The sequence below is a fragment of the Chenopodium quinoa genome, unplaced genomic scaffold, assembly GCF_001683475.1.
Source record: "Chenopodium quinoa cultivar QQ74 unplaced genomic scaffold, ASM168347v1, whole genome shotgun sequence".
Classification (NCBI taxonomy): Eukaryota; Viridiplantae; Streptophyta; class Magnoliopsida; order Caryophyllales; family Amaranthaceae; genus Chenopodium; species Chenopodium quinoa.
Genome location: NW_018742903.1, coordinates 2,553,346 through 2,625,434, shown reverse-complemented (window position 1 = coordinate 2,625,434; position 72,089 = coordinate 2,553,346). Strand labels below are relative to the sequence as shown.

At 37.4% G+C, this 72,089-nt stretch overlaps 4 protein-coding genes across 7 annotated transcripts; 3 read left to right on the top strand and 1 right to left on the bottom strand.

Moving 5' to 3' along the window:
- Window positions 1-33,026: 33,026 nt before the first annotated feature.
- LOC110727285 lies at window positions 33,027-41,538 on the top strand. The gene is made up of 3 exons (XM_021906852.1): window positions 33,027-33,233; window positions 40,831-40,878; window positions 40,976-41,538. Exons 1-3 carry the CDS (start codon window positions 33,027-33,029, stop codon window positions 41,291-41,293), a joined length of 573 nt encoding a protein of 190 aa, XP_021762544.1. The 3' UTR covers window positions 41,294-41,538.
- Window positions 41,539-51,134: 9,596 nt separating this feature from the next.
- LOC110727237 lies at window positions 51,135-55,551 on the top strand. 4 transcript variants are annotated; one of them, XR_002512512.1, is made up of 6 exons: window positions 51,135-51,996; window positions 53,025-53,320; window positions 53,707-53,914; window positions 54,455-54,535; window positions 54,707-54,784; window positions 55,164-55,551. XR_002512512.1 is itself a non-coding variant. In XM_021906804.1 (6 exons), the coding sequence occupies exons 2-6, from the start codon at window positions 53,312-53,314 to the stop codon at window positions 55,258-55,260; spliced, it is 441 nt and encodes a 146-aa protein (XP_021762496.1). In that variant the 5' UTR covers window positions 51,137-51,996; window positions 53,025-53,311; the 3' UTR covers window positions 55,261-55,551. The 4 variants fall into 4 exon arrangements, 2 of the variants coding, with proteins under 2 accessions (XP_021762496.1, XP_021762495.1); XM_021906804.1 differs by having other exon boundaries at window positions 51,137-51,996; window positions 53,739-53,914; XR_002512513.1 differs by lacking the exon at window positions 53,025-53,320 and having other exon boundaries at window positions 51,137-51,996.
- A 1,039-nt stretch (window positions 55,552-56,590) lies between these two features.
- LOC110727284 lies at window positions 56,591-57,425 on the top strand. Its single transcript, XM_021906851.1, has 2 exons — window positions 56,591-56,614; window positions 56,967-57,425. The coding sequence occupies exons 1-2, from the start codon at window positions 56,591-56,593 to the stop codon at window positions 57,423-57,425; spliced, it is 483 nt and encodes a 160-aa protein (XP_021762543.1).
- Window positions 57,426-62,985: 5,560 nt separating this feature from the next.
- On the bottom strand, window positions 62,986-66,128 carry LOC110727236 (CASP-like protein 1F2). Its single transcript, XM_021906802.1, has 3 exons — window positions 65,805-66,128; window positions 65,552-65,675; window positions 62,986-63,410 (listed from the first exon to the last, which is right to left on the bottom strand). The coding sequence occupies exons 1-3, from the start codon at window positions 66,011-66,013 to the stop codon at window positions 63,192-63,194; spliced, it is 552 nt and encodes a 183-aa protein (XP_021762494.1). The 5' UTR covers window positions 66,014-66,128; the 3' UTR covers window positions 62,986-63,191.
- Between the last annotated feature and the right edge of the window lie 5,961 nt (window positions 66,129-72,089).

Genomic DNA, 72,089 nt, shown 5'->3' with positions numbered 1-72,089 from the left:
AAATTCAAAGCGTCAAGTTTTGAAGCACCAACTCGGCTAGCTGGGCTGCTAGCATAGCCTACATGTGGCCGTCGAGCTAATGCGTGCGAGTATAAGCGAGTGTGTGCGAGCGTAGGTATGTGAGGGCTGCCATGTGGATGTCGTAAGGTCACGCGGGGCTGCTAGGCAGCACCTAGCCCGCAAGGCAGGGCTGCCCAGCAGCACCAGCCAGCCAGCCAGCAGCATGCAAGCATGTTGTGTGGCTGCCAAGGCTAGCCAGTGATGCGCTGCTGGGCCTTGTGCGACCAGCACAGGCTAGCAATGCGCTGGGGCTGTTAGGCAGCACCCAACCCAAGCGCCATCAAGGCTGCTCAGCTAGGTAGCCTAGTAGCACCCAGCCCTCGGCTTGGGAGGCTAGTTTTGGTCTAGGCTTACGGTTTTGCGATGTTATTTTAACGAGGCTACGCCTTGGTTTTTCACGTACATGCAATTATTTTGGCAAAATTTTGGGTTAACCGACTTAATTAATTTTAATTGGATTAGTTTTAATTAAGTTGGATGTGGAATTTAGTGGGAGCTTCATTAATCGCTTGAGCTATTATTATTGCGTTAATTCACATAATCGGATAACAACTTTGACTAGTTTTAATTAGGCGCGTTAATGGATTAACCACCAAAGTTAGTAACTAGTTTTGCGCTTGTTTTGCATTGTTGCTTTAATTATTTGTAAAATGCATGGGCCATTCACGTTAGTGAATGGATAAATCGAATAGATATCTAATGTAGGTTTTACAAAATGGCAACTAGTGGGGCCCGACTAGGATAGTAAAAACGGAATGTGTTCCGTTTTGTATTTTTGTAAATCTAAATGCAGAGTGCGTGCCGTTGAGTATTTTTGTACCTTATTATTTAGATTAGTCCTAGCTTTTCTAGTAATTGCATAATTGGTGGTGATTTCTCAAAGACGGCGTTTATAAGAAGACGAAGCCAAGAAGATGCAATGAAGGCCCTTGAAGATTTGAAGATTCAACTTTCTAGGGGTCATGCTAGTTGTCGAATGCATCTTTATTTATGCCTTATATATATATATATTATTAGATGCATCTTTAGGATTTCGAATGTTGAATGGTTAGTTTAGTTCACTTAAATCAACCAACCCTAAGTCCCTAGAATATTGAGTTAAATCTGCCATTCCAAAATGACACTTATAGAACTAATGAGAATAGTAATAGGCCATGCCAAAGCAAGGCAATACTACTTTCCTAGGGAAGTAAGGTATGTTGGTGTGCTTGCAAAGCAAGACATCATATACACGTTAGTTTTGGTAAAACTCAACGATATCAGTAAGGAGTCCTTAGATGTCGTGGCAATGGAGATAAACATCAAGAAAGCATCAGATGCGACGTTTTATCAAACCAAGAGTCGCTCAGAGCTATTAGCAATTGGATTGCATACCTTAAAATATTAAGTGTTAAGACAAGCCAAAGCATGCTTAATCACTTTTTGATTTTTGGGGTCTTGGAATCGTTTTATTCTCGCCTAAAAGGGAAAATTTTAAACGTGTGGATAAAACGCTTAATAAGATTGAAAATTTGCATGTATGCTTTAAATTTTGAACTTATTGGTTTTATGAATGGTTTTTCATTTCAACTTCTTTCAATTGTAGAAACATGTTTGCAACTAATAACAACAACAACATGTGCCCGGAACACCCCGACAAGTTGGCTTTTAGGTAAACTTGGTCAATTTTAAGGAATGGGAAGAGGAACTCCAGAGAACTCTACGGAATAGTTCCATAGAGTACATATTGGACACTCCCATTCCAAGCTTCTTCTCTAAGGGACTCATAAGTGATAAAACTCATGAAACTTGGTCCTTGGATTGTTACAACGTCACAAATTTGATGAGGAACTCTCTTCCGGAGGATTGGAAGAGGAAGTTCACCTCATACCTTCCGGACATGCTTCTTAATAGTCTTAAGGAAGTAGTCAATATGTCTTCTGAGACTCGGGACTTGAATGTTCATAATTTGACTAGGTCATTTTTGAACATGAAAATCAAGGCCCTGGAGGAAGTTTTCCTTGCCAAGGAAAGGTACCGAGTTTGATCTAGGGTCTAAAATACCAAATTGAGACCCGGTATGCCCCTCCAACCTCATGTGCTTAGAATGACTAGGCTCTTCAAACACATGGAGCTTCTTGGAATCTCATTAGAGGATGAGATGGCAAGTCATATCTTGCTTGGCTTACTCCACCCGGGCTTTGATGCACTTATGATGCATATGGCAGCCAGGAAGAAGTCATACTCATTGAATGAGGTGGTGCAAATGCTTCGCAAGGCCGACTCCTATGAAGCTACCAAGATGCCCTTGAGAGTGAAGAAGAAGGAGTTAAAAAACAAAGCGAAGATGCGATGCTTCTATTGTGGTGGGCAAGGCCACTACAAGAGGGAATGCAAGATCTTCCGAGAAGATGAGGAAAAAAGGAATCTTCCATCTACCTCAGGTATCTTCATTAACACTTGTGTATAAGCTACTCATAGTTATTGGATACCATGTATGACTCACTTTATGTTCCTATTTTTAGGGACCAAGTGATAGGCTTCACAAGTGAATGTGCAACTACAACCGGACGATGAAGATGGTCCTTCTGCCGTGTTTGTAGGCACAATATTTGTCTTTTGGCTTGTAATAGATCTAATTCTCGCTTTATTATGTTTTTCTTACCATCGAACATATTTTAATCTATGGCGTTGGACGCCGGGTTGTTTTGATCACAAGATTATAACAATGGTTGTTTTGAATGTCTTGCTTATATGTTTTATGGGATCACACCTTCAAAATGTGACTAGATAATCAAAATTATAATGTTAATGATACCACCAAAAGAGCTAAGACCGTTGAGTCGAATCAAACCTACTTGAGGCATTGTCGTCTTGGCCACATTAACATCAAACGCATCAAGAAACTCTTTCATAAAGGGATTCTTGATTCATTCGACGAAGAGTCGTTTGAAAATTGCGAAGGACGTTTACTTGTCAAGATGATAAAACAATCATTCTCCAAGTTTGGAGAAAGGGCTAGTGACTTATTGGGTCTTGTACACACGAATGTATGTGGACCAATGAGCACAACCGCAATAAATGGTTATTGCTATTTCATCACTTTCACGGACGACTTTATTAGATATGGCTATGTCTACCTTATGTTGCACAAATTTGAATCTTTTGAGAAATTCAAAGAATTCTAGAGTGAAGTAGAAAATCAGCTTAGCAAGAAAATCAAAGCACTTCGATCGGGTCGAGGTGGCGAGTATTTGAGCTACGAATTCGACGATCATCTGAAAGAACATGGAATTCTCTCAAAACTGACACCTCCAGGAACTCCACAATGGAATGGAGTGTCCGAGAGGAGAAATCGAACTCTGTTAGACATGGTACGATCAATGATGGGTCTTAGCGATCTTCCTATCTCTTTCTGGGGACACACACTTCTAACCGCGACACTTACACTAAACCGCGGTCCATCAAAAGCCGTAAAAAAAAACTCCATATGAATTATGGACGAAAAATCCTCCACGGTTGTCTTTTCTTAAGATTTGGGGTTGCGAAGCATATGTCAAAAGACTTATATCTGACAAGCTTGCACCAAAATTTGACAAATGTTTCTTTGTGGGATATCCAAAAGAAACAAAGGGGTATTACTTCTACAACCAATCTGAGAACAAAGTATTTGTTCTTGAGATGGTGTCATTTTGGAAAAGGAGCATCTTTCCAAAATGACAAGTGAGAGGAAAATCAAACTTGATAAAGTTCAAGAAGGTGAACAACAAAGTCAACTTGGAAAAACTAACAATCAAAGTGCTTTGGAAGCAACTTTTGAAAATGTTCAATGTCAAATGACAAAGTAAATGCTTAATCTATTACCCTGCATAGGTCGCAAAGGCTAAGATCTCAACCAGACAGATACTTCGGTGTTGTCTTAACCGAGAATCAAGACATCCTAGTTATGGATGAAGATGAGCCATCGACATAGAAACTAGCTATGACGAGCCCTAAATCTGCAAATTTGCAAGAAGCCATGAAATCCGAGATGGACTCCATGTTTGAAAATCAAGTCTAGGACTTGGTTGATTTGCCCGAAGGTTACACACCTATCGGTTGCAAATGGATTTTCAATTTGAAAACCGACAAAGGTGGAAATGTATATGTATACAAAGCTAGATTGGTGGCAAAAGGTTTTAGGCAAATTCACGGTGTTGATTATGATGAAACCTTTTCGCCAGTCGCCATGCTTAAGTCCGTTCGGATTATTCTAGCTATTGCCGCATATTATAATTATGAGATATGGCAAATGGACGTAAAAAACCGCCTTCCTTAATGGGATTTTGGAAGAAACTGTGTACATGACACCGTTAGAAGGTTTTGTAGACCCAAACAATGCTGGGAAGGTATGCAAGGTTAAGAAATCCATTTATGGACTAAAGCAGGCAAGCAGAAGTTGGAATCTGCGATTCGATGAAGCTATTAGTGAGTTTGGTTATATCAAGAATCCGGATTAGTCTTGTGTTTACAAGAAGGTCAGTGGGAGTGACATCGCATTCCTTGTCTTATATGTTGATGACATATTGCTCATTGGAAACAACATTCCAATGTTGCAGTCTGTAAAGGCTTTTCTTGGAAAGTGTTTTTCAATGAAAGACTTGGGAGAGGCACATTACATATTGGGCATCAAGATCTATAGGGATTGATCTAGAGGATGATTAGATTGAGCCTAAGTACTTATGTCGATAAGGTATTGGCACGATTCTGTATGGTGGAAGCCAAGAGAGGCCATCTACCCATGTCTCATGGTGTAACTCTCAGCAAGAAACAATGTTCGAAGACACTTGATAAGTGAGAGAGAATGAATCAAATTCCATATTCTTCGCTTATTAGATCGATCATGTATGCCATGATTGTAACACCCTAGAAATTCCTTTCCTTTAAAATACCTGTTTTGCCCTTCTTAAAACATGAAATAGGAAAATCTAAGACATTAGCGCCTCCGTAAAAGTGGCTAAGGCAGATATCAAAGACACACACCGGAAGACTTTTTTTAAAATCATTCAAAACAAGTCAACTTAAAAGTAAAGTTAAACAAAGTCAAACAAAGTAAACCTACAGCTTGGAACCATTGTAGGCCCTTAAAACCAAACAATACTGAAAACCTTTACATTAGTCTCATGAGCATAATAAAATAAATATTATTCAAAGCAAATAAAACACATCATATTCCTATGGAAACTAAGCATGATTCGCTCTTTACTCATGTCCACCATGAAAATGCTTCATCACCTGAAAGCCTTCTCTCTACTTGTCCTCACTACTCGCCATTCGAAATGGGTCGTCGTAGGGCCAAGATAAAGACAAGGCGAAACAAACATACAACACACAATCAGCAATGCTGAGTACATAAGCGTAATAAAACACACTATCACGCTTTCATCCTATCATCACACAACTTACCTTGTTACACCTGTAAACAAGCATACAAGACATTCAATATTTAACTAGACAAATACCAATGTCCATTTAATTTGATTACACATCGAATGGGTTTCCCACCAAATTCCTACCCCAAATAAATTAAGGTAAACTAGACCGAGACCTAACTGGGTAGGTAAATGTCCCATGAAGGACGTCCTGCGCATAAAATAAATAAAAAAGGAAAATACAACATCATGTACTCCCAGTAGAAGTTATGGTCAAATATAAAGTCGTATAACTCCCCCCATATGTCCATACTCGAGGTATATACATTTCAAGAGTTTTGGTGCGTAATCTCTTTCACTTTACGTTATTTACATATTATTAGACTTGGTGATAACTCTTAACCATAACAAAATCCAACATTACAATCATTCAAGAAACCAAACATACCAATTTAAATTCTTGAATAATTAGTGACCACATAACTTTTAATAGTTGAACCCTTTTTAATCTACCCCGGTGACAAAGACACCTTAAACGCATAATGTGCCGCAAATCCTATCCCTCGGTGTTAGAAACACCTTAAGTGCACATAGGCACCGCAATATAATTTATGCCTGTGTACTAAGACACTTGATAGCTCAATTCTCATGCTTAAAGCATCAATAAAAATTATATGAACCATAATAAAATTTCCTTTTTAAATTCTAAACCAAATTAAACATTTAGTTTAATTAAACATACCTTCCATCATGATAATAATAAAAGTGTGGTTCATATCCAACATGCCAACATATTTAATTCCAATCACCAATTCATCACAAAAAATTCATACATCACAAGTCATTCACCAACATCAATCCAATCATCAAATTCCAACAAATACCTATCATGATACTACTTGGAAGTAATTTATCAAAGCCTAGAATGCTTCTACATATTCAAATAATTACCAAGTACGCGAACGTACCTTGAATATGATCTCAAATCGCCACGACTAAATAAAATCACTCACTTGGAAAACTCCCACAAACCAAAATTACAAAGAGGCATTAATACCTATTCCACAAAAATTTTCATCAGCAATATATACACTCCTTAAATCACTCATAAACCCTTTAAAACAAGTTGAAATTCTAATTTAAAACCCTTACTTTTATTCCCAATTTATGGGTAATTAAAATCCTTTCAAGAAACATAATTATAGCTTATATATTAAAAATACAGCTTTATTAAATTATTAAAAATTGCTTTAATTGTGTTTTAAAACACTTATTTCAATAATTTAAATCATCCATAACCGATTTCCATCAATATACATAAACTTAGAAACCTAGGTTTTATAATTTGGGGCTTTTAAATTCAAAACCAAATTTGAAAATTTATATACAAAATACTTATTATCATACATCATAAAAATCATCACACAACCCAAAATCAACAATTGATTAAAGGCTAGTTTAGGATTTAAAACAAAAGGTTTTTTTTATTCGAACATCGTACAGCCACGACACACGGTTGGGTTGTTGCTGCACCCGCCGGTGTTGCTGCGGTTGCTTGCGTATTCGCTGGTGGCTGTGGTGACCGGATAGTGGTGGTTGCGTTGGTGGTCGGCCGGCCACGTGTGTGTGGGTGTGTAAAATAAAAAGAAAGGGGAAGGGGAAAAATAAGAGAAAAGAGAGAAAATAAGACGAGAGAGAGAGAGAGTTACCTTTAGGTATTCTCCACCTTGGGCAAGGTTCAATTTACCCATGTGATGTTTATTTATACCCCCTCTCTAAACCCTCCTACTTAAATTCCCCTTTCTACCCTTCATGATCCCTTTTCCTATTCAAACTAGTATTTTTACTTTCCTTCAATACCATTGACTTTAAAAATTCCTTTTATAAAATAATATGCCCCAAAGTTTCCAAATCATGAAATAAAATATTTTCAAGGTTGTTAAATAATTAAAAATAAACTTTTAATTAAAATAATTCTTTCTAAATTAATGAAACACCATAAATAATTAATTTCGAATTATTTAAATACTTTAAGAAATACTTATTTAAGTTAAAATACGTATAAAAATATGGGGTATTACAATGATATGTACTAGGCCGGATGTATTGTATTACTTGAGTGCTACGAGTTGATACCAATCAGACCTAGGAGAGGCGCATTGGACTACCGCCAAGAATATCCAAAAGTACCTGAAAAGGAACAAGGATAAATTTCTGGTCTATGGTGGGAGTAAGGATTTGGTTGTTGAAGGTTACACCGACGCAAGCTTCCAAACTGACAGAGTCGACTTCAAATCGTATTCAGGATACGTGTTCTGTCTTATGGAGGAGCGTTTAGTTTGAAGAGTGCTAAGTAAAGCACGACTGCAGATTCTACAACTGAAGCCGAATACTTGGCAGCTTCAGAAGCAGCTAAGGAGGCAGTTTGGATTCGTAAGTTCGTAGGTGAACTTGGTGTTGTCTGTAAAACCCTAGAAATTCCTATCCTTTAACATACCTGTTTTGCCCTTTTTGAAATACGAAATAGGAAAATCTAAGACATTATCGCCACCGTGAAAACGGCTAAGGCAAATATCAATGACACACAGCGGAAGAGTTTCTTTAAAACCATTCAAAACAAATCAACTTAAAAGTCAAACCAAACGAAAGTAAAGTCAAACAAAATCAAACAAAGTCAAACAAAGTCAACCTACAACTTGGAACCATTGTAGGCCCTTAAAACCAAACAACTGAAAACCTTTATGTTAGTCTCATGAGCATAATAAAATAAATAATATTCAAAGCAAATAAAACACATCATATCCTATGGAAACTAAGCATGATTCGCTCTTCACTCATGCCCATCACGAAAATGCTTCATCACCTGAAAAACTTATCTCTACTTATCCCCACTACCCGCCATTAGAAATGGGTCGTCGTAGGGCCAAGGTAAAGACAAAGCCAAACTAACATACAACACACAATCAACAATGCTGAGTACATAAGCGCAACTAAAACACACTAACATGCTTTCATTCTTTCATCACACAAATTACCTTGTTGCACTTGCAAACAAGGACACAAGACATTCAACACTTAACTAGAAAAATACTAATGTCCATTTAACTTTTGATTACGCTCGAATATGTTTCCAACCAAATCCCTACCCCAAAATAAATTGAGGTAAACTACACCAGGAGCTAACCGGGCAGGCAAATGTCACGTGAAGTGACTAGACGTCCTGAGCATAAAATAATAAAAGGAAAATACAGCGTCTTGTACTCCCGGTAGAAGGTATGGTTAAATATAAAACCCCATAACTCCCCCCATATGTTCATACTCAAGGTATATACGTTCCAAGAGTTTTGGTGCGTAATCTCTTTCACTTTATGTTGTTTACATATTTTTAGACTTGGTGATGACTCTCAAACCATAACACAATCAATCATAATAACCATTCTAACAATCAAACATATCAATTTAATTCTTGAATAATTAGTGACCACATAAATTTAATGTTTAACCCTTATTAACTACCTCGGCGTTAAATAACACCTTAAGCGCATAAAGCACCGCAAATCCTATCCCTCAGTGTTTTAGAACACCTTAAGTGCACTTAGTCACCGCAATATATTTTATTCTTGTGTACCAAGACACTTAATAGCTCAATTCCCATGCTTAAAGCATCAGTAAAAATTATACGAACCATAATAAAATTCTCTTTCAATATTCCAAACCAAATTAAACAATTAATTTAATTAAACAAACCTTCAAACATGTCAATAATAAAAGTATTGTTCAATAACAATATTCCAATATCACCAATTCTAATAAATAATTTATGTCAACCAATCATGCTTCACAAACATTTCACCAAAACCATTCTAATTCAATCAATCCAATTCAAATCACCAATCTCATTTCAATTTAAGAATTCCAACCAATTCCTAGCATGATACTAACTTGGAATCAATTAAATAAATCCTAGCATGTTTCTACGCGCTTAATAAATTTCCGAGTATGCGAACGTACCTTGAATATGATCTCAAAATCGCCACGACTAAATAAAATCACTCACTTGGAAGTCTCTTTTGGTTACTCTTCACCTTGGGCATATGATGGGTATTTATACCCTCTCTCAATAACCCTCCTACTTAAAATTCCTTTACTACCCTTAATGATCCCTTTCCTATTCAAACTAGTATTTGGACTTTCTTTAAAAATCATTGACTTTAAAATTTCCTTTTATAAAATAATATGCCCTAAAGTTTCCAAATCATGAAATAAAATATTTTCAAGATTATTAAATAATTAAAATAAACTTTTAATTAATATAATTCTTTTTAAATTAATGAAACGCCGTAAATAATTCATTTTGAATTATTTAAATAATGTAAAAAATACTTATTTAAATTAAAATATGTATAAAAATACGGGGTATTACAATCTACCCCCTTTAAAAGAAGTTTCGTCCCGAAACTTGGTTAACGAAATTCAAACTTTTTCCTCACTTTGTATAATATTGCTGTACTCTTTTGTCATACTTTTGTCTTTAATGTCTCTTTGAAATCAAACTTACTCGAAATAACCATAAAAAACGTGCAAAAAGCACAAAAATAACTGAGAATACAGGGAAAAAGCGCGAAATTTTACCGTATTCTACCCTCTTAAAGAAAACGAGTTACGTCCTCGTAACTCACCATACCTTAAGCAACTCGGGATATTTCTTTTTCATCTCATCCTCAGCTTCCCAAGTTGTTTCTTCATACTCTTGGTTAGACCATAGCACTTTAATAATCTTAACTTCCTTATTGCGTGTACTATGCACTTTACTGTCAAGGATTTTGAAATGTCTTTCCTCATAAGTTAAGCTTTGAGCTAATTCAATGGTTTTGGGTTGTAGCACATGTGACTTATCAGGGATATACCTTCTTAACTAAGATACATGAAATACGTCATGCACTTTACTTAGCTCCATAGGTTAGGCCAACCTATAAGGTACTTTGCCTATCCTTTGCAATACTTCATATGGACCAATATACTTTGGGCTAAGCTTTGAAAATATTTAAAATAGGGTATCAAGACAATGTCTTGGATAAAAAAAACACCTATTAAGTGAAAATTGAATATCATATCAAAATTATCCCTAATCGAGGTCATTTGAAAGTTGGACGATTAATTACCGCATGAGATTAGTGTGTAGTATGATTTATAGCACCGTTTCTTGTGCTACAAGGACAAGAATGTCATAAATCACTTGCACATGTATCAGTTTGGAACTATACCAGATCGACCTATGAGAATACTTTTAGAGATTTAACGATCGTCCTAAGTATATATTACTCATTATGGCCATCAGAACCTCTTTCCTCGACCATGAGTATTGTTAGTTATCTTGTTTGAGTACTAGTCCGCTTTGATGTTTATTTTCAAACATCTGCTGTACAAGAAGATTTATAACGGCAACACTCGGGTGGCTAGGGCCTCTTAGTAAGGGAAGTTGATAATGCAAGACTAGGAATGTCCCCCTATTAACATTAGGGAACATGTCTTTGTTGTTACAAGGCCTATCGAAGACCGAGACAATAAAAATGCATGGCCGTGCTCATATCTATTTTAGAAATCATTTTCTTGTTGATAGTAGAACTCAGAAATCGAGAACCACTTCTGGACGTAATAAGGATGACGAAGAATTTTACCTTATAGTTCATGAAGAGGCGTTAAGTGACATAGGAAAAAGGCTATAAACTATCAACACACTTGTTGGGAAGGACAAGTGGGAGATTGAAAGGATTTGTGTCCATCGAACAAGTGTATTATTCCGATAGAAGGTTCGGAATTAATTACGGATTTAGTTATTCAGTGAAGTCAAGTGATTGGAAAATCGGGCTAGAGGCCATCTCCGATCAGTGAGATTAATTATATTAATCTCACAGTTTTCCTTCGACTGAACCCAATGGTTCAGATCAAACTAAGGTGATGAATTAAGCCCTAGGCCTTAATACGTCAAACAAGAGGATTCGTACTCCGACACCGGATTCCGAGCTTAGAGCGTCGAAACCGAACGTCGAGTTAAGTTCTAGGAGTTTACGAGACGTGCAAATAAGTTAAACAACAAATATCAAGACAATATTCGAAGCCCTAGCCTCGCATCGGCCTAGCAATGCGAGGGCTTGGCTAGTATGGCTAGCAAACATGCTAGCATGCGTGGCGCTTGGCCGCAAGCCTAGCAACAACACATGCGTGCTTGTTGGGCGAGGGTGTCATGGCCCGTAAGCTAGTAGCGTTAGCAAGGCTGGCTGCCAGCAAGCGTTGGGCCTCACTAGCAGCTGCTAGCACTTGCCCGCATGGCCTGCTAGCAAGCACTCAGCAGCCCGCTAGCAAGCGAGGCTTGCTAGTACTTGTTGGCAAGGCCTATGGGCCTGCAGCACAGCAGCCGAGCAGCGCACAAGTAGCCCAGATACACACATGGGCTTGAGGTGTGGATGGGAAGCCCTAGCTAAGTCAAGGAGGTCTTGACCGGCCATACCTTGGTGGCCAAGGTTATTGACCGGTCATAGGCTATTGTGATTGGTGGGTTTGGTGACTTGGAAAACAAGGAGGTCATGTGGCTCTTCTGGTGGTCCTCACCTAACCGTTCCCATGTGATTGCCACTTGTTGTTTGACTATTTGTTCTAGCTATTTAATTATTTTAGAATTAAATTAAATACTAGCTTTTCTTAACTTTGCAAAAGTCCCACATTGATTGGATATCAAGGGGATGGAATGCTTCTCCTATAAATACCCATGGCCTCCCTTGGGAATTCTTTGTAAGAGTTGAACTCTAAAAAAGGAATCTCCATTGAGAAAACCTTATAAAGAGATCTTCTTGTTTAGTAGTGTTAATATTGCCCTAGCCGGTAATATTAGCCATGTTTGGGCGCGTGGGTGGACCACGTTGGAAGGGTCGCGTTTGTGAAAGGAATGGTGTCCTTCGAACAAGTGTATTATTCCGATAGAGGGTTCGGGATTATTAGAAATCTAATTATTCAGTGAGGTCAAGTGATCGGAATGCCAAGCTGGAGGCCGCTTCCGATCAGTAATATTAATGTATAATTAATATTATAGCTTAATCTTGACTAAACCCTTCGGGTCATACCCAATCAAGTAACTGAACCTAAACGACAAATTAATTCGAAGGATTAGATGAGTCATTAGAGTATTATGAAAAAAGACGCCAGACTTCGAGCTTAGAGCATCGAAACCGAGCGTCGTAAGTTGATTCAAATTTAGAATTCGACGAGCCGAGAAATTAAGCAAACAACAAGTTCAAGCTAAGCCGTAGCCTCGCATTGGCCTACCATGTGAAGGCTAGGCTAGCATAGGGCACAAACCGCATCACATAGCTATGCCGCAAGCCAAGCATGCATGTGCGTGCTAGGCTTGCTGGCCGAGTGACGAGGGTTAAATCGGTCGCTAAAATCTAACTCTCAATCAAACAATACTTATACGAACACCCTATAACCAAGTACAATGGCAAATAAAGGTTCGGTCCACGAGGAACGAGAGTAATTGCAAATCAATCTTAAACCTAAGCTAGTTCGAAATCAATGGAAAATGGTGTTCTAAAATACTACTAATAAGATGGAATAAATCAATAAACTAAGACACTAGGGAGAACGGGAATCCGCCTAACCATTGGTAACTAAGCAACAAGGAATCACAGAGACAAACGGGATATGCAAAGACTATAAGTCTGATCAATATCATGTGATAGGAAGACAACGGGCAATACTAAGCTTGGATTTCTCATGCACTTAACATTACTCGATACATAATCAAACCACATTCAATAATGAAATACTCAATTCACAATCTCTTGTTCAAATCAAGAATATCATGCAATCAAATTCAAGATTCTAGGTTAGCTACTCCTATTATAATGAATTAACATGCAATCGCATATAATCAATTTAATCACAATCCGTTTATCAAAATCAATCCTCAATTACATAGATTACCTAGGCCGGGTTTCATCCCGAAACCCTAGCTAGGAGACTACTCACACATATTCATAATCAAAGCAATAATGAATTCCAAAAGCATAATAGATATAAACATGAATTCTGATTAAGGAATAATAAAGCTTGATTAATAAACAAGAATGAATAATACCAATTGTATTGATGCGAATCAATGGAAAAGTTCAGAACTTTGATATACGTCGTCAATGAATAATACAAAGCATCTTCGCAAATCTTGCTTCAAATCAATCCAAGAAAACTAAAATCGCTAGAATAATCTCTAAGAAAACTAATGAATCTCTAATACTAAGAACGTTCTCCAATAACTCTCTATAAAGGCTCTCAAAAACTATTTCTCAAACTGTCTGCGGAATCCTCTTAAAGTCGGGCCTTATATACGTCTTCTAATTCGGAGAAGTCAAGCGTGCAGTTAACCCTGGATCAGCACGGCCGTGCTGTATTTGGCACGGCCGTGCTGTATTTGGCACGGCCGTGCTAGCTTGTCAGTAAGTAAACCGGATTTCTTCTTCAAATTGGCACGACCGTGCTATATATGGCACGGCCGTGCAGCTTCCCGGCACGGCCGTGCTAAAAATGACACGGCCGTGCAGCTTCCCGGCACGGCCGTGCTAAAAATGACACGGCCGTGCTGAATATGCTCTAGCACGGGGTTCATACTGAAGCTGACACGGGCACGGGAAACATCTGGCACGACCGTGCTAATGGCCTGCACGACCGTGCTGGTGCGTGGATACTGACACGGCCGTGCTATTGGTTTGCACGGCCGTGCTGCCTTGCATGGGGTTGCTTGCTTATAGGCCAGCACGGGTGTGCCTATGGTAACACGGCCGTGCTGCCTGTGCTATGTAATCAATGCACGGCACTTGAACTTCCTTAACTCCTCGGACTTCGGTCAAGGCTAGCTCGGTTACGCATCAAGGGCTCGGGATCCAATTAAACTCGGTTGATATTACCTGAAAACACATCAAAAACAAACCGAAAACCCGTGAAGCACGTAATATGGGGAACGTAAGCATAACAAGGTAATAATCGGCCAAAGCGGCCCCAAATACATCCAAAATCATCCTAAAATATGCTCTAAAGCGCGCCCTAAAGTGCGCTTGTCACCGAGCATGCTTGCGGGGCTCGTGCACCTGCTCGCACGCATGCAAGAAGCTAGTGCGCCATGCGTGCTAGCATGCTAGTGTGTTGGGCCTCACACTCAGCCGCAAGCATAGCAGCAGCTAGGCAGCGCCTAGCACGAGCATCGCATCAGCAGCAGCAGCATGCTATGCGTGCGAGTGTTGTGGGCTATGCGTGCTTGCATGCTGAGAAGCGCCTAGCATAAGCAACGTAGCAGCAGCAGCAGCCTGCATAACGTTCGTGGCCTGCTAGCTGTGCGTAGGCATATGCGAGCTGGGTAGCAAGCCAAGCTATGGTGCTAGGCACTAGCAAGGCAGCCTTGGCAGCCAAGGCAGGCTGCCAGTTAGCACATGCGTAGGGAGCCTTGTTTTTGGTGGGTTGTTTGGGGAGCAAGGGGAGGTTGGTCCCGCCCCCCTCTTTTGTGGTCCTCACCTAACCTCTTGCTCACTTCTTGACACTTAGCTTTTGTTGATTCACTTACATTTCAATTTCGTTTTTGAATTAAAATAAATTTAATAAAGTGCATTTTACCAACTCTCCCACATTGATGAGAGATTGGAATTTAAGAGCTCCCTTCCCTAAAAATACCAATCATTTGGGATTGGGAAGGGACACTTGAGTTGTGAATTTTAAGGGATCTCCAAGAAGAGAATACCTTAATTCTAATACTAAGTTTTTTTTGTCTAGCCCCGACTAAGCTTCGAGGTCGGGACCGTTCGGCACAGGTCTTGAGGGTGAGAGATGTTGGAGGCTTGCGCATTTGCGGAGCTTAATGCTTTCAAGTACGAGTTCTTAGAAAAAGCGAAGCACGCGTCAACGGGTAAGATCTTCTTTTTCTCTCTCCTTGTTAATTAATTAGGTGATTGTTAATCAATATGCATGTTTAGTTACTTTAATTTGTATGCGGATTTTGGGAGGGTTTCCATTCCGCGTAGTGTCGGACACTACGAAACCCAACAGCGATTTCGGAGCGGTGCTCATTTAATTATTGTAACTAATAACTAATTAAGGTGATTTAAATGGATTGAAATTTCTAGTCTGGCTTTTTAATTAGATTAAAAGCTCATTTTAATTTGTTTTAATCTTGTGTTTATACTAATTTTGGCTCAAGAACCCAGATTTGGACCAAAAAATTGTGAGTTTTAGGTGGAATCGATGTTCTTAATCAGTTTTGTTTTTTTCTAAGGGGTGTATAAAAGCCAAAATCCACCCAGAAATATGTTTTTCGAGTTGTTTTTCGTTTTTGACAAAATTTTTTAAATCTTTAAACCTTGATTATTTATGGCATGTTAATGTTTAGATTATGTTTATGGTTACATCATTAATCTACTACAGTAATAACCCTTATTAAGCATGTTTATGAAGTCATATTTGGTGCTTAATTTGGTGAGTTCTTTTTTTTCACATAAACTTGTAATTTCACATTTTTGCAAATTAATTGCTTCATCAAGTGTGAATGTTTATGGTGAATTTGTAATTTTGAAGTCCCTAAAAGTGTTAAGAATCTAATCTTTAATTGTTTATTTGGTCGGAACTTAACTTTCTAAATTCCATGTTGAACTAATTTTGGATTTAATCATTTTGAGTTGATTAAAGTTTTAAAACTTCAAATCTTGTGATTGAAATTTAATTAATCTTCATATTGGAAGATTTAATTTTCAAGTTAACACAAGTTAGTGTTGGAAATTTATCATTGGATGATTGTGTTTATTTTTCCAACCCCTTTAATTTTGTCAAATCTCATTATTAATTTAAGTATGGTTAAATTAATTGTGAGAATAGCCTTTCAATTTTGTAGCATCAAGATGAACCAAAAATAATTTAAATAATGGTTCTTGAATTAATTTTGGTTTATGCACTAAAATTGAATTTATTTTGAGTTGGACTTAGTTTATTTTAATTTTTTCTCAATATTAATTCTAAAATTAATTTCGAATTAATTTTAACATCACACAAAAATCGGGATAAAATCTTGAGGGCACGAGCACGCATATTGAGGCACATAAACCCCGAGCACTCCCTTGGCCAGCCGGGCTGCTTGCGCAGCCCACATGTGGCTGGCGAGGTGTGCGGGGCTGCTGGTGCTTCGATGCGTGTCTCGTGGTCCGTGTGTATGCAGAGATTGGTGCACTTGGTGTGGTGTGTGCGAGCTTCGTGCACGCTTGGTGCAAGCTCGGTGCAATGCATGGGTTGCTGCGGTGTGCGGCAGTGGGTAGCACAACCTCGCACAGCCTAGGGCTTTTGAGGCCGAGTCTTGCTTGCACACAAGCACGCTGATGTGGCCAGCATAATGCGCGAGCGATGCTGTTGGTGCAGCAAGGGCTGTGCGAGGGCAGCAACCACGCACGACAGCCGCATTTTGGTGCCTAGCACACCGAGCCTCGGGACTTGGTGCTAGGCACTTGGGCATCTTTGGGCAATGTGTTTTGCTATTTTTGCTGTTTTAATTATTTTATTATTTTAACGAGGCTAGGCCTCGGTTTTTCCAGTTAATAATTTGGGCTATGTGTTTAATTACTTAAGCTAATTTTATTGCGTTTTAATCACATAATCGGTTAATAACTTTGACTAGTTTTAATTAGGCTCGTTAATTGGATTAACTACCTAAGTTAGTTACTAGTTTGAGCATGTTATGAGTTGTTGCTTGTTTTACGTTGTAAAATGCATGGGCCACTCACATATAGTGAATGGATGAATGGAATGTATATTCTATCACAGGTTTTGTGAAAATAGCAACTAGTGGGGCCCGATTAGGATAGTAAATACGGACTGCGATCCGTTATGTATTTTTATAAATCTAAATACGGTCTGCTTACCGTTGTGTATTTTTGTACCTTAATATTTAGATTAGTCCTAGTCATATTTACTAGTAGTTGCGTAATTGGTCGAGTTGTCTCGAAGACGGTGTTTCTAAGAAGACAAGCCAAGAGGATGCAAGGAATACCCTTGAAGACTTGAAGACTCAAGGGGTCATTCTAGTTGTCAAATGCATCTTTTATTTATATTTTCTATATATAATTATGCTTATATATATGAATGATGTGTTAGATGCATGTTTAGGATTTCGAATGTTGTGATGATTAATTAAGTTCACTTAAATCAACCAATATAGAAACCCTAGGTCCCTATAATATTGAGCCAAATTTGCCATTCCAAGAACAACACTTACCGAACTAATGCGCATAGTGATGGGCTATGCTAAAGCGAGGCATCACTATCTCCCAAGGAACGTAAGGTATACTTGGTATACAAGGTTATCTTGGTTAAGTTTAACGATATCAATAAGGAATCCTTAAATGTCGTGGAAATGGAGATAAAACGTCAAGAAAGCATTAGATGCGACGTTTTATCGAACCACGAGTAGCTTAGAGCTATTAGCAATTGGATTGCTTACCTTAAAATATTAAGTGTTAAGACAAGCTAAAGAATTCTTAATCACTTTTTATTTTTGGGATCTTGGAATCATTTTATTCTCGCCTAAAAGGGACAAATTTTAATGTGTGGATAAAACGCTCAATAAGATTGAAAATTTGCATGTATGCTTTAAAATTTCAAACTTATTGGTTTTATGAATGGTTTTTCATTTCAAATTCTTTCAATTGTAGAAAAATGTCTGCATCTAATAACAAAAACAACTTAATGTGCCCAGAACTCCCTGACAAGTTGGCTTTTAGCCTAAACTTGGTCAACTTCAAGGAATGGGAAGAGGAACTCCGGAAAAATCTTTGGAATTGTTCCATGGAGTACATTATTGATACTCCCATTCCAAGCTTCTTCTCTAAGGGAATCATGAGTGATGAAGCTCATGATGAATGGTCATCCGATTGCAAAAAGGTCTCACGACTAATGGCTAATTCCATCCCGGAAGAATGGAAGGAAAAGTTCTCCTCCTATTTTCTAGATATGTTCCTCAAAGCACTTGAGGACATTGTCAATGTGAGAGTCACCAAGAGTCTCAATGGCAACTATGATGGACTCGTGTTTGATGTGACTAGGTCACTCTCAGACATGAAGATAAGGCTACCAGAAGAAGGTTGCCTTGCTAAGGAGAAGTATCAGCTTTGGTCAAGGGTCTATAATACCAAATTGAGACCCGGTATGTCCCTCCAACCTCATGTGCTTTGAATGACTAGGCTCTTCAAGCACATGGAGCTTCTCGGAATCCCGTTTGAGGATGAGATGGCAGGTCATACCTTGCTTGCCTCACTTCACTCGGGCTATGATGCACTTAAGATGCATATAGCTGCGGGAAAGGAGTCACACTCTTTAAGAGATGTGGTGCAGCTACTTTGCCAAGCCACCTCCTACGAAGCAACCAAAAGGCCCTTGAGAGCAAAGAAGAAGGAGTTCAAGAACAAAGCGAAGATGTGATGCTTCTATTGTGGTGGGAAAGGCCACTATAAGAGGGAATGTAAGATCTTCCAAAGGGATGAGGAGAGGGATGTTTCATCTACCTTAGGTATCTTCATTAGCACTTGTGTATAAAGCTACTCATATGTATTGGATACCATGTATAACTCACTTTATGCTCCCATTTTTAGGGACCAAGTGAGAGGGCTTCACAAGTGGATGTGCAACTACGAGCAGACTATGAAGATGATCTTATAGGTCGTGCTTATAGGCACATTATTTGTCTTTAGCTTGTAATGAACTAATTCTTGCTTAAGTCCGTTCGGATTATCTTAGAAATTATCGCATATTATGATTATGAAATATGGCAAATGGATGTCAAAACCGCCTTAATGGGATTTTGGAAGAAACTGCGTATATGACACAACCAGAAGGTTTTGTTGATACAAGCAATGCTGGGAAAGTATGCAAGCTTAAGAAGTCCATTTATGGACTAAAGCAGGCAAGCAGAAGTTGGAATCTGCGATTCGATGAAGCCATTAGTAAGTTTGGTTTTATCAAGAATCCAGATGAGTCTTGTGTTTACAAGAAGGTTAGTGGGAGTGACATCGCATTCCTCGTCTTATATGTCGATGACATATTGCTCATTGGAAACAACATTCCAATGTTGGAGTTTGTAAAGACTTCGCTTGGAAAGTTCTTTTCAATGAAAGAGTTAGGAGAGGGACAACACATATTGGGCATGAAGATCTACTGAGATAAATCTAAAAGGATGATTAGATTGAGCCTAAGTACTTATATTGATAAGGTACTGGCATAATTCAACATGAAGGGGCCAAGAAAGGGCACCTACCCATGTCACATGGTATAACTCTCAGCAAGAAGCAGTGTCCACACACACCTGATGAGCGAGAGAGGATGAATCAGATTCCATATGCTTCGCTTATTGGATCGATTATGTATGCCATGATATGTACTAGGCCGGATGTATCGTATGCCTTGAGTGCTACGAGCCGATAGCAATCAGACCTAGGAGAGACGCATTGGACTGCGGCCAAGAATATCCTAAAGTACCTGAAAAAGAACAAGGATAAATTTGTGGTCTATGGTGGAAGTAATGATTTGGTTGTTGAAGGTTATACCGACGCAAGCTTCTAGACTGACAGAGACGACTCCAAGTCGTAGTCAGGGTACATATTTTGCCTAAATGGAGGAGCGTTTAGTTGGAAGAGTGCTAAGCAAAGCACTACTGCAGATTCTTCAACAGGAGCCGAATACTTGGCAGCTTTAGAAGCAATTAAGGAGGCAGTTTGGATTTGTAAGTTCATTGGTGAACTTGATGTTGTACCCTCAATCAAGGGTCCGATAGACCTCTATTTTGATAACAATGGAGCTATTGTTCAAGGCAAGGAGCCAAGGGAACATCAGAAGGTCAAACATGTCAAGAGGCGATTACACATGATAAGGGAATGGAAGTCCGAGGTTGAAATCAGAATTTGTAAGATTGGAACAGACGACAATGTAGTCGATCCACTCACTAAACCTTTTCCTCAAGTGAAACACAACAAGCACGTTGAGGCAATGGGAATCAGGCACGTTGGAGATTGGCTTTGATTTCCTTATTCATGTGTTTTAATTAAATTTGAGGATTTTAATGTAAAACACTATGTTGAACCATTCGTTTTGGAGTAATTTAATTTTCTGTAAAATTATTATCTCTCCATTTCTATTTAATTGTGGTTTAGAATTAAATAATAAGTCAATTCGATTTTTGAGAATATTCAAAACATGGTATTAAAACAATGTCTTGGATGAAGAAACACCTCTTAAGTGAACGTTGAATATTTCAATAAAAATTATCCCAAATTAAGGTCATTTGTGTGATGGACGATTAATGACCACTTGATATTAGTGTGTAGTATGATTTATAGAACCGTTTCTTATGCTACAAGGACATGATTGTCATAAATCATTAGCACAGGCATTAGTTTGGAACTATACCAGATTATGAGAATACTAAAGAAGATTTAAAATTGTCATAAGTATATTTTTTCATTATAGCTACCGGAATCTTTTTCCTCGACCATGAGTATTATAAGTTCTCTTGTTTTAGTACTAGTCCGTCAAACAGGAGGATTCGTACTCCGACGCCGGATTTCGATCTTAGAGTGTCAAAACTAAACGTTGTTTGGCTAGGCCGATGCAAGGGCTAAACTAGTATGGCTAGCCAGCATGCTAGCATGCGTGGCGCTTGGCCGCAAGCCTAGTAGCAGCACATGCGTTCTTGCTGGGCGAGGGTGTCATGGCTCATAAGCTAGCAGCATTTGCAAGGCTGGCTGCCAGCAAGCGCTGGGCCTCGCTAGCAGCTGCTAGCACTTGCCCGCATGGCCTGCTAGCAAGCACGCAGCAGCCCGCTAGCAAGCGAGGCTTGCTGGTGCTTGTAGGCAAGGCCTATGGGCCTGAGACATAACAGCCGAGCAGCGCACAAGTAGCCCTGCTACACACGTGGGCTTGCGGTGTGGATGGGAAGCCCAAGCCAAGTCCAGGATGCCTTGACCGACCATACCTTGGTGACCAAGGGTGTTGACCGGTTATAGGCTATTGTGATTGGTGGGTTTGGTGACTTGGGGAACAGGGAGGCCATGTGGCTCTCCTTGTGGTCCTCACCTAACCGCTCCCATGTGATTGCCACTTGTTGTTTGACTATTTGTTCTAGCTATTTAATTTATTTGTGAAAGGAATGGTGTTCTTCGAACAAGTGTATTATTTCGATAGAGGGTTCGGAATTATTAGAAAGATAATATTCAGTGAGGTCAAGTGATTGGAATGCCTAGCTGGAGGTCACTTCCGGTCATTAATATTAATGCATAATTAATATTGCATCTTAATCTTGATTGAACCCTTTGGGTCACACCCAATCGAGTAACCGAACCGAAACGACGAATTAATCCGAAGGATTAGATGAGTCATTAGAGTATTATGAACAAAGACGTCGGATATCGAGCTTAGAGCGTCGAAATCGAGCGTCGTAAGTCGATTCGAATTTAGAATTCGACGAGACGGGAAATCAAGCAAACGAAAAGTCTCATCGCATGACTGATAAGTCTCATTTATGCCACTATTTAGGCCTCAATTCCATGTCATTCCTTTACGCTTGTCACTTGTTTAAGCCTATTTCGCTCGATTTTCCCCGTTTTTTCCGATCATTATGCTATTCCCTTCATATTCCCCTCTTATTTTCCTATTTGTACTACTTTTGGGATATTTCTTGTGTTTTTTAGGCCAAAGAGGTGAAAATCGAGAGAAGAGGGAAGTTCGGGAAGCCGTTCACGAGCCTCGAGAAGTCAAGCGCTATGGAGGGCTTCGAGAGGGCTCTCAAAGCCCCCCCTTAAACCATCTATGCTCCTCACCTTCTGGAGAAGCCTCAGAGGAGCCCTAGAGAGGGCTCTCTAGCAAATCAAAATCCTCTCCAAGTTCTCTAGAGATGGCTAGGAGAAGCCCAGGAGAGGCCTCTGCGATGCTTTGTTCAAAATGCCCAAGTTGCTGGAGAAGGTTGGGAGAAGGCCTGGAGAGGGCTCTCCGAGCAAGAGGAGAGGGCGCGGCAACAAGGGGAGAGTCCTCTCTGAGCTGGGTACAAACTTTTCAAAAATTCTAGAGATGCCTTGGCGATGGTCTGGAGAGGCCTCTCTAGACAAGGGCGCGGGCGCGATGTTCAGCAGAGAGGGCGCGGCGAAGGGGCTACGCAGCAGCCCTTCTCCTCGTTTCTTCCCTTTATAAAAGGCAGCAAGCAACTCGAGCAAGGGGAGACATACGAGCAGCACACCAAGCAATAAAAGGAGAGCTTAGGGCTCCTTCTTAGGGCGTGTTCTCTCTCTCCTCTTGGAGAGGATAAACTCCTTTGCCTTCTCCATCATTTTCTTCACTTAGTTTAGGCTTAGATTTAGTTATAATCTTAGTTTTGTAGTTTTAATCTTTGTTTTGTAATCTTGTTTTCTTAGAGTGTAATTTAGATTATGAGTAGTGTAGAGGGAGAAAGTGAGAGTCTTTAATGGAGGGTTGAGACATGGATGAAGAAGCTAGTGTGACAATGGTGCTTTTATCTCCTCTTCAACAATCCAATGAGAACTTCTTAACTCTATCCCAAATTTTATTGCTTTCTTTAATTATTGTTTTGTTTAGTTTTTTTAGTAATTGATTTTGTTCTTAGTTTATTGCTTGCTCTAATTTCTTATTTACTTAGTTTAATGGTTTAGATTAGTTGTTCTTGCTAGTTGTGTTTAACTAGTTTGCTTGTTTAATTCATGCTGTAATTCTAGTTGTACCTTGTGTTCCATGTTTTCCTTCATTATGTTTACATAGATTTTGTTCTAGGGAAATAGATGAAGGTTATGTTGATGAATTGAATGATTGAGTGTGATTAGTATGCAATTGATTCTTGATTATTGTGTTTGGATGATGCTTACATTGACTAGAATCTTTTTAGCTAATTAATTCTAGGTTCTTTATTGTACTTTCAATCAATTGTGTGGAAGTGAGTTGATTGAGAGTCTATATTCTTCCATACCTTTGCTAGGATAGTTGCGCGGGAGTGAATTAGCTTAGTAGGATAATTAACATGCTTAATTGCGCGAGAGTGAGTTGAGCTTGTTGATCGTTCCTAATTAAGATCATGATTATCTAATTGCAATTTGGTATTGAATTCATTTATGTAATTGGATTCCCCTTTCCCTAGTACCTTGTTTATTGCTTTAAGTAGTGTTTTAGTCGTTTCTCTCTCTATCTCACAACCTTCCTACTAGTTTAATCACCTCAAATTAATACACTTAGTCCTTGTGGTTCGACCCTAACTTGCCACTATCTAGTGTGAACTTGATAAAGTAATTACATTAGGAATATAAATTATAAATTTGATTTAGGATGGTAGACGCGACCTGTTATTCGCCGATCAATGGCTATGCTGCAAGCCAAGCATGCATGTGCGTGCTAGGCTTGCTGGCCGAGCATTCTTGCGAGGCTGGTGCACTTAGTCGCACGCTTACTAGTAGCTGGTGCACTACGTGTGCTAGTGTGATTGGCCTCGCACTCAGCCGCAAGCATAGTAGCAGCTAGATTGCACCTAGCACGAGCATCGCATAAGCAGCAGCAGCGTGCTATGCGTGCAAGTGCTGTGGGCTATGCGTGCAAGCGCCTAGCATAAGCAACGCAGTAGCAGCAGCAGCAGCCTGCATAGCGTACGTGGACTGTTGGCTGTGCGTAGGCATATGCGGGCTGGCTGGCAAGCCAAGCCATGGTGCTAGGCACTAGCAAGGCAGCCTTGGCAGGCTACTAGCCATCACATGTGTGTGCCAGCTCATGCGTGGGGAGCCCAGTTTTTGATGGGTTTCTTGGGGAGCAAGGGGAGGTTAATCCCCCCCCCTTTGTGGTCCTCACCTAACCCCTTGCTCACCTTATGACATTTGACGTTTGTTGATTCACTTGCATTTCAATTTGGTTTTTGAATTTAACTAAATTAAATAAAGTGCATTTTACTGACAAGCGTTAAATAGGTCGCTACAATCTAACTCTCAATCAAACAATACTTATACGAACACCCTATAACCAAGTACAATGGCAAATAAAGGTTCGGTCCACGAGGAACGAGAGTAATTGAAAATCAATCTTAAACCTAAGCTAGTTCGAAATCAATGGAAAATGGTGTTCTAAAATACTAATAATAAGATGGAATAAATCAATAAACTAAGACACTAGGGAGAACGGGAATCCGCCTAACCATTGGTAACTAAGCAACAATGAATCACAGAGACAAACGGGATATGCAAAGACTATAAGTCTGATCAATATCATGTGATAGGAAGACAACGGGCAATACTAAGCTTGGATTTCTCATGCACTTAACATTACTCGATACATAATCAAACCACATTCAATAATGAAATACTCAATTCACAATCTCTTGTTCAAATCAAGAATATCATGCAATCAAATTCAAGATTCTAGGTTAGCTACTCCTATTATAATGAATTAACATGCAATCGCATATAATCAATTTAATCACAATCCGTTTATCAAAATCAATCCTCAATTACATAGGTTACCTAGGCCGGGTTTCATCCCGAAACCCTAGCTAGGAGACTACTCACACATATTCATAATCAAAGCAATAACGAATTCCAAAAGCATAATAGATATAAACATGAATTCTGATTAAGGAATAATAAACCTTGATTAATAAACAAGAATGAATAATACCAATTGTATTGATGCGAATCAATGGAAAAGTTCAGAACTTTGATATCCGTCGTCAATGAATAACACAAAGAATCTTCACAAATCTTGCTTCAAATCAATCCAAGAAAACTAAAATCGCTAGAATAATCTCTAAGAAAACTAATGAATCTCTAATACTAAGAACGTTCTCCAATAACTCTCTACAAAGGCTCTCAAAAACTATTTCTCAAACTGACTGCGGAATCCTCTTAAATTCGGGCCTTATATACGTCTTCTAATTCGGAGAAGTCAAGCGCGCAGTTAACCCTGGATCAGCACGGCCGTGCTAGCTTGTCAGTAAGTAAACCGGATTTCTTCTTCAAATTGGCATGGTCGTGCTATATATGGCACGGCCGTGCAGCTTCCCGGCACGGCCGTGCTAAAAATGACACGGCCGTGCTGAATATGCTCTAGCACGGGGTTCAAACTGAAGCTGACACGGGCACGGGCAACATCTTGCACGGCCGTGCTAATGGCCTGCACGACCGTGCTGGTGCGTGGATACTGACACGGCCGTGCTATTGGTTTGCATGGCCGTGCTGCCTTGCCTGGGGTTGCTTGCTTATAGGCCAGCACGGGTGTGCCTATGGTAACACGGCCGTGCTACCTGTGCTATGTAATCAATGCACGGCACTTGAACTTCCTTAACTCCTCGGACTTCGGTCAAGGCTAGCTCGGTTACGCATCAAGGGCTCGGGATCCGATTAAACTCGGTTGATATTACCTGAAAACACATAAAAAACAAACCGAAAACCCGTGAAGCACGTAATATGGGGAACGTAAGCATAACAAGGTAATAATCGGCCAAAACGACCCCAAATACATCCAAAATCATCCTAAAATATGCTCTAAAGCGCGCCCTAAAGTGCGCTTGTCATTTACCAACTCTCCCACATTGATGGAAGATTGGAATTCAAGAGCTCCCTTCCCTATAAATACCAATCATTTGGGATTGGGAAGGGACACTTGACTTGTGAATTTTAAGGGATCTCCAAGAAGAGAATACCTTAATTCTAATACTCTAAGTTTTCTTGGTCTAGGCCCGACTAAGCTTCGGGGTAGGGACCGTTCGGGTTGGGTCTCGAGGGTGAGATTCGTTAGAGGCTTGCGCATTTGCGAAGCTTAACGCTTTCAAGTACGAGCTCTTAGAAAGAGCGAAGCACGCGTCAAGGGTAAGATCGTCTTATTTCTCTCTCCTTGTTAATAAATTATGTGATTGTTAATTAATATGCATGTTTATTTACTTTAATTTGTGTGTGGATTTTGGGAGGGTTTCATTCTGTGTAGTGTCGGACACTACGAAACCCAACAGTTTGAGGCTCTTCCTCCGTTCATGAGTTCGTGTTCATGATAGTGGAAAACACACATCAAGGGTATGATCGTCTTTTCCTATCTCTTTCTCTCTCCCTCTTATTATGTGTTTATTATATGCTTTATTAAATGCACGCTTAGTTGCTTTAATTTATGCACAGATCTTTAGGTGGGTTTTGTTTTCGCGCAGTGTTCGACACTGCAAAACCCAACAGTGGCGTTCCAAGGAACAGAAGCTAGAGATAAACAGGTCACCAACTAATTTTAGGAACGTGTAAACTGTTCACGGGTGTGAAGTTACATCCCATTCACGATCACGGAGATCGCTAACTCCATAGTAGTCTGGAACCATGACTGGATGTTCGGGGATGATGGTACGAATTCAACCTAAAAGAGATTGAACCCGCCCTAAATCGGCCTCTACTTAATTCGTATGATATTCATGTGCGCTTTCCGATCAACATACATACATCAAATTAATCCTAAACTTGTTTAATCTACGTTGGTTGATTATTAATGCACAATCAAATCTATTATTGGTGATCACTTGAATTAAAATCATATTAACCAAATCAAATTATTAATTATCTTATTAGGCGTGATTTCAAGTACAAATTTCCTTTAAACCTGAAAAAAGGGGCATGATCAAGCAATAACAATAAATCATGAATAATCAATCAACATATGATTAATACAAAAATCATCATCATAATAACATCATCAAAATATCTTTAGTAGTAAGATCCTAGGCATGATACTAAACAGATTAATAAGAAATCTTAGCATATAACTATTAACAAAATCAAAGCGTTATCTTAAACATGATACTAGAATTCAAAATGACATTTTAAACATGATTTCTACTCCAAAATCAAAGAATAATAATAAGGGTGATTGAATGACTCACTTTGATACAAGAAAAAGGCCAGATTCTGACGGACACAAAATTCTGTCAGAAATGCTATAAATTCCGGCGGATTTATATTCCGTCGAAAATTTCCGACGAAATTCCAACGGAATACAAATCCGTCGGAATATATGGGCATTCCGACGGAATTATTCGTCGGAAAATGTATATTCTGACAGAAACAAAATCCTTCGGAAGTTTCCGACGGAATATTCGTCGAACATTAATTTTCCGACAGAATTAAAATCCGTCGGAAATTTCCGACGGAATATTCCGTCGAAAATAATAAAAAATAACAAACCCTTTAAATAATAAAAAAAAACTCTCTTTAAAACCTAAGAAAACCCTAACCCATACACTCTTTCTCTCTCCCCGCCTCCCTTCTCTTTCACTCTCCTCTCTTCTTTCCTCTTCCCCTCTTTCTCCTTCCTTTCCTCCTTCCTTTCTTCCCTTCTCCTTTGAATTTCCGGCGCACGCAACCTTCCTCTTCCCTTCTTTCTCCTTCCTCTCCTCTTCCCTGTTTCTTTTTCCTCTTCCCCTCTTTCTTTTTTTTTCGTTTTCTTTGGCAATCGAAGATAATTTCAAGAAATTCAATGGCAACTCATGAAAATCAAGGTTTTCATGTCAAATTCGACCATGAAAACTCTAGATCTTATAAACCCAATTTCGACGTTTTTATTTTTTCAAATTAAGGTATGTTTCTCTTTTTTTTCTTCGAAATTTTGATTTTAATTAATTTGTTGAATTTTCTAGTTTTTTTTGCAATATATGGTGTTGGTGAAGTATGGATGTTTTTTATGTTTTTTTTTTTTTGTGTTTCAGTGGTGGTGAGGTGGGTTTCGGTGTTCTTTTGGGTGGTTTTGGTTAGGTGGGTTTTTGTGTGGGGAGGTGGGTTAAGGTGGTAGATGGGGAGGTGGGTGGGTGGGTCTGGTGAGGTGGTAGAGGGGCTGGGCGATGGGGGCAGTGGGTTAAGGTGGTAGGTGGGGTTGTGGGTTTCGGTGAGGTGGGGAGGTGGGCTGGGGGATGGGGGCAGTGGGTTAAGGTGGTAGGTGGGGTTATGGGTTTCGGTGAGGTGGGGAAGGCGATGGGTCAGGTGGGTGTGGGCTGGTGGTAGGGGGCTGGTGTGGGGTGGGCTGGTGGTAGAAGGCTAGTGGCATGGGCTGGTGGTGGGTTAGGTGAGGGGGGGGGGCAGGTGGTAGGGGGCTGGTGTGGGGTGGGCTGGTGATGGGTCAGGTGAGGTCGGTTAAGGTGGTAGGGGGGCAGGTGGTGTAGGCCGGTGGTAGGGGGGCGCGCTGGTGGTGTATGCTGGTGGCAGGGGGCTAGTGTGGGGTGGCCTTTTTTTTATTTTTTTTTATTCAATTTTTCCGACGGAAATTTCTGTCGGAATGTTCCCCTTCCGACAGAATATTCCGTTGGAATATTACCCTTCCGACGGAATATTCCGTCGGAATATTACCCTTTCGACGGAATATTTCGTCGAAATATTACCCTTCCGACGGAATATTCCGTTAGAATCCACTTCAGCTCCGACGGAAAATTCGGTCGGAACTTTGCGACGGAATTTCGGTTAAAGTCAAAACCAGCTTCGACAGAATGTATTCCGTCAGAAATTCCGTCAGGAAAGTGGCTTCCGACGGAATTTCCCTCGGAAAACGTCGAATTTCCGACAAGGGCTATTCCGAGAGACCGTTTCCGACGGAATTCTGTCGGTATGCCGTTTTTTGACGGATTTTCCCCTGTTTCCGACGGAAAAAGTCCTTCAGAATTCAGCTGTTTTCTTGTAGTGAATTGATGCCTTAGCCTTTTTGCTATTAAAACAATACACACGTTAGGGACGGAAAAAATGATTCAGAACGTTCCGCGATCCTAAATCATCCTATTTAACGCTGATACCTGCAGAAAACGTCAGTTCTACAAACAAAGGAGTTAAGGGGAAAGAAACGCGTATCTGGGGTGATGACAATCCACTTTTAAGAACAGTTGTCAACACAAATCTTGAATGATGAGCGACAATCCAGTTCAAGGAAAGTTGTCAATGCCACGTAACAATACACCATAGGAAATGTTGCCACGATGAAACGACAATCCGTATCTCGGAACTGTAACACCTTGACCCCAAACAAATTACGAAGGGACCTATTATCACGAAATGCGCATCAAGGGCCAACAACTGTCCTCACAGACCAACACAAGTCCTTCCGGGGCATTTTGTCCTCACTCATGCGCACCTTGGGAAATCTTTCCAAGAGGTCACCTACCCTAAGACTACTCCCTGCCAAGCACGCTTAACTGGGAAGTATCTTAGCATATGAGCTCCCTAAAAGAAAGATGCATCTTGTTGGTATGAGTAGTAAATTAAATCCTTTTAAAGCAACTATGAGGGGTATTACATACACCCCCACTTGATTATAGGATTCGAGGTTTGATGCTACGGGAAAAGCCGGTTTCCAGCAAGGATCTGGGTCTTGCCCTAATAATGACCCGAGAAAGTGTTGGAGGTGCAAGGGTGACCTACATCCGGGAAAAAAACTATGATGAAATGAAGATAACGTGCTACTATTGCATGGTGGATGGGCACAAAGCCTTTGAGTGTCCAAAGAAGGCCAACAATAGTGCGGCAGGTTCTACTAGACCTGCTACCTCATCTGTGCCTCCTTAGAACTGGATTTATGTCATGAAACAAGAGGTGGACGACATCCATCGCGACGTCGTGACTAGTACATTTCTAGTCCATGGTGTGCCCTACTCATTTGCTATTTGATTGTTGTGCAACTGTTTCCTTTGTATCTATCACTTTCATTAAGAAAACTAAATTGTCAGATAGCACTCCTGTAAAATCTTTAATTTCTTTACCAGATAAGGAGAATTATGCTTTTAATAGGGAGTTTAGGGGTGTCTCTATTGCTATTACGGAACCGAGTTCCTAGCGGATCTCAAGGAGTTTCCGATGCAAGAGTTCGATGTGATTCTTGACATGGATTGGTTGTTCAAATATCGAGCTGCCATTCACTGTCGTGATCAAAAGGTTGTGATGCGGGGTCCTAATGGAAACCAGGTCACTAATTTTGGGGTTGTGTTAAAGAAGGGAGTCAAGATTGTGTCTGCACTCAGAATGCGAAAACTTCAGCAGAAGGGTGACATGGTCTTTTTATGTAGATTCAAGGACCTTTCTCTGAAAGAACAACTCGAGAGTATTCTAGTGGTCAAAGAGTTCCTAGATGTGTTTCCTGAAGAGTTTCCTGGTATTACGCCATAAAGGGATGTGGAGTTCGACATCGATTTGATTTTAGGCACTGCTCCTATATCTAATGCACCTTACAGAATGGCTCAGTCTGAGTTGCAAGAGTTGAAGACTCAGTTGCAAGAACTCATTGACAAGGGTTTCATAAGGCCCAGCGTGTTCCCATGGGGTGCCCCAGTTCTGTTTGTCAAGAAGAAGGATGGGAGTATGCGATTATGCATTGATTATCGAGAGCTGAACAAGGTAACAATCAAGAACAAGTACCCATTGCCCCGAATCGAGGAACTGTTTGATCAATTGAAGGGTGCTGGTGTGTTCTCTAAGATCGATCTAAGGTCTGGGTATCATCAAATTTCGGTGAAGCCGAGTGATATTCCTAAGATAACTTTTCGCACAAGATGTGGGCACTATGAATTTGAGGTGATGTCGTTTGGTCTTACCAATGCTCCTGTAGCGTTCATGGATCATATGAACCATTCATTCTACGAGTATCTCTACATTTCTGTGGTCGTTTTCATCGATGACATCCTCATGTACTCAAAGGATGAGGCGGAACATGAGAAACATCTAAGGTTGATTCTGGAAGTGGTATGCCAAGCTATCAAAGTGTGAATTCTGGTTGAAAGAAGTGGCTTTTCTGGGACATGTGATCAGCAAGGAAGGTGTGATGGTTGATCTTGCGAAAATCAAGTCCTTGGTTAAATGGGAGAGTCCCAAGAATGTCTCTGAGGTTCGTAGTTTTCTAGGTCTTACCAGTTACTACCGATGCTCTGTGAAGGACTTCTCTAAAATTGCCCAGCCGTTGACTAAGTTGATGCGGAAGGATAGTTAGTATCTATGGTCTGAGGAATGTGAAGGGGCTTTTTAAGCTTTGAAGAAGAGCCTAACTTCAGCTCCTGTGCTTACTTTACTGACCGAGGGTGTGGAATTCGAGTTGTACATTGATGCATCTAAGAATGGCCTAGGTTGTTTGTTGATGCAACAGGGTAAGATGGTTGCGTATGCTTCAAGGCAGCTAAAGGTTCATGAAAGGAACTACCCAACTCATGATCTTGAGCTCGCTGCTATGGTATTTTCTCTTTAGATCTTGCGACATTATCTGTATGGTGTTACGTGCAAGGTGTTCACCAATCACAAGAGTCTTAAGTATATCTTTACTCAGCATGATCTGAACATGAGGCAAAGAAGGTGGTTAGAGGTGATAAAAGATTATGATATTGACTCTGGATTACCGTGAAGGTAAGGCTAACAAGGTGGCAGATGCGTTGAGCCGGAAGGGTAAACACTCTCTAAATGCTGCCTGGGTTATGCCTCGAGAGTTATGTATCGAGTTTCAGAAGCTCAACATCGAGGTGGTCCCTCAAGGGTTTGCATTGTGAGTTTGTGTTTGAACTCGATGAGTGTTAAACCCATGTTGTATCGAGAGTTGAAAGAGAAGCAAAAGGGCGATCCGAAGTTAGAAAATATCCGTGAAGCTAAGGCTTAGGGTTGTGTTGAGAACTTCAAGATTGGTGAAGATGGAAGTATGAAGTTTATGGGTCGTTGGTGTGTGCCGGATGATGCTGGGTTAAAAAAGAAGATCCCCGAGGAAGCTAATAACACTCCCTATTCTGTTCATCTTGGGGGTGGAAAGCTTTATAAGGATCTAAAAGTGAGTTTATGGTGGCCCGGAATGAAAAAGGAAGTGACTGAGTTTGTGGCTCGTTGTTTGGTGTGCCAGAAGGTCAAGATCAAGCATCAAAGGTCTGGTGGATTGTTACAGCCTCTACCTATCCTAGCTTGGAAGTTTAATTCCATTTCTATGGACTTTGTAATGGGGTTGCCAAGTGTTGCTGGGGGATTGAATGATGTTTGGGTGATCGTGGATCAATTGACTAAGGTGGCTCGGTTTATTCCGATGAAGAACACTTGGTCTATGGAGAAGCTAGCGGAAGCCTATGCTAATGAGATTATCCGTCTTCATGGGGTTCCGAAAAATATTGTGTCTGATCATGATCCGACATATGGTCAGATTGAGAGGACTATTCAGACTTTGGAGGATATGCTCCGTGCCTGTGCCTTGGAATTTTAACAGTCATGGGTCAAGTCTCTGAGTCTTGTGGAGTTCTCGTATAACAATAGTTATCAAGCCTCGATTCAGATGGCTCCGTATGAAGCTCTCTATAGGAGGAAGTGTTGTAGTTCCACTTATTGGAGCGATATTAGTAACTTTCTAGTTTTGGGGCCGGAATTGATTCTGGATACCGTGGAGCAGGTCAAGGTGATCTGAGCTAAGTTAAAAGATGCTCAAGATAGACAAAGGTCTTATGCTGATCTTCGGAGAAGACCTTTCCCTTATGAGGTTGGGGATAAGGTGTTGTTAAAGGTGTCTCCGATGAAGGGAGTGATGCACTTTGGTCAAAAGGGAAAGCTTAAACCGAAGAATGTTGGTTCTTATGAGGTGCTTGAAAGGGTCGGTGAGGTTGCATACCGAGTAGCCTTGCCTCTGGAGTTGTCAAAGGTTCATGACGTGTTTTATGCGTCGCAATTGCGAAGGTATCGTAGTGATCCTTCTCATGTGATCCGAGTTGAATCGGTCGAGGTAGAACCGAACTTGACTTTTGAGGAGCGACCCGTGTAGATTCTCGATTGTCAGGACCAGATTTTGCATTGAAAGGCGGTACCGTTGGTGAAAGTTTTGTGGAGGAGTCAGAAGTATGAAGAAGCTGCTTGGGAAACCGAGAAGTCTATGAGACTCAAGTACCCCGAGTTGTTCAACTCTAGTCCCTAGCATTAGTTATTCTCAATTCTCGTTCTTTCGTCTTTCTGTAATCGTTTGAACGGTTTTCGTATTTGTTAAATTTCGAGGACGAAATTTTTATGAGGGGTGATTGTAATGCCCCTAAATATCGTGCCAAAAAATTTCGTTTCTATTTACCTTTAATTCTATATTTTACTATTAATCATTTCATTATCTTAAGTTTATTATAATTTATATTTCAATATTTAAATTTTTATTGTTAACCTAATTTCAATTTCAATTTCAATTTCTTAAACAATCGACTTCTTTCTCTTGCCTCGTTTTGGACCGAATTGTTATTGTTTAAACTTTTAGGTGTGCTTAGGCCTTATGTTAGGCGAGTGGGAGCTGTAATAGGGCCTAATAAGCTTTCTTTCTAAGCTAATAACCTAAACCTAAGTGAGCCCAAAGAGGGGTCATGTTACATTAGTTATTGAGACTTGATTTAAAGGGATTAAGGGAGCCCATTTTCCTCTCATCTCACACGGCTGGTAGAGGGATTAAAAGACTGATTATCTAACCTAAGTAACCTCCCATCTACTCCTCATTACACCCCCTTAATGATGCCTTAACACTAGCCCTTCCTTTCCCCTTTCTCATGTACAAAAGGCTTCACAAAACAACGATCTTCATTCCTTTCATACGCTGCACAAAACTCATCTCTCTTCCTCAAAATTTTCGTAACCTTCAGAGGTTTAATCAAGGGTAAATGAAGGCTCTTTTCGCTGCTTAATTCATCAACAAAATCGTGGTAAAATATCTCCATTAAAGCAAGGGAATCAAGGAGAAACAAAGCTTGTTTGGGTGTGTGGTTTTCGTGGGTTTCAAAGGGGATTTTTGTGGGTCTTCTACTCCTTTTCCTAAGTCTTTAACCAAGTCACGCTTCAAAGGTAGCTAGTACAATCCCTTAGATTAGGAATTCTAATGTTTAGGATTAAATTATAGGATTGAATTCATGTTAAGGTTAGGGTTAGTTTCAATTTTCGTATGTAGTGATTACGTCAATTTTTCGAATGGGTTTTACCTTATTTTCTGTGTGTAAAACACGAATTTCATGCCTAGATTTTCTTACTATCAATCCCTAATTGTTTTATGATGCCTACATGATTTTGGGGCTTACAAAAATGTTGTACGTGACTGTTATGTGCGTGTAAGACTGCGGTTTTTTGTAGTGATCTGGTCGTGACTAAGCCCTAATCTCAATGATTTTATTTTATATTATTGTAGAGGATTGTTTTACGATCGATTTGATAAATTATGGGTAAATTGCGAAGGTGTTTAAGGCCACCAAATTACTGAGTTTGTGGGTCAATGTAGTGCTGCCAGTGCTGTTTTGGCCGTGTGAGTAGTAGTAGTTTAGGGCATATTAAACTCTTATTTTTGTGGTTATTTGAATATATACATTCTAGATTATCATGTTAGGATTATTTATGAGTTTATACCATAGTGAAATTCCATGTTTATAGGCAAATTCTATCTTTTATATTAGCATGTATTTTGATTCACTAATTTGTCATGGCAGCTTGTGTATCTTGTGTTCTTGGGCCTTAAATTAATTATTTTGCATGATTTACTTGACTAATTTGAATTAGTGTCATGTTTGGATATTCCCTAAATTGATTTGGCATGATTTTGTGTAATTTTGGATAGATTAAAGTGCCTAAATCAGTGCAACATAGATGCTGCCCCTAATCTGCTAAGCGTGTGAAAGATGGTGATTCTCAGTTAGGTGTTGCTTGATTTCTAAGCCCAAATGCATGCTTATTATAGCCTATTATGTTTTTAGAGTGTGTACTATATTGGGCTAAACTTAGTTTCATGTTTAAGATGGGTTTTGGGAGTGATTTGTGTGACTGGTGCTGCAAGAATCGAACTTGGGGCTGCTGCATTTCTATTTTTGTTTAACCATGTTAAGTCATGAATTTTGAGTGTATAAGGGTTTTATATGATGCCTATTGAGTATATGTAGGTGCTCTAATTTTTATTTTGCATTTGAAGCTTGTTTGGATTGTTTTTTATGATGTTATTTGAGCTTGTATGATGCTGTCCATATTAGTTGTGCTATGAATTGTTAGTATAGGATTTTGGTTTAATTAAACGAATTTATGAAATTTTTGAGGTAAATGTCGTATATTAGTTGAAATTATATTTTAACGAGGTGATGTATGAATATTTTAGGTATTATAAACCCCTAAGGTGAAATATTTGGATGTGTGATTGAATTTAGGTGAGTTGTAATTGTGTTGTCGACGTTGTAATGTTTTAGAGAAGAATAACACTGTCTTTAGCATTAGTTCGCCAAGGGTTGTGAATGCAGTTAATTGTTGAGTTCCGATAATTAATTTTAGGTGTGAACTAAGGCGATACCTTTTGTGGTTTATTAAGTTGAAATGTGTTTTGAAATGGAGTTTCAATTGAATTTAAGAAATATGACTTTCTTATGCTGTTTGAAATGAGTGTAAGACCATTTTGGGCTTCTCTGCAGATTTCTGAGTGAAATATATTATATTAAGTATTTTAATTGATTTTGAATTGTGTGTGGGGCCATAGTCGGGTGTGAGGCCGAGTTGCTTCCCGATGGTTGATGAACATGCTAACTACCTTGATTGCGAGTCTTAGGTAGCTCAACCTGGGTTAATTGTTGTCGTCTAGGGGTATGTAAGACCTTATGGGCATCTACCCATAAACGGGATTTGGCCAATCTTAGATACGATCTTCTGCGAGATGACCGGGGGTTCTACCTAACAAACCTTAGGAAGTGGATTACGAGACCACTAACGTTCCCTCCTTGCCAAATCTGTTGTTTGAATGATTTTTGAACAGTTTATGAAATTATATGAATATATATATATATTTTCAAAGTTATATGAAATTTCACTTTAGTTTGGTTTATTTGATTTTGTTTTCAAAGTTTATTTCATGATTTGTATGGTTAAGTGTAAGTGATTTCTTACTTGTAATTTAATTTCTAAACTTTATTATTTCTTATTTGAGGGAGAACTACTAGTTGCTCCTCACTGATTGAGGAATTTTTTGTGGTTGTTTCAAATGCAGAGTGATGTTGGGATATGTCTCGTTGGGCCGGGTTTGAGTGGGCCTTAGGCCACCTTAAGCTGGACTTTTGAATGTTTTGGTTTGGTTTGGCTTGTTTGAATTGTTTGCATGGTTTCTCTTAACTTAGTTTGGCTTGAATACGTTTTGAGATTTTCCGATAAGGGTTGTTCTGCCCTTGGCTTCTTGTAACTTCAAGTTGTATCTATCTTTTGTTTGTGTAGTCATGTTCTTCTTTCTAAAGCTTCAACTATCACTTTTAGACCCGTTTAGGTTTAATTAAACTAAAATGCAATGTCTATGCTCTAATTAGATCACATAGACTTAAGTTGACTTTCGATAGTGACGAAGTGACCTCCATGACGACGTATTTCCGCTAACACCAATAGTTGTATAAGGACAGGGCGTTACAGTTTTGTAACACCCTAACCCCAAACAAATTAGGGAGGGGCCTATTGTCACGAAATGCGCATCAAGGGCTAACAACTGTCCTCACAGACCAACACAAGTCCTTTCAGCGCATTTTGTCGCCACTCATGCGCATCCTGGGAAAACTTTCCAGGAGTTCTCCCATCCTAAGACTACTCCCAGCCAAGCACACTTAACTGAGAAGTATCTTAGCATATGAGCTCCCTAAAAGAAAGATGCATCTTGTTTGTATGAAAAGTAAATTATATCCTTTTAAAGAAATCATGAGGGGTATTACATACACCCCCACTTGGGAACGACACTGCCCTCGTTGCGCCTGGAACCCTGGGGACCCCTAGTATTACACCTAATGACAACTGGGTAGCCAAAGTGTTACATCCAGTTTGGATAAGGCCATATAGCCCCATAATTCTTCCCCGCTAGGCGATTGACATAGGATTAATTATCCATGATCAGCCCGCGATCACAGGGTTGCTCTGATACATTTGGAACACCCCGACCCTAAACAAATTAGGGAAGGGCTTATTGTCACGAAATGCGCATCAAGGGCCAACAACTGTCCTCACAGACCAACACAAGTTCTTCCTCTTAGCGAATTTTTCCATGGTGAATGACAATCCAATCTTGGAAAAGTTGCCAAGGAAAGTGACAATCCAATCTCCGAAAATTTGTCAAGGATATGATGAATGTATGACAATCCAATCTTGAAAATTTTTTCCAAAGGAGATGACTTGTGACAATCCATTTTTGGAAAAATTGCCAAATGAAGAAGGTGTGTGACAATCCACTCCTGGAAACGTTGTCAGTTGAGGTGGCAATCCAATCTTAGAAATATTGCCGGATGATAAAGATGCGCCAGAGCTCTGCAAAAATTCAAATTTTGCCAAAGGACCTTGATAGTTGGTTGGCTTGAGGTTGACTCAAGGCTTGGTGTACTCGACTCATTGTGTGACTCAATGTACTTAGATCGACTCGATGTGTGCAAACTCAACTCGACTTGATATGACTTGACTCATTGTGTATGATTCGTGTGCATAGACTCAATGTGCGTAGACTCAACTCAATGTGACTCGAAAACGCAGAAAAAGCAAAATATTTCTGTCATTTTTGTGGAGGGTACCGACTTTCTCCCGAAAAGAAAGACTTAAAATGAAAAGAGGTAAAGTGTTGGTGAAAATAGAAGTTTTAAACTTTCTCAAAATGAAAAGAATGAATCAACCGATGGTGTATGTTGAGTGAGCTTAATCAAGTTTATGTATTAATCGTTATATTTCATGGTGCAAGGATTGTAGCATCCTAGGCTATCTCAATTGATGATTCGATAATGAAAGTATTTTGGTAACTTAGGCGCGGAGGCTAAGTACCTCATACTTTGTGATGCGATGATGATTATGATAATGAGTGATTCTAAGATGAAAAGGCATGCTTCAAAGTTGTATCAAGATTTCATGACAAAGGTTTCTAAGGGAAGGATTATCTGGCTACGTATTTGTGATGTGTGTGAGAGTGACACTAAGGTTAGGCTACAAAGCCTAAGGGTATGGAAATTTTTTTGAGAAGAGCCAAATGATGGTGACTCTTAGGCTGGGTAGGCTAATGAATTAGGGATCAAGCGCCCAAGTCTAGCTCTAAATGGATAGGGGTGAGCATTGGAGATCCCTTGATATGATCATGAATGAATGTGATAAATTATTACAGCTTCACCCCAATGTGAGGTTGCCTACGTATCCATTAGGAATTAGGCCAAACATAGCTATAGCCGAACCTCGCACAAGTGCGTGTACACCTTAAAGAGGTCTTTCAAGAGCTGTGACGGGGTTAGGCTAAAGGTTGAATAAGAAGGGATAAAGGTTCAAGACCCAAAGTAAGCCCTCAAGGTGTGTAACCTTACATTTGAATATTGGTATTTGTATGCTTGAGGTTTCTCACTTTTGAATTTGTTTCTTTTATATCTGCCTTTGTTCTTGAATCTTCTTTGGATAAGTGTGGGCAATCTCGATCATGTGGTCTATCACTCAATTGGAATTTATGTTTCTTAGGCACGGTGCCAAGCACTCAATAAGAGACGCAATCTGAGACGTGTTCATATCAAAGACATTGGAACACTTGCCCTTTTATACACTTTTATTATTTTTAAACTTTTGAAATTTTGGAACAATCACTCAAGCTTTTGCTTTGAAAATTGTATAAGTTGTACACCATCCCGTCTCAAGGTTAGGTAGATTTGGGTTGAAAAATGAAAGGTTATTCGTTAGACGAGGCTCAAAGTGGTTTATCAAGAAAGGATTGTATCTTGGAAAGGGTGAAGGTGATATGATGTGGCTACAAGGGGTGCCTCAAATCATGGGTATACCTTGTGTTTAGTTCAACATGAATTTTATTTTATTTTATTTTATGTTTTTTTTTTATTTATTTTTTAAAGCAATGCGATGATCATATGTAAGGAAAGAAATACTAATTTTATTCAATATGGAAAGGGTAAAAACAAACTCATGAACTAAATCTAAGGAAAATGATAAAGGGTGCCTATGCTAGACTTATTAAGGGAACACTAGTAGAAAAAATGAATTAGGCACCGCACCTTTCGCACCGGTTCTTGAAAACCGGTGGCAAAAGAAATGGGCGGGATAAGCTAAATGACTTTTCGCACTGGTTCCTATTAAACCGGTGCGAATTACAAACGAAAAAATAAATAAATAAATAAGGGAGAAAAATGATTTGCCACCGGTTCTAACCAAAACCGGTGCGAAATGTTAAAAAAAAAACCGGTTTAAGGCTTTCTTTCTTCTTCTTTCTTTTTTCCCCTGCTTTCCCTCTTCGTTCTGCTCTTCTCTTTCCCTCTCATTTTCGCATCTCCTGCTTTTCCTCCCAGCTTTCCCTCTCCGTTTTCGCATCTCCCTCTCGTTTTCGCATCTCCTTCTGCACTCCATTGAAGCAGCTCGCTCTCTCTCCATTGAATTGGTTTACGCGCTTTCTCACTCCATTGAAGCAGCACCTCTATTGAACCAGCTCTGGCCTCCATTGAACTCACTTCGAGGTAAGATTTTTCTTGTGGCTGTGCGAACTTATTGATTACCTTTCGCAATCTAGGGCTTGTCGTTGATTTTCTGTTCAATTTAGTAATTTTAGGGTTGTGGTAATATAGGGTTATTCATTGAAGCGCGCACGGCTACACCTCCACCCTAACGGCCTCCTTGTCACAGCTACACCTCCACCGATTCCGAGCTTTCTCACCTCCATTGAACCAGCTTTGAGGTAAGATGATGGTTTTACCTTTAGTTTGCCTGATGAACCATGATAATCTCTAATAAAAAGGACTATAATGGACGGACTTGAATTTTCTTTACCTAAACTCCTTAAACTTGGTTGAAATGCTCTCTCTCCCCTGAATTTTTTGAATTGGTGTTCTTGTATGATTTTTATGGGGTTTTGAATTTTAATTTGATAATTTCTGTTCTGGAACCACATTACATGAACCGATTTTGGATTTTCGGAAAAAGTTGTTGTGATGCTTGAAATTGTGATGGTTTATGTTTGTTTTTCATTATAAATGATTAAATAATTTAATTGATGGGAAGATGGTATAATTAGAACGATTATTGTTAAGAGATATCGTAGACTAATGTTATATAGTATACTAGTATATGTATATATGAGGGGTTATCACAAATGCACAATGTGACAATTATATATATATTCGAATGAAGTATAACATTGGGTGAATCCAATTATTTAGATTAGGGGCTTGTAACTTTTATAAGGACTACCATGCACTTGCTAATTTGTTATTGAAGAAATAAATATGTAGTGCAAAATAGGATGGTCTTCCATAAACGGGGTTACATAATTTGCTAATTTCTTAAACTGATTCCTTTATATGGTTATTACTGCAAAATAGGGTTGACTGTTACTCTATTAGGTTCATATTGTTTTGTGGTATGCTACCAAGCAAAGGAGAGTTTATCAGGTTTATTTTCATTAATATACTTCGTACAAAGTATATTTTTTTGTAATGACACACCGGATAAACTCTTGACCCTTTCTCTTGTAGCTGCAAATTGCAGCAAGCTGTCAATGGAATTAGCCAGATTTCTTTTAGTGTCGACGAAAGTGTGACACCCAAGAAGCCTACCTCTCTGCCAGAGGTAGCAAAGCAACGTGAATTGAGTGGCACTCTAGAAGCTGAGGCAGACTCAAAGATCAAAAAGGGACTGTCATATGCCAAGTGCAAGGAACTCAGTGGAAATAACATTTTTGGCCCACCTCAGGAAAATCTTCCTCGATCATTGGCTGTTGCACGTTCATTGGAGTCAAAAGAAAAGGACATGGGTGAGCCAGCACCAAGAAATCTTTTCTATTTTCTGGCTATACTAAGTTTTTAAGAGAGCGACTCAATCTTTTCTATTTTCTGGCTATACTAAGTTGGTTTCCCCCTTATGTTGTTCTGTTTGTGTGGTCAGCAATTCGGGATCACTTGTTTAAATATAACCTTTATTTTGCATTGTCTTGAGCTTGCTATCTGTGTTTGGAGGACAATGATTGTAGAAAGGTAGGCTCTAGAGGACCGTAACAGAAAACAGTTGAATATGAAATTTATATGCGTGTTAATTGAATTGCTTGATTAGTGACTGCTATACTGATAAACTTGACAAAGTTTTTTCAAAGGATAAAAGTTTTGTAGCTGTAAGAAGTATTGTCATCCATTTTAGTATTTGACAAGTTTTCTTGCAAACCTGATCATTAACATAATCTCTTTTTGTAGCCTGCTGGAGGACAGAGTAATATTATGTTTGAGGATTCCGTGATGTACTTTTTGAGTATTATTTCGATCGTCAGATTTTGCATCACTTCTGATTCTTTTCTATAGCTGTCTATATTCTCAACATTATATTCATTACAGCTGTCTATATTCTCAACATTTCTCATACAAAGGCGGTCTACAGTCAAACTCCGTATGAAGCATGGAAAGGTAACAAGCTCACGGATGTATAGCTTATGCTTTGGTTGATTCTCAACTTAGAAAAAAACTTGAGGATAAATCTGTAAAATGCATCTTTGTCAGATATAGTACTCAATCCAAAGCCTATAAGTTATATAATCCTGTGAGTGGCAAAATGTTGATCAGCAGGGATGTTGTATTCAATGAAGATGCTAGTTAGAACTTCAACTCTGATGGTGTACATTCTGATTTCTCTTTGGCAAATAATGATGAACATGTTGCTGACAACACTCCTGTAGAGGAGTTCCCTGAAAGTTCTCAATCCCACACACCATCAACAAGGAGTAATGGTGCAACTACTCCTGTAAGTGGTGGATCTTCACTTGTGAGCCCAGCATCATCAAGTTCTTCCAGTGAGACACCTTCCAAAAAATTCAAATCACTGCAAGAAATTTATGAATCATGCTCCTTTGTGTTGTATGTGACCGAGCCCACATGTTTTGAAGAAGCAAATGAGATTGAAGAATGGCAAGCTACAATGAAGGAGGAAATAAGAGCAATTGAGCGCAACCGCACTTGGGAAATGGTTGATTTACCAAGAGGCAAGAAACCCATTAGTCTGAAGTGGTTTTTCAAGATCAAGCGTCATGCTGATGGAAGTATACAGAAGTTTATAGCTAGGCTCGTGGCAAAAGGTTACGCTCAACATCAAGGTATTGACTTTGATGAAACTTTCTCACCCGTTGCTCGTTTTGAAACGGTGATAATTCTTTTATGTCTAGCTTCTAAACTAAATCTTCCTGTCTATCACTTTGATGTGAGGTCTGCTTTTTTAAATGGGGAGCTAGAGGAGGAAGTTTATGTGTCACAACCTGCAGTTTTTTTTGTTAGAGGAAATGATAACAAGGTGTATAAACTGAAAAAGGCCTTTAATGGGCTAAAACAGGCACCAAGAGCGTGGAATTGATTCTTATTTTTTGCAGCATGGGTTTGTTAGGAGTGAAAATGAACCCACTTTATATGTGAAAATGCATGAAAATGGTGAGTTCTTGGTTGTTTGCATTTATGTTGATGACATGATTTATTTTGGGTCTTCCGATAGTCTTGTTGCTGAATTTAAGACTAGTATGCAAACTGAGTTTGAGATGTCAGATTTGGGAAGACTACAATATTTTCTTGGTCTTGAGGTGAAACAAGTAGATGATGGTATATTTGTTTCACAAAGAAAGTATGCTAGAGATCTTCTGTTCAGGTTTGGGATGCATAATTGCAAGGCTGTACCTACCCCCATGAATGCTAGTAAAAAACTACAGGCTGAGGATGGTACACAAGCAGGCAACAAAACCAGCAGCCTGAACCAGACCTAAGCAGCCAGAAACAGAAAGCAGTAGCCAGCAACAGCTTCTCCAGACCTTAATTTTGTTTTTTTTTTTTCTTCAGTTTTTTAAAGTGTAATATTATAAGTTATCGAAGAAAATATATGTGTTTTATGTATATTATGATTATATATAAGTATTTGGTACAATTTAAGTGAAAAAAATGCAAAAAAAAAAAAAAAAAAAAAAAAAATTATTTAATTTGGGCATTTTTGGCACCGGTTTTGGAAAGAACCGGTGCTGAAGGTTTTTAAAAAAAATAATTTTGGGGACTTTTGGCACCGGTTCTAAGTAAAAACCGGTGCGAAAAGTTCAGTTTTTGGCACCTGTTCTCCTCTAAAACCGGTGCGAAAAGTCATTTTTACCACCGGTTTTGAACCGGTGCGAAATCTATGGGGTTTTAGCACCCCCCAAATCCAGTCCGGTTCAAAACCGATGGGAAATTCGTAATTTCTCCTAGTGGAAAGGGGAATCAAAAATAAGAAAAGAATCATGAAATCTTGTCGTTGAAGCCCGCCTCCTGCTTCATGCTTTCCTTGACCAAAGGTTGTAGAAAGGGAAACCATGGACACTTATTGTCAATTACTTGACTCGAACTCGATTCAACATGCATAGATGGGGAAAGATCATAGTGTATGAGGGGAATGATATGTATGAAACAAGAAAGTATGTGAATGTGGAAAGTGTCTAAGAAGGAAAGCGTAAGGTATATAATGTATGAAAGGTGATGTAGAAGGAAAGGGTGTATTTGTGGAAAGATATGGAAATTTCCGGGAATAGGATGAACCCTCAACTCGAATGACGGAAAGGATGACTCATGCATGAATCTAAGAGATGGACATGGTGTGAAGAAAGTATGTAAGAAGCGTGTGCAAAGACTCGTGAGTGGAAGCGATATTTACAAGACTCGTGTCATGACCATGTGACTAGACATGTGGTTAGACTCACACAAGACCAGGGAAAGACCAAGTATGTACATTAATTGGTTAATCTTGATAGTGAGACTCGAAGCAAAGACTCGGAAAGAAACGACTAAACTATCGCGTAGCGATGGAAATGTAGCGTGGCAATGGACTTATCGCGACACGTCAAGCCTGACGCGGTACGATGGTAACCATGTCATGCTTCACGTGTCTAAGGTGCTGCGCCAATAATGGAACATCCAGTGACTCGTTTTCAGTCATTCCTTCAAAGGTTTAAGCCTAAAGTCTTCTACATTCGAACATATTCATTCTTTATGGGTTCATATTAATTAAGCAAAGTCCTTTGGGTTAGTATATACAAGTCATATATACATGAATCAAGTTAAGACAAAGGTTAGTTTGTATAGGTATATGTACAAGAAGAAAGGTTAGTTTAATCACAAACAAGCTATGCGCAAGTAAGATATGCACAAGTAGTCAAGTAGTCACAACATGATGCAATGAGTTTGCAACCTAACCATGGCTCTAAGCTAGTTCTCTAAGGTCAAGGATTATGGTGTCCAAAAGGGTCCATGGTTAATAGTTCAGATGCATCGCGCAGAAGCCTTACCTTAGAAGGGTTGGCACGATGGACAGGACCCCGCGAGTTAAAATCAACTCCATGGTTTGGTGAATTCAACAAACTCGGGTGCACCCATTGCTGTAGTGAGCATTTATTAGGGTGGACAGAGAGTGAATTCCCAAAGGCTAAAACCATATGTAAAACACATATGGATTCTAAAAAGTCGGAAAAACTTAATCTGGAAGTAAAATCGTCAAGACAGTACTAGAATCGGACCAAACATGAAGACAGAAGCCTAGCGCAGAGTCTCCAGATTGTATTGCTAGACAATAGGAACCATCGTCCGACGATAGCTCTGTCGCGACGCGATAAGACTATCGTCCGGCGTTGGTTTCCAAGGTCCTGCGATAGTTCTAACGTTTTGCGGCAGTTTCAATTTTCGATGTTTTTTTTCGATTTTTCGCAGCGTCTTTTCGATTTTAGTTGTGAAAAAATATTTCCGACCTTTTCCTACGTGTATGTCCTATGTTTTTGACGCATTACAGATTGTCTTTTCAATGCGACCCTTTTTATGCTTATGCCACAATGTTAATCAAAATTACGCACATGAATATCTAGATCTTTTAAGTCTCATCCACTCATTCTAAATCAATTACTAAAATAATTTTAGAAATCAATTTAGAAATCCTCCCCAACAGAGTCGCTAAAAACCTATATGGAATTTTTTAACTCATCATTGAGCCCTACTGTGGTTCATATTTTTAGGCATGGCGGCGTTCCAAGGAAAAGAAGTTAGAGATAAAAGATTCACCAACAAGTTTTAGGATCTTGTAAACCGTTCACGGGTGTGAAGGTTACACCCATTCACGATCACCGAGATCGCTAACTCTATAGTGGTCCGAAACCATGACTGGATGTTCGGGAATGATGGTATGAATCCAACCTAAAAGAGATTGAATCCGCTCTAAATAAGCCTCTACTTAATTCTTATGATATTCATGTGCACTTTCCGTTTAACATACATATATCAAATTAATCGTAAACTTGCTTAATCTACGTTGGTTAATTATTAATGCATAATCAAATCTATTATTGGTGATAACTTGAATTAAAATCATATTAACCAAAATCAAATTATTAATTATCTTATTAAGCGTGATTTCAAGTACAAATTCCTTTTAAACCTGCAAAAAGGGGCGTCATCAAGTAATAACAATAAATCATGAATAATCAAGCAACATATGATTAATACAACAATCATCATCATAACAACATCATCAAAAATACTGTTAGTATTAAGATCCTAGGCATGATACTAAACGGATTAATAAGAAATCCTAGCATATCACTAATAACAAAATCAAAGCTTTATCCTAAACATGATATTTGAAATCAAAATAACATTGTAAACATGATTTCTACTCCAAAATCAAGGAATAATAACAAGGGTGATTGAATGACTCACTTTGATTCCTCAACCTTCTTGCTATTAAAACAATACACACATTAGTAAACTTCAAGAAAGTTAAATCAACAAAGTAAATAAATCAAATATGAATTGAAATTTAAATTTGGGACCAAACCCTCAGAACTATCAACCTTTCACGTCGAGGTCAAAGGCAACATTGAGGAGGATGGCTTGGAGTATTCAAATCTCATGAACGAGGTATTGTGACTGACTGGGGAGAATATCAAAGATATGTTTAGGCTAAGGCTAAGAACATGGGTGATAGATGATGATTGGATCTTTGTGGTTATTGCTTATTATTGATGGTTCTAGCTAATTTTAAACGGGGAAAACGACCTCTATTTATAAGGAAAAAAGAGAGTCGAACTATCAGAAAAGATCAGAATTGGAAACGAAATAGAACTGCTCTTGACGCGCCGTGCTAGATCTAACACGCCACGTTAGGACCATCGCATCGCGGTCGCGTTGGGTGCTATCGCGCCACGCTGGGACTGTCGCAGTGCGCTAGGACTGTCGTAGTGCGTTGGTCCTGACATTAGGCGCTGGTTTTAAAGGATTATCTATTTTATTGGAGTTTGGTTTCTGATGGATTTTCTATGCAAATTATATCCGAACGTATTTGAATTTGAATAGAACAAGAATTATCAAAAAGAGAAGTTTTATTCAATCTCAAACTCTTTGATCATTTTCTTTTCGGGAAGGATAAATTAGAACCTTTTAGATTATTCTAGAAGTTCCTAACGGATCCTAATTGGTTCAAGATTAGGAATAAGATATTTGGACCCTCATATGATTATTGGGTTGTAGGTAAGGTGGACCTAGGTTCGATTTGGGCTCAGTTTAGTATTTTGGTCATAACTTATTCGTTATAAATCAAATTTGGGCTTATAATATATCGTTGGAAAGCACTTTTCAAGCCCCATCAAACTAAACAATAATTGGATCGAGATTATGGACAAAAATAATCGTATTTGGACGTTTTTATAAGTTAGACACGAAATCAATGATTTTAAGGACACAAAATGAATGATTTTGGGTGTAAGGACACGAAATGAATGATTTTGGATTAAATTATTTTAGGTAAGGTTATGAATATGGTCAAAGTTTAAGGAAACTTCACGAAACTCTTCAACTCTTTACCGAACTCGCTAATCAAAGACGTGAAAGGTAATCATCACTAGGTTTAATTTGGTTTTTATGGAGACACAATCAGGTGTCTACAATACCTAACTAGTTTTTGGGGATTTGTAAGAAAGTTAGACTCTAAGGGATCTCCACCAAAGTGAGAAAACCTTGCGTACAAATTTTCTTAGTAGTGTTGTGATTTAGTCTAAGCTATTAAATCATGACCAAGGTTTGGGCACGAGGGTGTGCGAAGTTAGAGGAGCTCGCACTTGCGATTCTTGATTCCCGCCCGTGGTGTTTAATGATCGTGTTCGTGCACGGGCAAAGCACACTTCAATGGTATATTCTTTAATCTCGTTATGTGATTGAGTGTTTATTTAATATATGCAATTAGTCATATTAATTATGCATGGGTTTGGGGCGGGTTTTGGTTTCCGCACGGTGTTTGGAACACCATAAAACCCAATAGCGGTATCACGAGCCTCTTGAATTTAAATTTTACGACTAACATTAATTAAGGGGATTTAAGATTGGATTTAAAATTTGGATTATTAGCACCTAATTAGATTGGGATTTCGATTTTTATTGGATGAAATCGAATTAATGCTGGAATGTGACTACGAACCCAAATTTCGACGAAAAAGTAGTGATTTTTGGGTGAAAAATGCATTTTAAATTGAACTTTACCCACGAAGTGTTTAAAAAAGGCATTAGAGGGTATTTTGTTTAGAATGGGAAAATTTTACATCTTTGGACCTTAATTAATTATGGAATACAAATGTTAATTATGTGAGTGAATACATGTTTAATCTACTACACTTATGCCCTAATTAATGCATGAAATTTTGGATGATTAATTTAGAGTGCTCAAAATTCCACATAAACCATGAACTTGCTTAAATATTGTAATTGGATTGTTGTAAGTGCTTCGTTAGTGTTGGATTATGATTATTAATCTCTATTTTGTTCAAAGATTAAAACTTTATTGGATAAATGGTTTAGATCTTGATTACTAAAACCTTAAAATGAACAAAGATTGAATTTTTAATGATTTTGGAAATCTATTTGAAATTCATGATGTTCACGCTTGAGTTTGAATGTTTGATTGCATTGAATGTTGGAAAAATTCAAATTTGTATGGTCCTAATTAACAAAAGTATTTTTCATTGGATGGATAAATAATTTATTTGGTTAATTCGTCAAAATCATAGTTATATTAATCATGGGATGAGTTAATTTAATTACGAAGCGTACCCTAAAATTTTGATTGTTTCAAAATGGCCTAATATTATTAAAGATTGGATCTTGTGAATAATTTTTGGATGTTTCACCTATTTGGATTAACTATGGTTAGACTTGAAATTAATTCGAAATGCACAAATTTTAATTCGAAAAATTGAATTTGGAATTAAAACGTCACAAAATTTTCGGTTATAAAAATTCCTGAGGCATATACTACATGGCAAGGCGTGGAGCCAAGCCACAAGCCTCGGACAACAGGGGCTACTCGCACAGCCTGCATTAATGCTGTTGCCCGAGGCTTGCTAGTGTGTGCGAGAGTGTGCGAAAGGAGGGGTAGCAGGGGCGGGGATGCATACGAGAGGTGTGGTGCGAGGCTGCTGGGCTTAGGGACTGCTAGGCAGCACCCAACGCCAGCAACTATGTAGTGCAATGCGTGAGCGTGCGGGACTGCTAGGCATTACCCAGGGCCAACACGCAATTCTAGCTGGGGCTGCTAGGCAGCGCCTAGGACAAGCATGCACGTTAGCTAGGGCTGCCAGGCAGCACCCACCACCAGCACAACATGAGGGTTGGGGCTGGTACGCGGTGCTCAGCAATTGTGTCCGCGCCACTGGGCTGCTAGGCAGCAAACAGCCCCAGCCTAGTAGGGTGCTTGCCTAGGCAGCCAAGTAGCACCCGACACTAGCAAGGAATGCTAGTGGGCCTGCTAAGACTCTGTTTTTCATAATTTCGAGGCCTTGCCTCAGTTTTTTCGAAATCGCGTAATTTTTGACAAAATGACTTCATTCATTTAATTGAATTTAATTAGATAAATTTAATTAATATGGATGCGGGTTTTAGTGGAAGCGTTATTTATCGATTTTTGGGCGTCTAAGCCTTTGCGTGCTTAGGGAGTTCTTTATTTCACATAATTGTTTAAATAACTCCACTAGTTTTAATTATGATTTTTAATTGAATTAACGACCTAAGTTAGTAACGAGTGCGTATTATTTATCGATACATGACTTTATGATATTGCTTGTATCTAGAAACATTATCGGGGCGTTTGGCAAGTGGGAATAGGAATTTGGGGACACTAGTACAAAACTAAGCTCAGGTAACACCCAAAAAGTGTCACATAAAGTGGTAAAAGTGTTATTATAGACAATAGGTAACACTTTATTGGGTGATACTTCCGCCCACGTTCCCTAAGGTCTTATGTAAAACTTTGGGTAACGTATGGTAACACTTTCAATAGTACGTGATACTATAAACCCTCTTATGTAAATTTTTTTATATTATTAGTATCATTTTTAAAGTGTTAATTTTTATTTCTTATGTAACAATTACTTATGTTTAGTAACATTTTAAAATCATATAGTATCACTTTGTCTAACATTATGTATCACTTTTTGAACTAATGGAACACTTTGTTGAGTATTAGGTAACATTTTTCAATCATCTTTTGACATATATAGTAGCACTTTATTCGATATTATGTAGCACTTTTTGCAAATTAATGTAGCATTTATAATTATTAAAATATAAAAATAATATTAATATGTACAACAAGTGTGAATGAGAAATTAATATATATGATAAATAATAACTTGGATTGAAATAATTTCATAATTCTTTCAAAAAAAATTCATAAACACCAATTTTAATGTATGGCCAAACAAGATAATAATCAAAACAAAAAAAAAAATCAACTTCGATCTCTAGCTTGGAAAAGGTGAGAAAATATGAAAAACTTCTAAATTTAAAAAAAGTCAACATGATAGCAGTAAAACAGCATATAGCAACAATAAGCTAGTAGAACGACAACATAAGCAACAGAAGACGGCAACAGACAGTAGTATGTAGCAGCAAGTAGTGGCAGCAAATAGCAGCAGTAGATATCAGTAGCAAAAGTCAACAACAGACAGTAGTAGAAGCCAAAAAGCAGTAGTAGCAGCACAAAACAACAATAACAGTAGCAAAAAAAATCAGTATCAGCAGCAAAACAGAAGTGGCAGCAGTAAAACAGCAGTAGCAGTAGCAAAACAGTAGTAGCAGTAAGTGACAACAGCAGAAAAACGGGATATATGCAAGCACACTTCTTGTGACATTATCACTTGTTATCCCAATCCTTCATCTTGATCCATTTGATCCTCATATATCAAATAACTAGAACAAAAATGAAATAACGCAATAATAAGAGTTAGTACTTTTTATTGCGAGAACAAAACAACTCCCCATCAGAACCTTGCTTTTGGAAGGGGAGAAGAGATTCCTTTAAGCACTGGTGCTTTTATTAGAGGTTGTGAGAAACCTGGAATGCAATTAATTCCAATCCATTACAAGGAACTACAAATATACTTGGCAGGCACCCTAGGCATGAAATCTTTGTGAGGTGGATAGCGCTAACTAGCAACTGATATGTTTTTAATACAGGTTGAGTAGCCATGGGCTCTCCAGGACAGACTAGTGATTCAAATGGACAATCAAGCGTGTATTGAAGCTGTCAAGAACGCAGACTATCAAGGAGGCGAGTGTTATCACATATTGAAACTATCAAGAATGCAAACTCCAAGGGCAATAAGCAAGGCTATACATTGCAATTTCAGATTAACAAGCTTTAGCAGCAAAACACAGCATTACCTATTTATTCACTTCCGTGCTTGGGATTCACTAGTGGTTCATCTTACATTCCTAGCTCCTCGCCATTAAGAATACTTAATCCATCACTAAACTCATCTTCTTCATCTACATATTATTCCAAATTGCATTCATTTGAACTCATATGATTCTTGTTATCTTCTTGTAAGTTAGGTCCAAATTTTTGTGGCTGTGAAAAACTTTGTGCTTGCAAAATCCTTGAATGCACTTGTGAACTAGCCATGTTAACAGGTTGTATTTTTCGTCATAGCACTAGTAGAAAAAACTAAATAGGCACCCCCCTACGACAGCGGTTCATGAAAACCGGTGCCAACTAAAATGAGCGCCAATTAAAATTTCAGAGTTGGCACCAGTTAACCGTTGCCAATTGTTTAATTTTTTTAAAAAAAAAAATTAAAATAAATAGGTTAGAGTTGGCAACGGTTTGATTATTTTTTTAAAAAAAAAATAAAAAATAAAAGGGTTAGAGTTGGCACCGGTTAACCGTTGCCAACTGATTATTTAAAAAAAAAATATTAAAAAAAATCCTTCTTAATTGCGTCCTCTCTCTTCTCTGCTCAAACCCTCCTTTCTCTATCTTCAATCTCTTGCCTCCTCTTGCTCTCTGTCATTTTTTACTCCACCACCGCCCCACTATCTCTTTCATTCTTCTCTCTATCTCTTTCATTCCCAGATCTTTCTTTCTTTCACTATCTTTCTTCGTAGTAGGGGGGAATTGAGGGTGACAGCGGTGGTGAATGTTGTCACGACCATCGTAATTGGCGGCGGTGGTGCCTTCCCTTTGCAGCTCTGGTGGATTTCTTCACGAAGGTATGTTGCTCTTCGATTTAAAATCTAGGGTTTCTGATTGTTATCAATTTAAGGGTTAATTTTTGCCTTTATACAAAATTGAATCCAATAGTATGTTAATTGAGCGAGATATTCGACAATTATTTACATGCATGTGTTGGTGAGTTTCCTTTTCCCTTCTATTTTAATCGTGGTGCTGCGAGGTTAGTTGTTGCGTGTGTGGTGCTGTGCGTGTATTGTTGCGTGTGTGGTGCGCTGCTATTGCGTGTTGTGTGTGTTGTGTGGTGCTCTGTTGTGGGGTGCTGTTGTTGTTGAGTGTGGTTGTGTGCTAGGTTGTTCTAGTGTAGTGTTGCGGTGCTCTGTGTGCAAGGGTGCATTTCATCTATTCTTGTGGCATATTTACATGTTTATCAAATCAATATGTATCATGAGATCAGAGTGGGGATTTGATAAACTAATTATACTTGTATATACTTTTTTAAGAAAACATTATTGAGTTTTGATTTAATAATAGTGAATCATATCTTCAACTTGTGTTTATGATTCGATATTTTCAATGCTTTGGCCAGATTATTGCGTGATATATTTAGAGAATAAGTATCATTTTCATTGTGTTGTTATGATATTCCTCTTCCTTCATTAAACACACTAGATTGGATGATTTTCAATTAGTTTCTTGTTTAAGTTAGTAGCACTGGATGTACTATATGATTTTGCATATGTTTAGGACAGTTGTATGTTATTAGGATAGTTGTTTGTTGACTTATGATAACTGTTTTTGAACCTTGTTAAAATAATTTAAATCAAAAGTTATTGAAATTATGTAATTTTATTTTGTTTGTATTGTATATTAATCATGTATACATGTATTTGTTCTTTTTCTTCATTTTGTATGTCGTCTTGTATGCTTGGCTTTGTCTTTATTAAATGACTTATGAGCTACATACCACATTTCTAATGTTGTATTGGCAAAATATATGGGTTTTACTGTTGAATCATGGTGTGGGTTGTTATTAGTTGTTAACATGGAGTGTGCTTGTTTGTTGTAGGGATTGAGTATGAGGTCATGGGCTCCAGCTATACATATAAAACTACTGATAGGTGGTGTTTGTGCCTAACAGGACACTAGTATTGTTCTGTGCAATGTATGTGTGTGGGTTGGCAATAGGCAGGGGTGTGGTAGTGTATTTGCTTGGTGCTTGTTTGGGTTGTAAGTAAAATGTAGTTAGTAAAAGCCAGGTCTAAGTGCATATGCAAGCAACCCTCAGGTGGATGCTGCTAATTCACTAGTTTCTCTCCTAGAGCAAGCAGAAGCTGTTGTCCTGTATCAAGACTCATGGTCATGGTAAAATTCCATTACTAGTTGTTTTACTTTTAATTTGTTGTGTGATAATGTTAGTTGTAAAGTTCTCACCAACTCCATTTAGGCATGGTTTAAGAGATAAATTCTATAAAATTTAATGCTTTGTAGTAAGGTTGCTACATAGGTTGATCATATAATATTCTATTTATTTAGCTAATAACTGTAAATTAAAGATTAAATAACAAACAATGTTAGTACCATGATTTGTTTTATTAATTATATCTTTGTTATTATAGCACTGTCATAGTAACCTAAACCTGATAGCATTAGGAAAATTTTGCTGAAATTATTTGATTCATTCTTGTTTGTGTCCGGTGGATGTGAATTGAAGTCAGCTATTTAAACTTCTCTAATGCAATCTAATTTAGGTATTTCTGATTTTGTGGGTGAAACGGTCAAGGAAAAAGGTGGAACAAGTGTAAGATTCAAATTTCTGCTCCCGGGTTTAATTGAATCATTTAAGCAAATACCGGTTAGTCTTGAAGAGAAACTAGAAGCTCAAACTGCTACTATTATTGATGCAATTGAAAATAAGCTAGGGAATCAAGCTGTTGTGCTAGAAGAGAAACAACAAGGGTAAGTTTTACCTACAATATTTTATCTTCTTGCTGAAACATATCCATAGAGTTGCTACTTTTAAGTTGCAAAATGGAAGAGTGAAATAATTCTTCTAGGACAAAGTTTCTTCTTTTGTTTTTAATAAAATTTCCGGATTAGAATTGTTGTCTTGACTTCTAACAATCTAACATGTAAAAGTTAAACCATTTATGTTAGTTTGTTCATATTCCATCCAAAACGGGTGTTCAGGTTACAATGTTGCAAATAACTGTTTTTTTTTTCCTTTTCTTTTTTGGTTATAATGAAGATGGATTTTGAGTAAATGTTTTGATGCTTGTGTCTATTACTATAAAAATTCTATCTAGTAAGCCTCAATCATTTTCTTTACCTATGCTTAATATGCTAATAGTTCATTTTGGTCCTATCTAATACATATTCTTCAGGCGAGACAAAGATTGTTGGATTGTTAATGGTGTGGGAATATATGTGCTTATTATCTTAATCTTTTCGGTGTTGCTAATGATGGTACCCTTAATTAGTATCCTTGTGATTTTTCAGTGAGAAAGAAAGAACAAAAAAGGGGGAGAACAAGTGTCTGCCTATTGCTCCTGAAATTGATCATGGAGACAATCATGAAGGGTACAACCTTTTTAACATATTTCACCTTATTAATTTATACATGTATACTTTAATTTGATTCTCTTCTTTTTTTTTTTATTATTATTTTATTATTATTATTATTATTATTATTATTATTATTATTATTATTATTATTATTATTATATATATATTTCTCCGGTTGAATTCTAGTTCTAAAAAAAGAAAACGGAGAAAATCAAACAAGCTGCCGCCAATCACTAATGAAGTTGAATGCGAAAACAATGAAAGGTAAGGCCTTGTTTCAATTCATATCTTCATCCCAAAGTTGATTTTTTGAATTAGCATAGTATTAGTTATATTCATGTTTTAACCATCAATGAAATTTGTTTTACTATACTTTTAAGACTGTTATATATAAGTACTTCATAACTATTTTGAAGTATCTAAATTGTCGTTTTTCTGTATCCTATTCCTTGTACCTCTTTTTCCTTGCACATGCATTAGTTAACATCGCTTCCATATTTGGGTTAATTTATAATGTATTCCTTTTTAACTCTTCAAATTGTTTCTTTCCTGCTTCCACTCCTACCATGCAAAGACTTGAAATTTCTGTGAACTACTTTCTCCTTGTAAGATTAAGACTAACTATACATTGCTCCTACCTTAGGTATTCAAGAATGTTCGTGAAATTGTTATACTTGCTGTCAATCGGGCACAAAAGAAGATCAGACTTTCTGAATACGCAAAATTTAATAGAATACTGATTCCCAGAGGCAATTTAGTTCCCTTTGATGGTAAAATTCAGGCTACATTTAGGATGCTCTATTGCCATTGATGGACGCTGCATTTCTCTTTTGCGCTGCTGCTGTTTAGCTACTGTGATGCTGTTGTTCTGCTACTGGGCTGCTGCTGTTCTACTAGTGATTGTAGGAAGTTGTTGCTGCTCTTGATTGTTAATATAATTCAGTTGTATTTTATTCCTTTTTTTTTTTGCAAGTGTAAAATTATAGGTTATTAATGAAAATTATGAGTTTTAAGTATATTATGTATATATATATAAGTCTGCACCTAAATTCAGGTGAAAAATAAAAAATTATTTTTTTTATTTTCTTCATGTACTATGGCACCGGTTAACCGGTGCCAAATGTTGGGAAAAGTAATTTTTTTTAAAGCATTTAGTTGGCACCGGTTAACCGGTGCCAAAGCCTTTAGTTGGCACCGGTTTTGAACCGGTGCCAAATTTTTAGGGATTTGGCATCCCTCAAATCCCCAACGGTTCAAAACCGGTGCCTTAGGGGGGGTTTGAACCGGTGCCTTTTTACCTTATTCGTCTAGTGTAGTAATATATCATATTGTTTTGCTCTCCTCTTTTTTTCCATCAATTGTGTTTGCATTTTCCTGTAAGCACTGAGTAAACCAGGAGTAACCACTGCCTTATTCTGCCCTATCTTAGTTTTGTCACCATTCCCAATCTCAACCACTTTCTCTTATTGACTATGGAATGATAACTTTTTCTGTGTAGTTGATTTGCACAATTGGATTTTCCTTTGCGTTGAATCTCTCCTTTGCAACCCTTAATCTAAGTGTTGTCTTTCGGTGTTTTGAAGACGCATCATAGTTAGATTAGCCATTGGTATTGAAGAGACACTTGTCGTGTCCTTAATGTTTGTGGGAATCTTCCTTTTCAATGCCACAACCTGAAATAAAGTATTTATGAATTTCATTTAAAAGTAATACATGATTTTCTAACAATTATGATTCACAAATGAAGCTATCAAAAAAAAAAAAGACCTTCTTTGAACAAGACCTCAAGTTTACACCATTTTTCCTTATCTCATTTTCATCCTCTTCACTTGAGTGGTTCAATTCACCCTCTTCATCGGGTGTATACTCGTTAGTATCTTTAGTCACCTTCTTACTTTTTTTTTCGGTTGTTTCAATCCCTTCATAGACTGTTTCAGTGTATAAGCCATGGATGTAACCCCCAAATCCTTCATTCTGCTTCTATTTTGTTCTATCCTTGCTTGTCTAGCTTTCTCATAATCTGCCATCTGGATCTTGCTTCCTACAAAGAACATACAAGACAGTTAGTTGATGGACATCATTGATGACAAACAGGTTTTTGGAGTGTCAGACCCCTAGCAAAGTATTTAATATACGCATCTAAGTAACAGATATCATTATTCTCACTACACTTCTTATAATAAATGAAGCCGACTACGACACCGGATTTTTTGGGCGGATGTCCCTTTTTCATTTAATTTTTTTTTTGTATGTTATTGATTATTGATTATTATTATTATTATTATTATTATTATTATTGTTGTTGTTGTTGTTGTTGTTGTTTTATAAATATTGTTATTAATATTGCAATTATTATTATTATTGTTGTTTTACAAAAATTGTTATTAATATTATAATTAAAATACTAATATTGGAGTGTTTTGTTTGTTTTCTTTTATGTTTATAGGATGCGGAATTTGAAGACGGCTGTGACGGTGTGAATTATAGTGCTCATTTTGTGACGGACACGTATTTTCCAACGTTTGAAGATGCAGTGAAATGGGCGGATGCTGTTTCCATAAATCTTGGATTTATTTTGGTTAAGTCGTCGTACAACAAAACTAGAGATGGGAGGCCTTATCGATATTTGAGATGTGATCGGGGACGAAAGAGCAAGCCGAGAGATTTGGAGGGTGCTATTCGAAAGGACACAAAGACCAAAGCTAATGGTTGTCCTTTCTACATCAATATATACTATGAGTTTATCACCGATAATTGGAAGATCCGGGAAAAAAATGATGCAACTGGGACCCATAACCATCCAATGATTATGTATCAGGAGGGTCATCGTAAATTTAGTGGGTTGAGCCCGGATGCGAAGAAGGTTGTGTGTGACATGACGAAGTCCAAGGTTGCACCACATTAAATCATGGCGACTATTGCAGAGCAATTTCCTGATGATCATCCAAACATCAAACACATTTACAACTGCCGGAATGACTTGAGAACAGAGATGTCTGATGGGAAAGAAGTTGTTCAGCAATTTCTTCATTTGGCGAGATAGAGTCAGTATCTTTATTGGGTCATGTCTGATGATCTCGGTGTTCTACAGCATGCCTTTATGGTGCACCTAGTTACAGTAGACATACTACGGACGTACCCACATGTGATCGGTATGGATTCCACTTACAAGACCAATCGATACGGGATGCCGTTCTTTGAGATAGTTGGTGTGACACCGACAAATCAGAATTTCCTCGTCGGTTATGTGTTCATGCTCAACGAGTGCACGACAATCTATCTATGGGTTTTGCAGAGACTGAGAAAGTTGATTGGGTATGATAAGGAACCGTCGGTATTTTTGACAGACCGTAAGCTTGGGCTATGTGCAACATTGAGAGAACTGTTTCCAGGGACCTCGCATTTACTTTGTCGATGGCACATTAACAAAGATGTGGAGGCTCGGGTCACTGATATGTTAAAAAACAAGAGGATCGATGCGAGTTTCAAAAACAAGAAATGGAAACGTATCATGGACGCTGCAACCGAGGAGGATTATAATGCTGTTGTAGATACAATGAAAGCTCGGTGGGCAAATTATCCGGCGGTGATTAGTTATGTTGAGAGAACATGGCTTTGTCATAAAACCAAGTTTGTGACATTTTGAACAAACCAAGTTCTACATTTTGGCAACACCAACACTTGCAGAGTTGAAAGCAAACATTCGGCCGTGAAGATGTGGTTTGAAACTTCGACAGGTTTGTTGTTTTAATGTTGTAGTTGATGTATGTACTTCGTTTTAGTGATTTTAATTATAAGTCATAACGGTTTTTTTGTAATGTTAATAAACGACAGGTTCTTTGGATACCGTATGGGCCCGAGTACATTGCCATATTGGTAATTAGATCATTGCAATTCGTAATGGTTTAGAGGCGTCTAGGTCGAAGATTGGTGAGAAGTACCGACAATTGCCACTGTCACGCATCAATGGCAAGGTGTCCCAGCATTGTTTAAAAGTTCTCGATGACGAGACGAGAAGGATGAGGGAGCTGAGTTATCAGGTGTATGAGCGTTGTGGATGTGCAATGCGTGTGACCCACAGTTTTCCCTATGCCTGCCAGATAAATGATTCGCTAGCTTCCGAAACAGGCTTGTATATTAGGCAAATTCACCCGTTCTGGAAGACCTTGGTTATCGGTGATGGGGATGATGTACCGTTTTTCGGTAATGACTCGACCGAGGATGCTACACATTTTCGTTCTCTGGTGGATGAGGTAATCGGTAGTGATCCTGCTGTCCTTCGAAATGTATCTCGCATCATTGAGGAGGAGCTGCATCCGGATCATTCAAACCATGGAGATCCAAATGTAAACCACAACGTTCGTGATCGACGAAGGAACAATGATACAAGACATGATCGTTCTTATTTCGAACATGTCAACCGTTGAAACACTCAACGTGGTCCACGACAAACAGGTACGATTGGCTATTGTGATTTTCACGAATTTCATCATTTACCGTACTAATAACTGAACATTAGTTTTGTGCAGAAGATCCATGTGGCGTTAGTCAAAGCCGGTATCGGCACTTGCTTCTAGGACCGATGTTGCCTTATATCACGACATGGAAGGATGTCATTGGCGATGGTAACTGTGGCTTTCGTTGTGTGGCCGACTTCTTCTTCAGTGATCAATCGCAATGGTTTGACGCTCGGGAAACAATAGCAAATGAGGTCGCCGCTTATCCATTCCTGTACGAAAGGATTTACGGGATTGGAAGGGTTCGGATGAATGTGGAGCGTATTCGATGGGACGATGGGGCGGTTGATTCACGTCATTGGATGGTTGAAATTCAAGATTTATTTCCTATTGCTACTTGGTTCAACGCAAGGGTTATTATTCTTGGTGTAGGCACCGTACCAACTTGCTACTACCCATGCCTCACGATCTTACCGTTGCGGGCACAAAACACAATCAGGGCACCCGCCCGAGAGTTTGTGATCGCTACAGTTGGGGGGTCACATTTCATCCGTATTGATCTTGCAGAAAATTCACCTCTTCCCCCAATTGCAAGATGGTGGACCGAGCACTACGAGCCAAGTGTCGATGGATGGGATCAGCAATAAGAAGTTAGAAGGAACATGTGGGATGCATTAATTAGGCAGTGAACTCATTTATGTACTTTGACTTAGGTTGAACTCTTGTAGCTATGTAATATAAATCAATAAAAGCAATTAAACAAAGTTTCAGCAAAACCAAATATTAAATAAGTCTCTAGTTCTTAAATTACATGTCGAATACAGAGTACGGTAAAACAATCACTATAAGCTAATATAAAACTAAAAGATAAGTACTTCACAGCCCCATCTTCGCCTTCCAGTCAGCTATCAGCTGCTCAGTCATTGCCCTTGTTTCATGCGACATGCTGGGGTACTCATCTAGTGATCTTCGGTGAATCTCCAAGGACCAACCCATCCACTACAAATAACAAAACAACATATTAATTACAGAAATTACAATTTGTTTAAGTGTTATTTATAGTATAATAAAACACAACTACTTACATAGTCCGTGTTAGTCCTCTCAGGCAGTTTGGTACTCCCATCTGATGACCCACCAGGAGAAAGACGAGGATGAGAAAATCGGTACAGACACTGCATGTAACCAAAAGCGACCGTAGGAGCTCCACCACCGAGTCTGGTGAAGGCACCTAAAACAACACTGAAAGACGAGCCAGGGACAAACCGAGTCCATATCACAGATATCATATCGGTCGGAAAGTCAACCCGATACATCTTCAAGTTCGTCGATCTCTTGGCCTTCTCATGCCTGATAATGGTATGCGGAATGTCCTGCACGAATCCAAGCTATCGGACCACTCGATCAGGCATGTATGGCTCAATGATGCTACGGTACTGGATGCAGCCAATAAATAGAGTGGCTGACACGCGTCGTGCAGGATCAACTCCGTACGGTAGCCAGTTAACCTCATTGTCAATCAGCTGATCCAATCTAGCACGAAAAGCGAGGAGGCGCTCCATGATCTTGTTGGGGCATCCCAATCCCACATCCCAAGCAGACGCACGAGGAATACTAAGCCCCCTCGTCAAGGGACCCTGCTAAGGCCGAAAGCACGGAAAGTACTCGTAGATCCACGCCTGCAGAAGCGTGAGACAACAAGCGACTGAATAGGCATCTTTTCTTGATGCCGTACCCAACTGGCGATACAGTTATGCTAGAGCAGCTGAACCCCAAGAGTACTCATTGATCACCAGATCATCAACAACAAGCTCGTTGAGGAAGGACGGATGAGTACAGTTACCACTCTTGTCCAAAAACAGACATCCGCCCAGCACTTACCACATGTACGCACCGTAATGGACACTGAAGGGCCTCTGCGCCTCCGACGTCGAGTCCATAATCCTCTCGGTAAGCACCCCACTACCCTGCCAAATGGTTTTCGTACCGCACTTCTCATTCAGCTCTTCCACAGTAATGTCCATGGTAATCGAGCACGTGTCCTGTATGGCGTCCGTGCTAGGAGTAGTGGAAACCATGGAACCATCAACACGAAGCCCAATAATATGGTACACATCGTGCAGCATGATCGTGATCTCCCCAAATGGCATATGAAACGTGTTCGTATCTGGCTGCCATCTCTCAACAAACACAGAACTCAACAGCCAGTCAAAAGCTTAACATGATCCCTGGTAAGTGAGATAGACCACTACCATCAATCAATTCCAGGTGCTCCTATGCAAGACGACCTCGCCAGGTAACCAATGCAGAACACAGCTGTGTCCTGCTCAAAACAGCGCAAAACATTACGTTCCTGCCTGCCCCAAATATATGCAACCACGTGACCACCAAAACTGGGGATAACAGTACTATCCTCAGGACCACCTGGCATCGGCTACTGAACAACCCATGTCTCTACTGAGCTGGTGGAAGGCTGACTCACTTGACTGCTACTAACAAATCTCCCATGCTGACCCCTATGCACCGTATGATAATCTTGAGGGTCATACTCTTCATCCCGATCAGCCTCACTTGCCCGCGCATTGTCCTCATCGTCAGATATCGACACTCCACCCGACGAGTACATGGGGGGAGGGGGGGCTCCCTTGCGGCTGATGCTCCCCCGACCAAGTACCAGCAGACCATATTGCTGCTCATGATGATACGGTGCCCCCGTATGTACCGAACGACCCGACTCCCTCCTAATAGACGCATTCAAACGTCTTGATACTGCATGACGAGGACCTGAACCCTCAATATACATTAAATAAGTACAAAATCAAATATCAGTATTAATTACAAATATAACTATGATATTAAAGTTGAACAACTAATATTCAAACTAAAAAAAAACAATATTAATAACAACAAAAATAATAATGGTAATAATACTAATAACAACAACAATAATAAGAATATTCCCAACAACGATAATAATAATAACAACAATAATTATAATAATAGTAATATTGCTACTAATAATAACAATCCTAAAACTAATAGCATTACTAATAATAATAATTTTAATCGGTTATTTAAAGAATATTAATCACGAAAGAAAAATTGTTAGGCACGGAAAAAAAAAATTTATCATGAGAAAAAAAAATTCCGGAATAATCACGAAAAAAAATGTTAACCACGAAAAAAAAAATAACATTAATCATGAGAAAAAAAACAAAAAATTCGGAATAATTCTAATCGGTTATTTAAAAAATATTAATCACAACAAATAAAAAATAAAAATACAACACATAACAATAATCATGAGAAAAAAAATATGCACGAAAAGCAAAAAAAAAAAAAAAAATCGGAATTCAGGAACATCTACCTGAAATTTCCGGATGTCCCAAGGAACATCCGGAAATTTCAGGCGAATGTCCCAAATTTTCCAGAATTTTTTTTTTTCCACAACGTAACGAAAACCACAGGAAATGGGTGTTGTTCAGCCATACCTGTTCGCCGCCTCCCATGCTGCCGCCACGACCGCTGAAAGTGAGCCTTATTCGCCTCCAATCCGCCGTTGGATTACCCTCCTTGGATTGGTGGTGGTTGTTGGTCTTTTTCTTTTATATTTTCTGTTTTTTTTTCTTGAATTTTCAGATTTTTTTTCCCCAAATTTTCTGTTTTTTTTTTTTTATTTTTGGAAGAGAATTTCAATTTTTAGAGAGAGAAGTATGAGCGTGAAATGTGTTATAAGTGTCGTGAGTATTTATACACGGGGGGGCAAAAATGGAATTTCATGAAAAAAATACGAGCAATGGGTAGTATTTGCGAGCGACGTTTAACACCTTAATAAAAACTTGTGTGACACCAAAATATATCAATATTATTCAAGTTAAATTAAATTTTTACACCTTTAAACGAGACATAGATTTGAATGTACACACACCCAAGTATATAGTAAACACATACACACAAATGTTTACGCCTTCTAAACGAGACAGATTTGAATGTATACAGACCCAAGTATATAGTAAACACATACATACAAATACATATATAATCAGTTGAAAATTACAATCAATTTCTTACACGATTCATTTACATGAATTACAAATCTTATCTCTTTGAACATGCACATAGCATATTGAAACGGAAAAAAAAAAAATACAATTAAAAATGAAAGCCATGATAGTGAGAACAAAGAGGCAACAATATCGTCATTTCTAAGTTATCTAGGATTTGAGTTGAGCTCGTTTGAAGGCCATGATAGTGAGAACAAAGAGGCAAATGAAAGTGAAATCTGACAAGGCAATAGAAATGGCAATATAATTGCAAAATTTTTTGGCATTGTCGCATAGCTTTGACCATCCTGTTTGGTCTTGCCCATATTTCCCTACATATCCAATTGCTGTTGCTGCTGCACACCCGGACATCATTAACACCAGAGCTATCTGCAAAATAAATTAAAATATATAAATAATAAAAAATAAAAAAAAATTATAAAAATAAGAGACAACCTTTAATCTTTAAGCTTTTCAACACGTAAATTTGAAGGAGCCTCATTTTTTCACCTTAATAAACAAAATTCGTTTGTCAAGTGACAAAGCCGTAAATAATTTAACAAAAATATCCAATTAACATGACATTTTTTACTAATATCAACAAATGTGGGTTTCATATTTACTAAAAAGCTGTTGATTTATTTATTATTTTATCACAAGGTGATAAACTTGCATTTTCTCTATTTTTAATTACTTCGTACTTCCTCCGTTCTAGTAATATTGCAATAACTAGACTTTTACACAATTCATAACGCTTGTTTGACCACATATTATGATTTATATTTTAAGTAAAATATAGTTATTTGGGGTCTTGTTAGATTCATCTCATAAAATACTTTCACAATATCAACTTTTTATAATTTCGAGTTTTTCACCATATACCCCTAAAGTTTTTGTTTATTCACCATAAACCCTTGAAAATTTTCAAATTTACCATATATCACTGAGTTGTTACAAAAATTCACCATATACCCTTAATGACAACAAGATGAGTGGAATTTGGTTAATTATGCATCGAAACCACTTTAGATCTCTCCCCTCATCCCTGAAACCACTCCTTTCCTTTTTCCAACCCCCGAAACCACTTCTTTCCTTTTTCCAACCCCCGAAACCACTCCAAATCTCCATAACCATATCCATATGATTGATTTTGACGATGTGAAAAGGAAATTTGGAGTGGTTTTAGGGGTGGATAAAAGGAATATGGGTGGTTTCGGAGGCAGGAGAATGTATTTAGGGTGGTTTCAGGTCATAATTAACCCTACTAACTGACGAAGTTAACAATCATTAGGCATCAAGGGTATATGATGTATTTTTGTGAAAATTCGGGGATATATGATGAATTTTAAAAAGTTTAGGGGTATTTGGTGAATAAACAAAAAAATCAGGGGTATATGATGAAAATATCGATATAATTTTTCATCTTATATAATTATAGATATTTAACATGTAAATGTGTTTTGGAATGCGTAATTTCATCCTTGTTGCAATATTTACAGAACAAAGGAAGTATATTTTTTAATGTGTATTGAGAATAATCAAACTTTTACAACAAAGGGTCAAAAAGTGGTAGGATGGTCAGTCCCTCCTCCATCTTTCCCCGGTGTGACCAGGGTTCGATTCTCACCCCATCTCTCTTGTGATAGAAAGGGCACCCACCATCTTACCATATTAAAAGAAATAATAATAATAATTCAACATTACATCTGATCGCTCAGATTTGAAATCAAACTTAATATGAGCATAGTAAAAAGTCAAAACAGTTGCTTTAATTAGTAAAGTAGTAAACTTTTGGACATAATTTTATGATAATAAACTTTGACCACATTTAAACCAATATATATTAAAATTTAAATCATGTTTAAAAATTAAGAAAATGTTATACAAAGCCCTTAGAACTACATATAACTATAAAATACACACTAGAAAATTGTACTACCTCCATTTTATATTTTTTGCAACTTTAGGGGTATTATTGCTTATATGAAAAGTTGCAAATAATACCCCAAAGTTGCAAAAAATATGAAACGGAGGTAGTATAAATTTAGGAAATAAAAAAATATAAACACTAATTACACTAATTTACGCGTGTTTTTGTCATAAATTTCTAATTTTATACAATTTTCAAGAGTGTATTTAATGCTTATATGGCTACATATAGTATTACCCTAAATATTAATAGATATTTCTGTAAAAAAAATAAGTATTGATAGATATCGTTTAACGTAACTTTTCATAATATTAGCTGTTTTATACAGAGTAATTATTATGGTATGAATTTTTTGTTAAAGATAACGTTTCATGGTTAAGTCATGTCTTGAAGACCATATCGTCCATCGTTGTGATCAATATAAGAGAACTAATCCATAAAGTATAGATACAGAGAATGTACCTTCTTTGTGAAAGAGGTCAGGTATAAATATATAGAGGTATGGTATTATTAAAGCTAAAATTCTGTGATTGACCATAATAAACAATCATTTACGTAATAGGCCAATTGCTTAAGAACAGCTGTAGTATAAGCTACTTACCAAATCCTGGAGAAATAAAGAAAAGTAGGCCTTCCAATTGGTTTTTAGTGCATAGAATGCACATATAGTGATTATTGAAAGCACTAAATATGCACATATGACGATATTTGTACCAAGCAAGAACCTGCATGTTTATCGCAAGAATATGGTCAACTAACTACTTATAATTATAATTATCACACATAAATAACATTATTAATTAACTTTAATTAGTTATCAATTTCAACAAAATTAGAATGGAATAAAACATTACTTGAACGCTGAAGCGTAGTTGTACTTGGCTTGTATTATGATACCAAAAACCTCGGTAGATTGGCCACTATTAACCATAAAACATATAGAAGCTATAGCAGACATTGATGCTAAGCTCCTAAGTATAATTTGCGTTACAAATAAGCTTTTGCACGACGTTTTTGCCAAGGGATTGGATTCAACAGCGTGTGAACCATCATTCGAACCCATTTCTAAAATCGCGTAATTTCTTGATGAGGCTAAGCCTTTGTTGATGGAAATACAAAGTTATTAACGTAACTCTCCTTAAGGCTACAAAAATAGAGAGAGAAAGAAATGAGTTAGTACAATTGTACAAGTACGTGAAATGTAAGTAGTAGGTCTAAACTTATATATAGGGAAAGGCAATTATAATTAAATTAAGGGTTTATCATGTGCTTGCTTTGCTGGGTTATTCTGGACAAATAAAATGTTTGCTTTAACTTACGACTTTGGTTTATACAATTATACTTTATCTTATAAACTTATTTAATATAATCCTTATCTAATTAAAAATAAGTGCGTGTATGATTTAGTGGGCCTTCCCCTACAAGATCAGTCAATCACTATTATTTTTATTAGGGAAGTTTAATTTTAGGATTTGCTACATATAATTATCTTTACTTATATATTTTCACAACTAATAGTTATGTAAAAGTTAATTATAATAGCTACTCCGAATACTATCAGCTACTCCCATAGCTACTAGGACATGTTTTCTTCTACTTATATCAGCTACTTATTACTTATTGCTTAATAAATTCAGATCAGATCACTCAAATAAAAAACATTCAGATCAGACCAGATCATAATTTAAAATATCATTTACTTATTGCGAAATATCGTTAATTGTATATTACAAAAATTTTTGAAAATTACATATTTAAAAAGTTCATAATGAAACGAATCCAACAAAATCCATTTTGATGATGTTTTTCTTTATAAATTAGTATTAAAATGCGGTCAAAATATAGTCAAATTATTTAATCAGATCAGATAATAAAAATTCAGATCAGACCTTATGAAAATCATACCACATCTCCTTGTTTCAGGTGAAGAGAACACTATATATAAAAGTTAATCCTACCACTGACAACTACTCGTACAACTATATACTATTGAACAAGGTCAATGTAAGTAGCTGTTGGTTAGTTGATGGACTAACTCTTAGGTGTTGTTTGGTTACCTTCAATTCCATAGGCACTCAAAATTTCCATAAATTTCCTTTTAGTCATGTTTGGTTGACATTAAAAAGCAAAAATGAAGGAAGTCCCAATTCATGGAAATTTCAACTTCCCACAAAACATGGGAATTTATTTACCCACCCCGCCCTTGGTCATTCAAAATTCCTAGTATGTACAAATTCCCGCATGAAAACCAAACACATTTGTTTAATTCCTAGGAATTTTTCTAAAGGAAGTGATTTCCCATAAATTAGAATTTCCCATGGGAACTTATTTTCTACATCAACCAAACGAGGCCTTAGTTTGTCAAGTAGTTGTTAGTTGTGAAAATATATATATTTGAAGTATGAGGATTTAGTAATGCATAATACATAGTAGATAATTTTTGTTAACCTAATTAAGAATGTAGAAAGTATATCGATCAAAACCTTATCCTTCAAAGGCTAATACCTTTAACTTTTGGAAGGAAGAAAAAAAAAATTAAATAAATATATATATATATATGTATATTTGCATCACTGGTTAGTAATCACTACCTAAACCAAGAGAATTATTTGAGGATGGGGTAGGCCCATAGGGTGTATCATTTTACTACCTGTTAGTTTTTGGAGTATTCTCAAGTTTGGGGTTCATGTCTCAAATTATGGGTTTCAAGGCTGAATTCTGGTGTTGTTTGGATCTCATATTTCAGGATTCGAGGCTTGGATTCTAGGTTTCAATCTTTTGGCAATTTATTAAACTTTGAGTATCATTTTGTAGGGTTCTTTCACATAAGAAGAATAAAAGTTTAATTGTCATCTTAAGGGGTTTATCTGTCTAAATGTGGGGTTTGTGTCTCAAATTTTCAACCGTCACACTAAGATTTTGGTGTTACATGTCTCACTCAATACCTCTAATGAGTGGATATTGCATTAATTAATTCACAAACTATTGGGTGCGACATTTCGCATCCAATGTTTCGTGCGGTGAGATACCATATCGTCGATGATACAGTAACTAAAGCATCAACCAACAACGACTCCGACTCCGATGACGAGCGATGATAATGACGGTGACAAAAATGAAGCTCAAAATCCCTCAAAATTTGATAATTGAATCCAAATTGGAGCGTTAAACAATCGAGAGTCTGCGATTTGGGGTTGATTTCTGCGATATGCGGTTGCTTGAGGGCCAAATTGGTGTTGGAGTCGGCGGCTGCTGCTAGGTGGCTGCAGGTAGAGGAGTTGGTGATGCGGTTGTTGGTGAGAGTTGGGGCTGAGCTCGCAGGTGGGTGGTGCAAATGGCGCGATTGTTGGGGTTGTGTGGGCAACATCGGTTGTGACGGTGGTTATGGTGGTCGATTTAGGAGATGCGTATTATGTTACATTTTGAATTTGTGTTACTTTTCTTTTTTATATTCTTGTATAATATATCTAATTTTTTTGTTAGATGAAATGGTTAATTATGTGGATCAGCCAACAAAATACACATATTAGCCAATAAAAGGAACATATCAGACATCAAATATAAGTCAATATTAAGAACATATCAGACATTAATAAAAAAATGTATCAGCCAACAAAAGGAACATATCAGCCAACAAAAGATATATATCAGCCATCAGAAGGAACATATCAGCTAACAAATGAAGTATATCAGCCAACAAAAGGATGAAATCAGCAAACAAAAGCAATATGTAAGCCAACAAAATTGAACTTGCAATGCGTTGGTTTTTTTTTTTTTTTTTTTTAAATTTTTTTATTATTATACACTAATTTAAATTGAACTTGTTGCATAATTTGAGAAACAAATAATGTATATATTATGCTTGCTTGGACATGATCATCCTCTAATGTTTTACACAGTATAAAATCATCATAATAGAGAATTAAAGAATGGATGTATAAAAAAGAGCTGAGATAATCAGAATCATATAGTAGCCTCTTTAAAATCAATTCAAGTAGTAGTAAAAAAAATGTTGATTCAATCATTTAAATTTGCTAAGTACTTAATCTTTTTCACTTTATTATTAGAGATACTTTATTAATATATTCAATTAGATGAAGCCTGTACGATGCACGGTTTGTTTGTATTTTTGTATAACTTATATTTTTTTTTCCTATGTTTGTGATAAATTCTGTTACTTTATTTATTCATTGTACGTAGTATATCATATTATCATTTCATATTTTTATTTTATTTATTTTAAAATAAATTATGAATTTTCTCTCATTCGTTATATATTTAGATGAAATTCCTAATATCAAAAGATAATATTTTATATTTATTAGATTAAACTTTAAAATTTCATTCGCCAATTTTATTTTGTTAATGTAAAACTTAATCTTTAAAACGAATAAATGACAAATTATGAACATGTTTTTTTTCTAGAAAAAGAGAGGATATATTTTTAATTCAATGTTTTTTTTTTTGAGAGAAGACTGATTTTTTTTTTTAATTAAACGTGATTTCATTTTTTTATAGTATATTTTATAAAATATTTTATTATAATCACTTGTCATATTTTCATTATTTTTTTTATCTAATCCAATATTTTTTAAATATCAGTTGAATGTGAATTCCATTTTTTTTGCAATAAGTTTAATAGTATTTTCTTATACATACGAAAAAAATAAGTTGTTCTGTTCTCTTAGATAAAATTCCCAATTTAAAAAGATAGTATTTTATTTTTATAATAAATTTAAATTTTTAATTTTAATTTTACGTGGTGCTTTAAAATAACAATCCTACGTGGCATAATCCTATACGTAACGCTCTAAAAATACTAATCCTACATGGTGCTCTAATAATTTTTTAAAAATCAAAATTTTAGGTGGCTCTCTAAAATCTTGGGAAAAAACTCCCCTTCATATAATTTAACGTGATTTCATTTTTTTTATTAGTATATTTTTTTATAAAATATTTTATTATAATCACTTGTCATATCATTATTTTTTTTTATCTAATCCAGTTGTTTTTAAATATCAATTGAACGTGAATATCATTTTTTTTAAGTTTAATAGTATTTTTTTTATATATACGAAGTAAAATAAATTGTTTCTTTTCTCTTAGATAAAATTCCAATTTAAAAAGATAGTATTTTAATTTTATAATAAATTAAAATTTTTAATTATTAAAATTTTTAATTTTAATCTTATGTGGCGCTTTAAAATAACAATCCTATGTGGCATAATCCTATAAGTAAACGATCTAAAAAATACTAATCTTACATGACGCTCTAATAATTTTTTAAAAATAAAAATCCTAGGTGGCACACTAAAATATTGGGAAAAACATTTCTCCTTTACATATATACTAGTTTCGTGCCCCGTGCGATGCCCGGGTTGTTTATTAAATTTTAAGTTTTTTTTTTTTTTTTTTTTTTTTTTTTTTTTTTTTTTTTATCTATATGCTAAATTTTAAAACATATCATTAATATAAACTTTTTATCTATCCAAATAAATCATATGTGTCAATAATGGTTATTTGTTACCTGCATGCACCACACTTACGAAAAGTTGGAATGCCATATCTCGTCCTCGACCTGCTGGCTAATCGAACCGCTTAAGTTTTGTTATATCGCGTGACTTTGATTAATCTTACAACTTTATATATTTATTAATGACTAACTTATTTTTTATGTCAATTAACAAAATATATCATAAATAGATTTATTTTGAAGTATTCTTTTTTTATAAGGAAATTTTGAAGTATTCTTTATCACAAATATTATGATAAAAAAAAAATTTAGGATAATCATAGAGAGTTATAATCTAATTATTAATTTGAATAAAATTTTATTTAATTTATAATATTGGTATTTTATCGAAAATAAAACTTTAAACCAATAATTTTATCCTAAATTCTATCCAAATTTTATTGAAATTAAAACTATAAACTAACTTTTTTATCATACAAAATCTATCCAATTTTTTTATTAAAAAATATATTCAAATAAGTCGTATGTGTCAAAATAATTATCCTTATATGGCACCTATGTGGCTCGACACTTGGCAAAAAGTTAAAATGCCAAGTGTCGCGTCGTTGTCTCATGGCAAAGCTAAAAGTTCCGCTTTATATATTAGTTATAATTTTGTGCCCAGGTGATACCTGGATAAAATTTTATGATAAACCTTTTTGCTTGAATGTTAATTACAATTATATAATCACTTTGGATGATGCGTAATATTTAGACATACAATACCATATCGCTTATTTAAATAATAGTGTACTTGTAGTTTTGTTTGTAATTAGATATTTATGTTATTATTAACTTGAAATTATTTTTATTTATTGAAATTAAATTATTTTTACTGAACTTAAAGTATTACTACCAAACTAAAATTATTTTTACTAATTCAAAATTAAGTATTTTATAAATGAATTTTATTTTAAAGAACTTTATAAAACGAACTTTACGATGGAAATATAATCGAGTTATGAGATATTTATTAGAAGTTATAATAAATTTTGTATATATGAAATATTAGAAGTATATCGACAATAAAACTCTATACAATAATTTTATCTTAAAAAAATCTATTCATACTTAGCATCATATGTGTAAAATAATACATAATTTTCGCCTATGTGGCGCGACACTTGGCGAATAACTAGAAAATGTCAAGTGTCGCTGTCTCGTGGCCTGACTGCGAGACTGACTTTATATATTAGTGATATAATATAATATAAGATTAGGTAATTTTAGTTTAAGAAAGGTTGAATAATATTACACCTTGATTAAGTGTTAACCCAAACCACTACAAATTTCAATGCATAACCGGTAGTACCTTTATTCGTACAATCAAAGCTATGTCTTTAATTTATTCGTGTGTTTGTACCTGTGCAATAAATAACATTGTATTGGTTGTACCTTTAAGATACAATGATTGTATGGTGAAAAATTTCATTAAACTAGAATCATAAACTTAATCTCCACTCAATAACTAACAAATCAAAACGAATTGGATGAAATAATTATAAAATATATCTACCTAGGCAAAACTAATACCAAATCTCAAAACAAAAATTGAAGTTCCTATCAAATTAAACACAAAAAAAAAATAGAAACGGAGAAACATGCTAACAATAAAAGAAGGAAGGAA

What these genes read in the sequence shown, in the direction of transcription:
- LOC110727285 (XM_021906852.1), top strand. Translation starts at nt 33,027, where the DNA reads ATGAAGGGAGTGATGCACTTTGGTCAAAAGGGAAAGCTTAAACCGAAG. An exon ending in TCCGAGTTGAATCGGTCGAG is followed by an intron (nt 33,234 to 40,830) that starts GTAGAACCGAAC and finishes TTACTCTATTAG; the next exon opens with GTTCATATTGTTTTGTGGTA. An exon ending in AGCAAAGGAGAGTTTATCAG is followed by an intron (nt 40,879 to 40,975) that starts GTTTATTTTCAT and finishes TGCAAATTGCAG; the next exon opens with CAAGCTGTCAATGGAATTAG.
- LOC110727237 (XM_021906803.1), top strand. Translation starts at nt 53,691, where the DNA reads ATGCAATCTAATTTAGGTATTTCTGATTTTGTGGGTGAAACGGTCAAG. An exon ending in CTAGAAGAGAAACAACAAGG is followed by an intron (nt 53,915 to 54,454) that starts GTAAGTTTTACC and finishes GTGATTTTTCAG; the next exon opens with TGAGAAAGAAAGAACAAAAA. An exon ending in GAATGCGAAAACAATGAAAG is followed by an intron (nt 54,785 to 55,163) that starts GTAAGGCCTTGT and finishes CTCCTACCTTAG; the next exon opens with GTATTCAAGAATGTTCGTGA.
- LOC110727284 (XM_021906851.1), top strand. Translation starts at nt 56,591, where the DNA reads ATGGACATCATTGATGACAAACAG. An exon ending in ACATCATTGATGACAAACAG is followed by an intron (nt 56,615 to 56,966) that starts GTTTTTGGAGTG and finishes TTATGTTTATAG; the next exon opens with GATGCGGAATTTGAAGACGG.
- LOC110727236 (XM_021906802.1), bottom strand. Translation starts at nt 66,013, where the DNA reads ATGGGTTCGAATGATGGTTCACACGCTGTTGAATCCAATCCCTTGGCA. An exon ending in AACTACGCTTCAGCGTTCAA is followed by an intron (nt 65,676 to 65,804) that starts GTAATGTTTTAT and finishes ATAAACATGCAG; the next exon opens with GTTCTTGCTTGGTACAAATA. An exon ending in CTTTATTTCTCCAGGATTTG is followed by an intron (nt 63,411 to 65,551) that starts GTAAGTAGCTTA and finishes TTTATTTTGCAG; the next exon opens with ATAGCTCTGGTGTTAATGAT.